This window comes from Equus caballus, chromosome 1 (assembly GCF_041296265.1).
Source record: "Equus caballus isolate H_3958 breed thoroughbred chromosome 1, TB-T2T, whole genome shotgun sequence".
NCBI classification, from domain to species: domain Eukaryota; kingdom Metazoa; phylum Chordata; class Mammalia; order Perissodactyla; family Equidae; genus Equus; species Equus caballus.
The window spans coordinates 175,101,976-175,170,733 of record NC_091684.1 but is presented as its reverse complement, the minus strand read 5'-3'; the positions used below and the strand labels follow the sequence as shown (position 1 = coordinate 175,170,733).

The following is a 68,758-nucleotide window of genomic DNA, read 5'->3' as shown; positions in this document are numbered from 1 at the left end:
CACAGGGCATGCATTTTGGGTGGGTGGTGAGGGAAGATGCACATTCCAGGCACAGCAAGGCTACCTGGCCTCGAGGTTCTCATTTTAATTCTGGTGGGCAGACATTTCTGTGCATCTCCAGCAGAGACGACAGCTGGTGATAGGGAGGTGATTGCTGTTTGCAGCACCATGAGCAGTCAATGGCCTTTGCACAGAGCTCCAAACTGATTAACTGAAGGGCTGTTTTGTGCCTCTGCCAAAGTCACCCCTGGGGGAGCGGAGGGAATTAAAGTCTTTCTTCAAGGGAAGCAGCCCCTCCAGCCAGATGTCCAAGCTCAGGGATGGGTGGGTGGCAGGAGGCAGCAAGCTCTGACCTGAGCTCCTCTCTTTCCTGTCCCCTAGGCCTCACTTCCTGCTGTCCTCCCAGGAACACCACCTTGGTCCACACTCAATTTACAGGGCTTTTCCTTTCCCTCCTGCTTTTTCCCTCCTGCTCTTTGGCCTTTGCCTTCATGGAACTAGATTCAAAATGAAAAACTATAATTCTGACACCAAACCACCCATGAGTCCTAATAAGGCCCTTGGTCATTCACTCACTCTATGGTCCTATCTCTTTAGCTTTATAGATATTATCATCATCTTCATCATATTGAGTATCCTCATTCTCCTTGTTGTTAGTCATCATTATTGTAGTTATTACCATTATTACTACTTATCACTGTTGTTGTTGTTATAAACATTGAAGAAAGTTTCTCTGCCCTTTAAAAAAAAAAAAACAGGTAAGCCCTGAGCCAAGGAAGAGTAGGCTTGGTGCAGGCCAGGGCTGGACAGGTAGCCCACAAGGTTCCCAGGTGCTGCACTGTCCAGCCTGGGTCCCAGGGAAAGCACCAGCACACCCTCTCTGTGCAAAACTTCACCACTGGGCCAGTGCTGAAGACAGTGTGACCACAACAAATGCCCAGCACTTGTGGGAGGCACAGAGGAGAGAGGGGTCAGTCCTGCCAAGGGGAGCAGAATATCAGCTCTAAAAACTCAGCCCGGGGTAGAATAGCTGGTACATAGGAGGGTGCCAGTCTGAGCGTTCTCTGTCTTGATTGCTTCAGGCTTTGAGAGGAACAGTGACTTCCTGAAGCCACAGCTTTGACACACAGATCCAGAGTCACTCTGGTTTGTCAGAGCCCAGACACCCCCATATTCTTCCATCCCCAACCCAGAGCAGCCACACCCAAAGAACATCCTGCGGGTGATCTTGGCCTTCCCTCCTTATTCCAGGGGGTCAACACCAGTGTCCATGGGCTAGAATGTCAACCCATGGCCCTCCAGCACTTCTCCCCTGAGAATAAATAATCGGCACACACCTAGGACCCCTGCTGCTCTGATGTCCCAAGACTCACTATACACAGAACAGACTTCCCGTTTTGTACAACCTTCTCTATCTACATGGCTCATCTGAAGTGAGCAGGGGCTAGAGAAAGTCATTCTCTCCCTGGCTCTGAGTTCTAGCAAGGGAGAGGAGCAAGGGGAGCCAGAATCCTCCTAGGCCTGCTAAAGCAGGAGGCCACCCAAAGGCTCAGAGGCCCACCCAGCCCGGGAGCTGAACCATGTAAAGTGAGAGGCAGCATGCAGCGTGGACGGGGACACCAGACCAGCCACTGGCACCAGCCAAGAGCAAGGTGCACTGGCTGAGAGGTGGGAAGGAACCATAACAGAGCTGCAGCTAGCCCCACAGATCAAGTGTCCCTGAAGATAAGGGGTCTCCCTTCAAGGTCAGTGCCACAGCCACATTTTAAGGTTAGTATTGCCCCGGGGGCACTAAGTAGAGATGGTCCCCTCCAAGCTAAATGTGGCCTTTATTTTCCTACCCCAAAGTAAAGAGTTCATGAGACTCCCCAAGAGGGAAAAGAGAGAGGGCAGAGGAACTAGCACCCTCAAGTGAATCCTCCTGTCTACAGGGCACAGGAGGTAGGGGCGGGGCCACAGCAGCTAATGGAGCTCAGGAACCCCGACTTGGCCTTGGCCGTCCTCTCCCCCTTAATCCCATACTAGCAGCTAATGGAGGCCTGTCCCTCAGCCCCTTGGTTTGGGAAGAGGAAATAGAGTTACAAAGAGGAGGGTCGCTGGTCCAGGTCCCTCTCCTTATGACTCTATTTCTTTTGCACTCTTTTCTCCCCATCAGAGAGGAGCTCCAGGCCCCCCCTCTTATCTTCCTCTCTGGTCTCCATTTTGCTTCCCTGGGTAGAGGAAGCAGTGCATTCACTCAGCCTCAGTCCCCATCTCTTGGCCGAGCCACACTCTATGGAGCAGCTACCCCAAAGAACATCCTGAGACGGAACGAGAGTGTGAGCGGCTCTGAGCCTTCTCACCCACCTGAGCTCCCCTGTCACTGCCCCCAGGCCCTCCTGATGTACCACCAAACTCTGCAGGTGTGCACCCATTTCTTACACACACGCCTGCCATGCCTGGCCCCTCTGTCAGGGCTCCTTCTGGAGAGGGGACTCTCCCCGCTCACCTCCTACCCACCTCGCCCCCTTCAAATGGCAGAGAGACTGCCAGCTGGGGTGGGAAATCACCTGAAGTTTCCCAGGCTGAGAGGCATGGCTTGATGTCCTGCCCCCATCCCACTGGGGAGAAGAGGCCCTTCATGCCCAGGGGCAGGGCTCTGTCTCACAGTGACAGAAGCTGCTGCTGAAGCCCACCCAAGCCCAGCTTCCACGCCCTTCCCTTTCCTGCCCTACTTTGCCCTGTCACTAGTCCAGACCCCAGCTCAGCCTCAGGTCCCGCTGGATGCCTACCCTCCTCTAGCCCGGTTGTCCCTGCAAGTTGCTCAGACGCCCCCTCCCCCGCTGGCCACCAGCTCCTGTCTCCTCCTGGTCTTCCTGACCTGAGCAGGTTCCTCCCACATCTCCTCCCCTCAGGGCCCCTGCACTGTCCCATGCCCTGGCTGAGAGGAGACCAGACTTCTGGAACAGCCAGGGCCCCTCCTCAAAGGCAACTCAACCCAGCCCAGCATCCCATGGAGTCAGAGCCCACTGGCCTTCCAGTCACTCAGCAGCCCTGGCTTCCTTCAGCTTGCCTTAGACTTTGAACTAAGACTCCCCCAGCAGGAGCATGGCCACCCGGAGCATGGCTCCTTTTGGGCAAAAAGGTTCCTCCCTGTCACAGCGTACCATCAATTAACAGACAAATCTTACTGAGCATCTAGAGTGTTCCCAGCACTGGGACACAATAGCTAATAAGACAGGCTCACGGCCTGCCCTGTTAGAGCTCACAGTCTAAGAGGCTTTTGATCAATGTTAATACCCCAGGAGGAGCACAGCTTGTCCAAAATCTGTTTGAAAAAGAAAATTATAATAACCTTGCTTTGAGAAAAGCACAAGATGTAAAGATGTGTCATTTGTATAGAATAAGGCAAAGTTCACATATATTATCTCATTTAATCCTAGCATTACAGTATGATTTGAGCTGCAACACTCAAGCTTATCATTGAGAGGTGGCATGGTTAAATATGCTGGCTCTGGAACTGGCTTCCTGGGTTCAAACCCCAGCCCTATCCCTCAACAGCTGTATGATCTTCAGCAAAATATTTAAACGTCTCTGTACGTGAAAAACAGGTAATTTTAGTTCCTATCTCATACAGTTGCTGTTAGCATTAAATGAGCTAGCATTTTGCTTAAAAGACAAAAGAGCTCAACATGAGTTAGCCATCATTACCATCATCTAATCCAAAATCGTAATTGTATAAACAGGACCCAGACAGGTAGAAGGACTTCCATGATCATATAAAGTTCCTAACCCTTAACAAAGGGTCTTTCCTCTGTGCCACTGATTCTCTTAGGAACTAGAAAATTCATTCAAACAAATTTAATTAACTTACCCACCCACCACCCTAACCAAATGCTTAAATTCTCCTACCTCATCCTCACCCGGTAAGTACCAAGCCTGGGTGGCTACTCCACTTTCTGACCACTCAAATGACCAGAAAGTTCGTGAACTAAGTCTGCATCCTGGTCATTTCTGCCCAGAGACCCTAGTTCTGCATTCTGCGTTCCCATAGAACTAATACTTCAGACCCAACACCACCCTCCAGATGTTTGATGACAGTTGTCATATATGTCTCTGGGTCTTGTCTCTCTCTCTCTGACTAATAGCTCTCCTTCCTCCAACCACCTCCTTCTCTGGACATGCCCCTCCGAGTCCAGGGCTGACACCTTCTGGGGACAGACATTTCCCCCATATGTCTAGGTATTGTGTGACACCACATGTACAAACAGTAGAAAAAAGCCCTACCCCTGACTCCTCACAAGAAAGAAGGGCCCAAGGTGAGGTCTGGATGAGGCCCCTGGAGGAGTGGAACCAGCCAAGGGTACAGTCTGAGCTGGGTCACCCCCTGACCTGAGATCCACGTGTTCAAGTGTAATGTCTATTACGTATACATACAGCCACAATGTGGCTGATGAGTGTGCTTGCTCGTGTCTGAGATTTGCTTCAAAATAATGAGGGAGGGAGGTTCACAGGAGAAGGGGAATGACAGGTTTAAATGAGACCAAATTGGCCATGTATTGATAATGGTTGAAGCTCAGTAATAGGTACATTGGGTTCACTGTATAATTCTCTTTACTTTTGTATGTTTGAAAATTTTCATAATAAAACATTTTTTAAATATCTCTAACACAATATCTAATACTCCTCCTTTCTCCTTAAAATAGGATTCTAGAGAGAATGAGAGGCAGGCTCCTGAAACCCCTCCCCTCTCCCACATGGAGCCATTGTCCTGCCTCTAGAATAATGCAATGTGGAGGCAAAGAAAACATGCATATGCACCATTCCTACAACAATGTGACAATGGTGCACTTGTTTGTGAAATTATAAGTTATTGGGTACTTTTTAATTAATTTTAAAGTTAGTGCATTGATTTTTACGATAGATATGATCAAACATAAAACACAAAGGAGCAAGAGACTTTTCTGAAACATCTTCAGAGGATCCAAAATATAAACTGAGACAGAGCACATCAACCAGGAAGACCTTCCCAGAGAGCTGTGGAACCAGAGCACATAGGACCCAGATCCCCAGGACAGCAAGTGCAGGAGAGACCCATGACCTTTCAGATCCAGTGCTGGTGGACCACTCATGGGAGCAGCTGTAAGGGGCCCCCAAGCTGGACACAGCTGAGCCCTGCCACCCAGGGCCCAGGGCCCTGATTCAGCCCGAAGCAGTGACCCCATATAACAAGCTCCACATGGGCCTGTAGTCAGGAAAGACAAGAGCTCCCAGCAGTAGAGATTTGCTTCCCAGATGTGGGAGGTTGCTGCCCATTCCTTGCTTCTACCTGGCTGGTGTTAGTCACCAAAAGCAGGGAGTTGCATGAGATTCATCCCTCAGAAGAAGAGGCTTCACCCAAGCCCTGGGAAAGGGTCGTCCCAGACCTGCCCATGACAGGCACTGACCAAGCTGAGTCCCCCGTGCTAATGGAAAGAGAAAGACGCTAACACCGCTCAAGTCAAAACACACCGTCTGAGTGCTGGCACTGTACATGTCTAAAGGGGAGAGATAGGCGTTAGTGTGAGGGCTCTAAGGCAGGATTTGTTTTCCTGGAGGACCCTGGACTTTTCCCTTTCTGACTGTCAAATATCCCATGACAGAATGTCCCATCTCAGTCCACCGGGCCACAGAGAGATGAGGAAGAAGCAGCTAACAGATCTGCCCAGATTATATTCTGTGTGGCTGGGGCCATTATTTACTGAGTCTATGTTTTTGATTCAACTTTTCAGTGATTCTGGGAACTCGAGAATTAGACTTCACCCACAAGCGCCAAGAACAAGTATCCAAATAAGTTGAAAGCACTGAAAAGTTGAGTAGGTACAGAAGCCTTTCATCATTGAACCAAAAACATAGACTCATTTCCTCAACAATAATTGCATCATTAGGCAGGGGTAGCCAGGAAGCTGAGGTCTTTGCTAGTTTTCATGATGGTTTTCCTGATAAGAATCTTTTCTGATTTCCATCTTGCACATGAGCTTATCTTTGCGGGGCCTGCTGGCTCTGAAAACTGCGCCACAACCAACCGCAGGTTTTCCATTGCCAGCCCCTGCTCTGGGCATGAAACAATCACACCAACCTGTGCTTTGGGCCTTTATTCTCAAAGGCTCTGTCTGTCAGGTCCCAGCAGTGACAGATGGCACAATCACACCGGATAATTCAGGAAAAGTTCAATGGAGGATCTATTTGCAAAGGAGACAAGGTTACGGGAAACCAATAGAGGGTGGTGACACACTCCAGAGCCGGTGAGAGTGAGAAGCCACAACTGCCCCTACAGCATGAAGGAACCTGGGTAAGGAGTGGTCACTGGAACCCAGGAAGAGGGTTGAAGCTCTCCCTCCACAAACTCTGGCTGCAGCTGCATGACAAGAGCTGTGGGCTGCAGTAGAGGAAGGACCCACAGCCAAGTAGTGGCATTGGGATTGTGTGAATAAATTCCACCATCTCACTCTCCTCCTGCCCCCACCTCCTGCCAGTGCTCCCACTGGCCAAGCGCAACTGAAAGCCAGAGGACAAGGGGGGCTTTTGAAGACATCCACAAAGGGCGGGGGCACTGAGCAGGGTGGAGAGCAGATCCAGAGGGATGAGTGGAGAACAAGTGCACCAGGCCTTTTTCCCACCTGTCCCCAATCCCTGAGAGAACCCTCCACAGAGTCCTTTGGCTCTTCTCTCTCCCATGTCGCTGGCTGAAAGTCACACCCCATTCTGTTCACAGCAGGCTCCTCAACTTTTTCTCTTCAAGGTCAGAAGAAAAAGGAAAAGGTCACATCACTGAGCCTTAGATATTCTCAAGCCTGAGCTACAGCAGTTTTCAGTGCAGGAGAGGTTGCAGACCCAGGAGGGATACAGTTATGATTCACTTCTACCCAGGAGGCAGGAAGTGCTACTTTTTTTAAGGCAAACCCCTCAAGAGAGATTTCTGGTCCCTGGGTGACAGAGGCCACCAAGGGGGTTGGAGCTATTCTAGGAGCCAGAAAGACATCTTTTGATCACTCAGTAACAATTAACTCCTAACACTGGCTCCTACAAACAGTGATATAACCTGGATCCCACCATCCATCACAGAGAGGGACACATTCCCATGCCGGGAAACCTGGGGTGACACTAATCAAAGCTTGGCTAACAGCTTCAGGAGAACAAAGTGTTTGACATCTCTTCTGCCCTCTTTGTTCAGTATTTTATAAACAGTTTCTCTAGTCCCTCACCGCCCCAGCTGCATCTGAGACAACTGCTGACCTCACATCCTCCCACTACACTTGATCTGACCTTCAGGAGATATTCTTCCAATCCTTTGCCAATGGGACCTACAAAAGATCCAGTGCTTTTGAGGACTCTTATGTACAGTATCAGGAGCTGATACTAATCCTTGCGGACCCAAAATGCAATCGTGACTCATCTCTTAGAGTTGGAACTTCGATGCCAAGTGACAAATAGAGTCCTCACCCATGTCCATCTCACAGTGGGTCAGTTCGGTTCTTAACTCCTGCCTGTGGTCAATTCCCTGGTCCCTCAGTGCATACTTGGAATGTACATACAGCACTTAGAAGCTGACAGAACTTTCATAATGATTCCCAGATTTATAAAATAAGGTCTACTTTGGTAAGAAAAGCTGAGTGGAAGCATGTGTAGCTGCCTCCCCAACTCTGGCCAAAATGGTAAATCAGAAATAATGCAACATCCCAGGTGAAATGGCATAGTTAGTGGCTCCTCAAAGGCTTGAAGTATGCAGGGGATGGGGCTCTGGAAAGCCAGATACACCATGGCAGATGACAGTGGACCACCATAAACTTCACCAAGCGTAGCCCCAATTGCTGCTGCTGTTTTGCATGTCATATCTTTGCAGCCTAAAGGGCAGCAACCTAAACCAACAGAAGTGCTTGCCAAGGGGTGGAGCGGGGGTGCGGGTTGGAGGGTAGAACAGGTGCTAGAGGAGGAACATGACAGCTATTAATGAGGACCCCAGGACCAACTGCAATGGTAAGGGACTGTAGCTTTTCCCTCTAAAGGCATTTTTTAAACGTCATTAACATTTAAATCAGTAGACTTTGAGTAAACCTCCATAATACAGGTGGGCCTCCTCCAATCAGCTGAAGGCCTAAAGAGCAAAGACTGAGTTTCTCTGAAGTAGAAGAAATTCACAAGACTGCAAGAGAGAAACTCTGCCTGAGTTTCCAGCCTGCTGCACTACGGACTTCAGACCCAAGACTGCAACATCAGCTCTGACCTGAATTTCCAGCCTGCCGGCTCGCCTCTCTGCTCTCCCTCTCTATCTCTCTCTTTCTCTCTCTCTCAGATATAGATTTAGATATAGATATAAACATAGATACATAGATATAGATATAGACATAGATATATAGATATAGTTGTAAATATTGAAATGACCACTCCCTTGAAGAATCAGTGACAAAATGAATGTGGGGCATGATGAGATCAGATGATTTCAGAGGAAGGAGGGTAGCTGATACTGTTCGTGCCCTGTCCGTATTCCACCACTGCTCACTGAACTGAGCTTCTACAGAAGGTTTCTTACTCCAATCACCCACAACTCTCTCCCTAAGAGCTTTCTCTGGTTGCAGGAGAATGCTCAGTCAGTGCACAAGGCAGACCAGAAATGACCCCTAAAGTGGTCTCAACCCACAATGCATGGGAATTGGTGGACAAACACCGGTCTGATGGGACAATCTGAGGTATGTCTTACACCACCTCCCCAAAGCCCCAGGTGAGATGAAGTTTCAGGTGTCCACAGTCATAATCTGCTCTTAACGCACCCTGATTTTCTTTCCCTCTTTCCTTCTCTGTTTCACTTCTCCTCTCCCCTGTTGATGCTTCCAGAGATCACATCACAAATAAACTACTTGCACTCAAATCTTTGTATCAGGGTCTGTTTCTGGAGGAACTCAATCTAAGACATTCCCAGAAATCAAGATTTACTTAAAACTACTATAATTAGTACAACATGATGTTGATGCAAAGACAATTAGAGCAATGACACAGAATAGAGTCCAGAAAGAGACACACCCGTCCATGGACAGTGGGCTTATAGTGTAGGAGGAAGTGCAGAGCAATGAGAAAGGGCAGCCATTTCAGTACCTATCGCTGAGCCAAGGTGAATATCCACAGGGAAAACTGGAATTTGACCCCTATCTCACAAACACACAAAAATCGATTCCAGGTGATTCACACGTGAAAGGTAAAACAACAAAACTTCTACGTGATGTGACAGGAGAGTATCTTTATTACACTGGGGGTTAGAAAGATTTCTTCAAGGCATAAAAATCACTAACCTTGAAGCAAGTTTCTCAATCTTGCACTATTGACATTTGAACCAGATAAATTTTTGTTGTGGAGGACAGTTCTGGGCATTGTAGGAGGTTTAACAGCATCCCTGGCCTCTACCCACCAGATGCCAGGAGCACCATCACCCTGGTTATGACAAGCAAACACGTCTCCAAGACATTGACAAATGTCCCCTGGGGGTACTGTTGCCAGATTTGGGGGGGGGGAACAGAATTTGAATATTGGATAAAGAACAACAACAAAAATAGTGTAAGCATGTCCCAAATATTGCTTGGGAAATACTTACATTTGATTTTTTTCATTGTTTATCTGATATTTGCACTTAATTGAGTGTCCTGTATTTTATCTGATAACCCTAGCTCAGAGGCAAAATCGTCCCCCCTTGAGAACTAGTGTCTTAAAGGAAAAATGATTGGATAAATTGGACTACAAGATGGACTTCTAGTCATCAAAAGGCACCATTAAGAGAGTGAAAAGGCAAGCCATTTACAGAATTTATAATAACGCCTATCAATCAATAAAAACAAAAATCAGACAAACTTATAAGAATACAGACAAGAGACTTGAACAGGAAATTCACAAAATAAGATATCCAGGGGCCGGCCCCGTGGTCAAGTGGTTAAGTTTGCGCGCTCTGCTTCGGCAGCCCAGGGTTTCACCAGTTCAAATCCTGGGCACAGACATGGCACTGCTCATTAGGCCATGCTGAGGCGGCATCCCACATGCCGCAACTAGAAGGATCCACAACTAAAATGTACAACTATGTACCAGGGGGCTTTGAGAGAAAAAGGAAAAAATAAATAAAATAAAATCTAAAAAAAAAGATATCCAAATAGCCACTAAAGATATGAAAGGTACCCAAACTCATTTTGTTGTTAGTGTGTTTGAGGCGATTCTGACTCCTAGTGACCTCGTGTAGTTTCCAGAGCAGAACCCTGCCTGGTCTTTTGCGCCATCCTCTCACCTTCCAGCACCGTATCAAACAATGTTCTACTGGTATTCTCAGAGTTTTCACGGCCAATTTTTTTGGAAGTGAGTGGCCAGGTCCTTATTCCTAGTCTGTCTTAGTCTGGAAACTCCACTGAAACCTGTCCACCATGGGTGAAGCTGCTGGCATTTGAAATACCCATGGCACAGCTTTCAGCATCACAGCAACATGCAGTGCCTGACAGGCAGGTGGTATGTTCCCTGACCGGGAAATGCATCCAGCGATGGCAGTGACAGAGCCAAGTCTTAACCACTAGACCACCACCCAATCTCATTCGCAATCAGGAAAATACAAATTAAAACCACAATACAATACCACTACACACTAACCAGAATTACTAAAAAGAGAAGAGATTGATAATATCAAGTATTGTCAAGGAGAGTCACAGGAACTCTCATACACGGCAGGAGGGAGTATATATGGACTCAACCACTTTGACAGCATCAGTTGAGAAACTGAAAATGCACTGTGACCTATCCATTCCACTCCTAGAAATACACCCCAAAGAAGTACTTGCATCATAAAGCATGAACAAGAATGTTCATGAAAACATGATATTTCGGGGGCTGGCCCTGTGGCACAGTGATTAAGTTCGCATGTTCCGCTTCAGTGGCCCGGGGTTCGCCGGTTCGGATCCCGGGTGCTGACATGCCACCGCTTGGCAAGCCATGCTGTGGTAGGCGTCCCACATATAAAGTAGAGGAAGATGGTCACGGATGTTAGCTCTGGGCCAGTCTTCCTCAGCAAAAAGAGGAGGATTGGCAGCAGTTAGCTCAGGGCTAATCTTCCTCAAAAACAAAAAAAAATGATATTCGGAAGCAACCCAGAAGTCCATTAACAGTAGAATGAACAAACACAATTGTGTTGTGGTAACACCACATGGGACACTACCCCGCAATAAAAATTAACCACTACTACATACAGTAACATGGATGAGTCCCACAAACATACTGTTGAAAAGAGAAAGAAAGCCAAACTTAAAAGAAGACCTACCGTGTCAGTCCATTTAAATAAAGTTCAGAAGCAGACAAAACTCATCTACGGAGTTAAAATTCAAGATAGTGGTTACCTTTGGTGAGGATGGAGGAGGCAGGAATTAGGGCGAGGCACATAGTCGGGAACGGGGGCTTCTGCGAGGCTGGTAACATTCTGTTCCTGACTGGGGCGGCGGTCACGTGGATGTGCTCACTCAGTGATAGCTCACTGAGTTATATTAATGTCACACTGCAAGTACAAGTTTGGAGTTTTTTGGTTAAGCTAGTTTTCAGTCCTTCTAAGTTTTTTGGTTACTTCATTTCTAATTAACATCTAACTCTTGCCTTTCAGAGACTTTTCTTTTTCTCGCCCAGCCAATTTTACTATATTTTTTACAGGCATATTTTTACCTGTAGCAGCCTTTTTGAGTACGCTGATTAATCACTACAGAGGATTTTTTTAAGTTTTTAGAAACATTAATCCAGAAATTTTATTTCTTAATTTACAGGGTTCTTATGAGTTGTTGCCTTTTAATATTCTACCTTTCAATTTTTCATTAACTAATTTTCCTATGTTATCTCAGTTATCTCCCATCTCTCTCAAGGATGCTGGATTTAATCAGGCATAAACACTATTACTAAAGGAATTACAGCTAACATCTGGCCTAGTTTATATTGCAGTCTAGTTCCACATCCCAAAATCTTAAGTAAAATCATCAACTCTAATTTCCACCCTAATATGGCATTTTCCACCCTTTGTTTCCTCAAGCAGTACAGTTCGTATTAAATTAACAGCTTCTCTAGCCTCACTTTCTACCCTTCAGACGGTCAGGTGATCTACAATAGAGAGTGCTCCACTTTTTTTTTTTTTTCGGTGAGGAAGATTGGTCCTGAGCTAACATTTGTTGCCAATCTTCCTCTTTTTGCTTGAGGAAGGCTGTTGCTGAACTAACATCTGTGCCCATTCCTCTATTTTATGTGGGATGCAGCCACAGCATGGCTTGACAAGTGGTACTAGGTCTGCACCCAGGATCAGAACCCACGAACCCTGGGCCGCAGAAGCAGAGCACACAAACTTAACCACCACGCCACCACGCCAGCCCCATGAGAGTGCTCCACTTTTTCATATCCACATTTCACTCTTTCCTTCATTCAATCTTGAATAATAAAAGTAAACTTCGTTTCTCACTATCTCAGCCACTCACTCAAGAATTCCCAAAAAGGATGTCAAATAGGTCTAGCAGGCCAATGAATAAGTAAGTTTTATTCATCTGGCAATGATCCACCTTCTAAAGCAACTGCCAAGAGCAAGTTCTGTCATATAGTCAGCAAACATTTTACTCTATGTGAATGCGATTCTGAAAATCCCATGAGAACGTGATTTCCTCCCACAGACAGTTTGTCAGTTTTTACTTCCAGATTACTTACATCTTCCTCACACACAGAGCCTCTTCACTCTCGCTTGCCTACCCACACCCACACCCTTCTTGTACTCTGGAATTACGTCCCATTGGTCACCTTCCCATTAAGTCCCTGCTGATCAGATGAGGCCTCATAGGCTGCTGGAATGCCGCTGAGGGTTTCAAATCTCCCGTTTAATCATTCATGACCCAGCAATGAAACAGGAGGACCGTTTCTCTCACCTGGCTTGGCTTGGCTTTTTCTGCCTGCATCTATTTGCTACACTGTTAGCCAGGGGAAAAAACAAACCCAGAAAAAGCCTCCTGATGGCCATTTTCACAGCCCGGAGCCAGAACGTTGACAACAGTCTGCAGCCTACAGCCCTGGCTTAAGCGGGTAGGAAATGGAATTTCTGGACTAGTGAGGCCTCTGGTGGTGCAGGAAGAGCGGCGCATGCTGAACGTTTCCCTTCAGCCTGAACAAAGGCCAAACTCTCTCTCTCTCTTTCTCTCTCTCTCTCTGTCTCCCTCTCTCTGTCTTTCTCTCTCTCTCTCTCTCTCACACACACACACACTCCAGCACTGACAGAGCACATAGGAAGGCAATCCTTAGCTCATTTCTCACTCTCTGCCTTGGAAAGTAAAAGCAGAGGGACCTCAGGGCACTGATCTTCACAGCAGGTCCAGACCAAGAGCAGAAGGAGATGGGCCGATGCCGGAGGTGAGAAGGCGTCAGCTCCTGAGTAAGGCCCCACTGGGAACAGATGTCTGGGTAGAGGTCTGACTGGAAAGGGTAGCCTTTAGAAGTCTTCATGGAGGGGAGAGAAGAGAAGCTGTAGCCCCTGGAAAAGAGCTGGCACCACCACAGAGGGTGAGGCTCAGAGAACACTGCTTTCGTCACCTCAAACCATAGGGTCAGAGGAGACCATCTCAAAAAGGGATCCTTTATCTGTTGTATCTCCATATTAGGATTTTAGTTGGTTGGTTGGTTGGTTGGTTCTACCATATTTCAACTAGAAACTATGTGAAATGACGATGTGAATAGCATTTTTAGCAAGTAACATCCCCGAGCCTGAGAGAAGTTGCAAAAATCTGCCTGAACAAAATGATGCAGGGGGCATTCACACAGTTAGAGGTGGCATGGCGGAAGGGCAGAGGGGCCTGTCACCAGCAAAGTCCCCATCCCACCCTGCCCAAGCCCATGATGAGGGGAGCAGCCAGGATGCCTCCCTGAGTCCTGGCTTCCTGTCCTGCCCCACAGTGATGGCCTGACCACCCAGAGGGACTGCGCTCAGCTCCTTTTGCTGTTTCAGGAAGCACCTGTGGGGGAAACAGTCCTATTTCAATGAATGAAGTCCTCGTGATAGCTGCAGACTCAGGAGGGACCCTTGTCCTCCTGAAGGGCAAACCAGCTGCACTTGCCCCTACACCCAGATGTGCAGACAGAAATTTCTCATGTCTTTTCATCTGGCTTGGATTTGAATGTTTTAACTGCCAAAGTGTCAGATGGACTATGAGAGCTGCAAATAGTTTAACTTAACTAGTTCAGTTGTTAAAGGAGATGCTGAAGAGGAAGAAGCTGACTCACCCATCCCTAGAACCCAGAAGAAAAAAGACTTTAAAGCATTTGAGAAGAAGCTTAGTACACTGGCAGAGCCTGCTCTCCATCAGCCTCCCTGGAGAGGAGGGAGTGGCTGCTGGGAGTGGACTGCTGTCCCTATGGATATCCCCTCTCACAAGGGGTACAAAGCTCTGGAAGGGATTCCCATCTCACCTCCATGAGGATACTGGTGGACCTCCACCATCCTGAATCTATGGTCTAAAGGCATCTGATACAGCAGAATCTCCTCTCCATCTCCCCACCCTGCCCCCTAGCTCACTGGAAGAAAAGACAGAGCCAGGAGAGAAAGAAGGGGTTGTGAATAACTAGGGTGTGGTTGAAGAGGCGAGGAGCCCCTTGACACACTGGAGGACGGTGAGTGGGGATGCCCCTCTGCCTGTGGTCCAGTAGTAGACACATGTCCCAGGCCTGGCCAGTCAGAACACTCCACACTTGGCCACAATGGTTGGCTCAGAGATGGACACATAAACCAAATCAGTCCAGTGAGAGTCAATTCTGAGATTTTTGCTATGATTAGAAGCCAAGAGTTCATCCTTGCCATAAAGGGGGGAAACCTTCCTGAAAATGAAGCCAAACTGTAAAAAAAGAAGAGCTGAGAACTAGAAAGATGTGCACTCTTAATGACATTATTTGAGCACCTGGATCCAGCCATGCAGGAACTCAATATATTTTGAAATATTACCTAATATATCTTCCTTTCTCAGTACTTCCTTTTCTCTCTGCAGTATATAGGAACAAATAAGACAAGCCTTAGCTTGGAATCTCAAAACAAAGTTCTTTTATTCTATATCTAAATAACAGCCTGGAAAGTAGGAGAGTCACTTACAAAAGCAAGGCTTTGTTGAGAGAAGAAAATATTTAGGTGCTTCAACAAGCCAGATCTTGGAAAATGGAGCAAAGAAATTGCTCTATAAGTCAAAGAGTTGAAAAGCAACAGGATATGACCTCAGAGCTGTCCATCACACAGCTTTTCCTGGGCATGAGGGAGGAGCTAGAAGAGATTTGATAAGGACAAAACTAGATTATAAATGCTGCCCAGGGTTCTCTGAGAAGGCACTCAGCTAGAGGGATAGGGAGATATGCTTGACCCAAAGAGGTAGAAGGGGTATCTGAAAAAGCAGAATTGTGGCACAATTCCCTGGCATAGCCCAGAGACAGCAAGCTTCTCAGAGAAGCCCTAATTGCAGCACAGAGTTTGTGGTGCTTTTAAAATATGTCCATAAATTCTTTGACACTTATCCCTTCAAAAGTAGGAGCCAAATTCCTCTCTCTTTGGACTTAGTGACTCATTTCTAACAAACAAATTATGGTAAAAGTGACTGTATGTAACTCCCAGGACTAGGTCGGTCATTAAGGGCATTGAGGCTTCCTCCTCACTCTCACTCTCTTAGATCACTTGCTCTGGTGAAGCCAGCTGCCATGTTGGAAAGCCACTCAAGCAGCCCGATAGAGAGGTCCACATGGCCAAAAATTGAGGTTTTCTACCAACAACCAGCAAGAAGCAAGGCTTCCTGCCAACAGCCATATGAGTGAGCCAACTTGGAAAAGGATCCTCCAACCCCAGTCAAGCCTATAGAGGACTGCAGCCCTGGCTGTTATCTTGACTATAACTCATGAAAGACCCTAAGCCATAACTACCTAACAAAGTGCTCCAAGACTCCTAACCCAGAGAAACCATATGATACAATAAATATTACTGCTGTTGTTTCAAACCACTAAGTTTTGAGATAATTTGTTAACAGTAACATATAACAGTGCTAGACTGCAGTAAGTTGCCTGGATGGTAATAAGTGTGGCAGATAACCAAGAGATGAGCCTAAGGGGAGACTCATCAAGGTCCAAACATTCCATGCTGTTGGCCAGAAGACAAGCCAAGTATTCCTTGGTCCTCCAGGGGACACTTTGGAACACTAAGATCAGGCAAGGACCATGGGTAGCAGAAGCAGAAGGTATGATACCCAGAAGCATGGGTATCAGTATCACAACACAACGCCCAGAGGCCTGGCCTAACCAGCTGTGCCTTAGCTGATGGAAGCTAAGGCCAAATGAGATGAGATCCTTCTGAGCAAGCACTGAGGACCAGATGACGGTATCTGGACCAAAGGGCCTCCTATACCCAGCTATCTAGCTCGGAAAGAGAAAGGAGAAGAGAGACATGGCATTCTGAAAGACTAAGAATTTGCTCAGAGAAAACTGAGTTAACTGAGAAGTTCTAAATTAGAAATGATAAATTTACTTTGGTTGGGTGACTTTAAGTTTACTCCTCTGCCAAGGAGAGATGTTCATGAGTAAGTTGTGTTCAATTATAAAAAATAGTTATGTTTCTGCACATCTGAGATATGTCTATAAATTGTAAATCCACTACATATTTTTATTTATTATGAAATATTTTATTTATTATGAAAATATGAACAAAGGAAAATAAAATGAACACCCATGTACCCACCAACTAGCCTGAGAAATAAGAAGTCAACATCTCCTGTATACTCCTCCCTGATCACATTCCCACTCTGCTGGCCTTGGGAAAATGCTGTCCTGAGTTTTCTCATTTTTATTCCCATGCATTCCTCTTTACTTTAATTACAAATTTATTTATCTCTTCAATAAAAATAGTATTTTGCCCATTTTTTAATCTTTAAATAAATAATATCATATAGCAAATACTTTTCTACAACTTCCTTTTTTGCTTAACAATGTAGTTGTGAGATTCCCCCATGTTGAAATTTGCAATTCCAGTGCACCTAGTTAATTCAGTTTCTTAGTCTGTTGTACTGATTATTCCTGTGATCTTATTTAGAGCTTTCTAGTTTTGTCTAAGCCCTCTTTTTTATCACTTCCTGATAACTTTTGAATTGATTATATTGTTTTATGGTTTTTCTCTACTGATCTGGAAGTGCATATTTATTTTTAGTAAATAATAGTTGCCCTTAATTTTTCAAATGTATATTTAACAAAGTTTAATATTATTCAGTATTGTTATCCTTTTCCCAACAAGTCAGCTCCAGTCACATACTTCTCCGTTATTGAGGACTACTATTTTACTTCTGCTTTAATTTTTATCCACAAATTAAATATTACTGTTATTGCTTTATATGCTCAACATTTGTTTACATTTACCCTTTTGTTTACCAACATTTTGATCATTTTTCTCTTGCATTTCACACCTTCCTTTTGAAATCATTTTCTTTCTTCCTGACAAAGGTTAGAAGTTGATGATGGTAAATGCTCTCATTTTTTGCTTATCTAAAAGTATCCTCGTTTTACCTTCATTCTTTTTTTTTTCTCTTAAAGATTGGCACCTGAGCTAACAACTGTTGCCAATCTTCTTTTTTTTTTCTGCTTTTTCTCCCCAAATCCCCTCGGTTCATAGTTGTATATTTTTAGTTGTGAGTCCTTCTAGTTGTGGCATGTGGGACACCGCCTTGGCGTCGCCTGATGAGTGGTGCCATGTCCACACCCAGGATCCGAACCAGCAAAACCCTGGGCCGGGGAAGAGGAGCATGCCAACTTAACCAATGGGCCATGGGGCCAGCCCCTACCTTCATTCTTGAATGCCAGTTTGTTGGTAAACAATTCTAGTTTCCAATTATTTTCTCTTACCACTTGAAGGTATTATCTCACTGGCTTATACTGCTGCAGTTGAAGTATCAGTTGTCCATCTGCTATTTCTTTATAATCTGTCTCTTCTTGCTGCCTGCTTTTAATATCTCTTCTTTGTCTTTGTTCTCATAGTTTTACTATGATGTGACTAGGTACAGATTTCTTTTTTATTTGTTCTACTTGAGATTCACTTTGCTTACTGAATCTGAATATTCATATCTTTCATTAATTTGGGAAAATAATCAGCTAGTATCTCTTCAAATAATTTTCTCTGTCTCCTCTTTTCTGGGATGCCAAATAGAAGAGTTAGAATCCCTCACTTTACCTTCCTTGTCTCTTACCCTCTCATATTTTCTACCTCTGTCTCTCTGTGCTGCATTCTACATAATTTCTTCATATGTAGTTAATCTTCTCTTAACTAATGCTAAATCTATTCCCTGCTGCTTAAAGCCATTCAATGAGTTCTCAAATTTGAATCACTATATTTTTAATTTTTAGGAGTTCAAACTGGTTATCAATTCTGTTGGAATGTTTTTGATAGTATCTTTTCTCTTTCTCATGTTTTTAATATCTCCTCTTCTTTAAACATTTTAGACTTGGTAGTTTTAAATTCTGTATCTCATCATTCTAACATCTGAAATCTTTTTTGGTCTAACTCTACTGTGAGTTGTTTCTGTTGACTCCTGAGAGTGTCTTGTTTCCTTGTGTGTTTTGTAATTTTGGATTGAGGGCTCATGCTTAGCAGGACTTTATCTATTGGGATCCTGTGAAATCCAGGGAGGATTTATGTCTGCTCCTATCTGGAACACTTACTTAAATTCTTGGCTTAGGGCTTCCTAGGCCAAACAGGTAACAATGAATTCAAACTCCAAATCTGCAGGATGGCAGGACAATAGATACAACTTCTCAAGGAAAACAAATTTTTGTACAACCAATCCTAGCCAAGAGCCAAACCTATAGAAACACGCTTCATGGTTATGTTCTTTGATACTAAGTGGGCTTTTTAAAGTTCACTTTCTCCCTGAGGATATAGTCCATGAAGAGCTTTATGCAGAGGTCTCAGATCTAATCTTGCTTGGGTCCCAGGCATCATCTCCTGTCACCCAAGCCTCTGGGTTACTGAGACTGATGAACAACCATGAGGTAGCCTCAATCCTAAGGAAAACTTTGTTTTTGGTCTCTGCGGATTTCCTTTATTTTCTAGTTAACTCAGGAATGCATTTAAATGGAGATATGTTATATTTTATCCAGCATATCTAGGTATTTTGTTATGGGAGTTTTTTAGGATATATACATGCCACCATAGTGTTCCTCCCACATGTTTTTAAAAGATCATTCTGTTTGCAATGTGTGAAACAGTTTGGAGAAAAGAAACACACAAAAGCAGGAAGATTTATTAGGAGTCTATTGCAGACATTTAGACAAAAGAGGATAATAACTCGAAGGAGAGTGGGAGTGGCAGAGACAGAGAAAAACAGATGGATCTGGGATATATTTAGTATGTAAAATCAACAGGGTCTCAGACATCCAAGAAGAAATGTCTAATGGGAAGTTTTTATAGGAGTCAGGAACTTAGAGGAGAGATTCAAGTTGCACAGGAGGTTTAGGAACTCTTCTTTAAAAAACTGGTAACTGAATTCACCAACGTAGACGCTTGGGAGAAAAAGTGCAGAAGGAGAAGAGAGGAAGGTCCTAGGACCCAGCTTTAAGGAATACTGACATTTTAAGACCATAGTGGAGGTGGAGCAAGCAATAGAGACTGAAAAAAGTTAGGAGAAAGACCCAGAAAGGAGTCTGGCTTTCACTGAGGCTGAAAGATGAGCATTTCCCAACGGAAGGAGGAGTCAGCAAAGGTCCAGTGATGCAGAGGTCGAAAATAATGACTGAAAACTAGGGATTTGTTTTGATGACACATGCGAAATTGGTGATCTTGGCGAGAGAGTTAATGAATGATAAAGGCAGAAACCAGGCGAGAGTGAACTTGGAAGTGGAAAATGGACACCACTTTTCTGAGAAGTCTAGCTATGAAGACGAAGAGAGACGACATTAGCAGATGAAGAAGAGAGCTGGAGAAGGGTTATTTTAAGACGAGGGGAACTTTGGCATGTTTCAAGGCCGATACAAAGGAGCCAGAACAGGGAAAAGAAAAGATAAATAGGCCGAGTAGAATGAATCCATATTACCGGTGGACAGATTCTCTTGGATTACTGATCCACCAAACCGAATGGACATCCAGAACTTCGCAGTTAGAGGAGGTTCCGGTTTTAGGTCAAGGGCTCTTCCCTGCACTAAAGCTTTCCCTCCCCCGCCTCGCCCCCCTCTTTCCCCGCCCCCCTCTTTCCCCGCCCTCCCCTTTCCCCGCCCCCTCTTTCCCCGCCCCCCTCTTTCCCCGCCCCCCTCTTTCCCCGCCCCCCGTGTCTATTTTCCCCACCGCTCGTACTGTCCCAGCCACGCCTTGCAATGAAATACATAGCCTTCTCTATGAGTTCTTCCGGGTCACCGGGCAGGGCCGCGCCCACTCACAAGTCTGCCCGCCCCCTAATTGGAGCGCTCTTCCCGGATGACGCATGCGCAGAGAGGTCGTAGTCGCCACTAAGGGAGGAGGGAGTGCTCTAACTCTAGCACATGCGCGTTAGGTCCTGGCCGCTATGCGGGTGCTTGTGGGTGAGAGAGGCAGAAAGGGAGAGTGAGGGGCGGGTTTATGGAAAGAAGATTGAGCCAGACAGAGATTGAAAACCGGGAGGCCATTCCCGAGAGGGGCACTGTCACGTGCACGGGCAACCTGGCCTTGGCCTCCTAGCCCGAGAAGCCGAATCTCGCCAATCCCTGTGACCTGTGTCACGTCTGCATTGTGGGGAGGGGGCGAGGAGGAGAGAAATCTGGAGTCAGACGGGATGGCACCAGAGGACGGGCCCACATGCGGGGGCGGAAGGCTCCCCCGGGAGGATAAACACCTGGTATTTCCCGATCAGGTGGCGGGACGGGCTTCATTGGAACAGCCCTAACCCAGCTGCTGAAAGCCAGGGGCCACGAAGTGACATTGATCTCCCGAAAGCCCGCGCCGGGTCGGATCACGTGGGTATGTCCGTCCCTTGGAAGCTGGGGGCGGGGGGAGCCCTGGTTTGGCGGCGCAGGGCGGGGCCTCGGGGGCACCGTGTGCTTTCTCTGACAGGATGAACTCGCTACGTCGGGGCTGCCCCGCTGCGACGCTGCCATCAACCTGGCCGGAGAGAACATCCTCAACCCTCTCCGAAGGTCAGGCTGGGCCCTAAAACTGATATCCTTTAGAGCATAGGGAGGAGGGGGGTCAGCTCTGATGAGAACCTATGAGCTGTGGAGAATGGAGCTGCCAGATTGAGAATTAAACCTATTTCCTCGACTACTCATCCTGCCTCACCCCTCCACGCCCACCTGCCCCTCCACCCACTCAGCCAGTTGACTTCAGTCCTCGCTTATAGCTCAGGATGCCCAAAAAAGATATGCCTTTTCCCTCCACAGGAGGATGGACCACTTCACTAAGACACAATGCAGGGTTTTACTAGACGTGGATATGGACGGGCCCCAGGGAAAGAGAGGGAGGGATATGTGCATGTATGTATTTAGTGACTTTTTATTTCCTCTGTTTCTCCTGCAGATGGAATGAAGCCTTCCAAAAAGAGGTTCTCAGCAGCCGCCTGGAGACCACCCACCTGCTGGCTAGAGCCATCACCAAGGCCCCACACCCCCCACAGGCCTGGGTCTTAGTCACAGGCGTAGGTATGCCCCAGATCACCAGCCCCATACATGAGCCGGGGGAAGGTAGTCCACCATGAGAGGGAGCTCAGGCCCTCCTAGCTACACATGCCCAGAGGGCTAGTCTTTTCCAAGCACAGGGACTTCCTAGGCCCTCGTCCATGCATGTTTCTCCTGACCTTTGTGTACTTTCACTGAGAAATGGGGACCCTCAGAGATAGCGGGGGTTGAAGCACTGCTGCCTGTGCCAGGAAAAACTTCGCCTACCCTCAAGTCCCTTGACTCTCACAGAACAGTTCTTTAGAAACAGAATTCCCGATTCTTGTATTTCACCTTTGGGACCAAATAATGGCAAACAATTATAGCTTATACACCAGCCGCTATTCTAAGTGTTTTACACATATTACAGCATTTAATTCTCACAAGAACCCTGTGAGGTAGGTACTATTATTATTTTCATTTTAGAGATGCAAAAATTCTGCACGGAGAGGTTATGTAACTTGCTGAAGGCACAGAGTTAATAAATGGTGGAGCTGAGATTAACACTCAGGCAGCCTGGCACCCAAGTCTTTTTTCTTAACCACTACAGTCCAGCAGCTGCTCAGTTTAGTCCTGCTAAGACTAACTAAAGATAAGAGTTCTTCAGGGCAGAGACAGTCAGCTCATAGAGAAGCTCAAGGAGCAAATACCATGGCTCTGTCTTCCCATGGGGAGATCCCAACGGCCAAGGTGGGTGAGGCCAAGGGGAGCCTTGACTGCAAAGGGCCAGGCAGGACCAAGGACACTGGAGCAAATGAGTGCTGTTCCACTGGCAGCTTACTACCAGCCCAGCCCGACTGCGGAGTATGATGAGGACAGCCCTGGAGGGGATTTTGACTTTTTCTCCAACCTCGTAACCAAATGGGAAGCTGCAGCCAGGCTTCCAGGAGATTCTACACGCCAGGTGGTGGTGCGCTCCGGTGAGAACCAGGGGCTGGGGTCTCACACATGGTTGGACCATCTTCTCTGGGTTGGGGAAGTCCGAGGATCAGGGGAGCTGAGCTTATAAAGTAAGGATCAGAAGTACCAAAGTCCCTCAACTGCTACAGAGCTAAGTTAGCATGGGGAAGGAGCGAGGAAGGGGAAGCGGGAGAACAGTGGGGCTGCCTGGAGGCTGACTGCCTCCCCGGACCATCCTTCTTGCCTGCTCTAGGAGTTGTGCTGGGCCGTGGGGGCGGTGCCATTGGTCACATGCTGCTGCCCTTCCGCCTGGGCCTGGGGGGCCCCATCGGCTCAGGCCATCAGTTCTTCCCCTGGATTCACATCAGGGACCTGGTGGGAATCCTGGCTCATGCCGTTGAAGCAAGCCACGTACAGGGGGTCCTGAATGGAGTGGCTCCAGCCTCCACTACTACAAATGCTGAGTTTGCCCAGGCCTTGGGTGCAGCCCTGGGCCGCCCAGCCTTCATCCCTCTCCCCAGCACTGTGGTGCAAGCTGTCTTTGGGCGAGAGCGTGCCATCATGCTGCTGGAGGGCCAAAAGGTGGTCCCCCGGCGGACACTGGCCTCTGGCTACCAGTATTCCTTCCCAGAGCTGGGGGCCGCCTTGAAGGAGGTTGTAGCCTAAGTGGGAAGGTTCATGGCAGGGCCCAAAGCCTGTCCCCCAACAGAGGCTTCCTGGTTAGACAGTGAATAGGCTCACGTGTTCCTCTACTTGAGACCTGAAACCATCTGGTTCTTAGGGAATCCTCCTCTGGCCTTTCTCATTGCTCTGTTGCTCCACCTTATTTAACTGAGAGAGATGGTCCACTTCTCAAGGTCACAGTCTCATCAAGGTGTGACTGACCTCTTCGGCTCCTGGGAAAAGAATCTCCAAGTTTGGTTTCCCTACAGGTCCCATTCCTGCCACGTTCCTCCTTTCTGCTGTGTATAGGATTCTCTGCCATTTGGACAATAAAGATAAATTATCTCACTAGCTTCGGCTCATCTCTTTGGCCTGGATCCTCCTGGAATTTATTTCAAGGAATGTCACCCTAGATGACTCTTTCCCCTACATGGGTTTTGAAAGTTAGAATGGACAACATCTCCCTTCTTGGTCCCTCCATCACCAAAAGAGCTGGTAACAAATTTGGAGCATGAGATCATCATAAAGGTTGAGACTAGAAGACAAGAGAAATGATGCTCCACTTCCAGTGGGTTCTCTGGTCACCCTGCATACTTGTTCACACAGTGCCATTAGGATGCCAGCAGAGGAAGAGTCGAGGCCCAAGTCTACGACAGCCTTCAGTCTGTCACCGCAAGTCAGTGAATTAAGAAAGCAATCACACGCTGGTCCCAGTTCATCAAGCTGCAGCAGGACAAAGCCAACATCCGGGTCTGTAAGAAGCTTAGGACTTGTCTCTCATCTGATAGGGGCCACTTCAGTCAGAAGGTCCCCAGCACAAAAGGGCAGAAGATACCTCTGGCCTACAGCACACCCCCATCGTTGAAACTGAAAGGGGCAAGGACCCTATGCAAAATACAGACCGTGCCATATCAGGAAACAAAGTCCCAAGTGTTTGTCTAGGACCCTCTCCCTTTCTGTCTACCCTGGTATCTACCACAACTTGACCAGTAGTTCCCCTAGCCCTCAATTTAGGCCATATTGGCAAATCTCCTTTCTTCTGAGGGGACTTAGTCACTGCCACCTCCCTGGCTAGCTTCTCTCCAACACATCTGCCCCAGCCCAGGTCAACAGGTTCTAGTGGTGTACCTCACCAATAGGGAGGAGGGGCTCAGACACGGGAACCCAGGGACCCCCGCCATCACCATTTGGCTCCCCATGCTAGTTGCTGCAATGGACCGGGGCAGCAGTATTGAACTTCCTGTGCCGTTCAGGGAGTAGTCAGAGCCTAAAGAGGATCGCGTCCAGGGCCTTGCTGCAGGGTCCAAACAGCACAGCACCCAGCGGCACCTGTCCTACTCCTTTATCTGGTCTTGGACTCTAGGAAGCTGACTGGCTCTGTATTGTCAGGATGACCTGCCTCAAAGGTAGAAGTAACAGAAAAGCACATTTGGGGTGCCCAAAAGGAAGGACTACTGACTAATGCTGTCCACGGTGCAACATGCTGCCTTGGAGGCAGTAAATTCCCGGGCATGGCAGGACTTCACGCAGATGCAGGAGAATGACCTGTAGGCATCAGGGTGGAGAGAGAATGTCCTGATTGACAGCAATTGGTCTGGTGGCCAGCCAGGTATCTTCCAACTCTGATTCTTCTGTTTTCATTTTCCAGATAATTGGTTCCTCTAGATCCAAACTCTGTAACCCCCCGATCCCCATACACACACGTGTACACACACACACAGAGCAGAAGTGGGCCTCACTTTATGCAACATATGTGTTCTGTGGAGAAAACGCTAGGGTCAGAGCACATTAACATCATCATTGCCGAGCATGGCTTCATCGCTTTGGTGAATGCTCGACACTTCAGCAAGTGCTTCTAACCGGGAACTTCCTGACACATTCGCTCATCTGTAAACAAACACCTGAATGCAACAGGAGAGCTGCCATTTATAGGAACCCTGAGAGTATTTTGGTATGCAGTCAGTCAGCCCTAATCAACTGTTTTGTAAATGCGGACTTGGGGGGTTGCCTAAAAGGGACGCAGCCATTATAGGGCACGTTATACTGAGGACGCAGTGTTAAAATCTAGGGCACAGGCCCTGGGGACAGAGGACCTCTGCACTCTGAAATGAGGTTTTGGTTAGGAAGCCTGTGCAGCCACAGACGGACACACCTGAGACTTGGTCCAAGTACCTTCCCTCCAACGGGCCTTCCTCCATGTTCTCATTCCTTCTCCCAACAGGCATTTTTACCCTGATTTACAGGCAGAAGTAAATGCCAGGCAGCTCAATCAAGGTCACAGACAGGCACAGCTGAAACCAGGAGCCAAGTCTCCCTCTGCCTTCTCCACCAGCTCTCTGCTGCCCCACTGTGACCCAGACACCGTAGCACCAGCCTTTCCAGGCCCAGTGTTCCCTTCACTGTACCCAGGAGCCCAGCCCAGCCTGGGAAGCATCCTGTGCATCCTGTCCTCCATCCTTCCTCAGCCAGGGGGAGGAAAGGCTTCACTTCCTTGCCACTTTTCTTCATTCCCCTCCCACCCACCCAAGCCTCGATCCCGACTCAGCTTGGATGAGGAGCCGGCATCCCAATGGCCAGGACCTGCCCTTTCCAGCAGCCCCCACTCCCTACAGAATCCCTGTGCTAAGGCAAGGTTGAGAAGTTAAGGCAGAGCGGAACCTCCTGAGAGCTGGTTGAGGTCCTGACTCAAGATGAGATCAGGTCACTTTATGGACCTGACCCCAAAGTGCCCCGGGCAAGAGCATTCCCCACACAAGTGCTCTTCCTCAGTGCTGCCCTGACCAAAGCACCAACTCAGAGTGGGTCTGGGTCAGTCTGAGCAGCAGAGGGAGTCTCACACAAGGGGCTAAGTTGGGTGAGGCTGGAGCTGGCCAGGTGGCAGCCACTCAGGCTGGTGAGGCTTAAAAGTTGAGACTGAGCAGGGCCTCAGAGAGCTGGTTGATGTCCCGGCAGTGCGGCTCCCGCTGCAGGATGAAGTCCACTTTGTGATCCTGGCCCCGAAATACCTCCAGCAGCTGGCGCCGGAGCCGCTCTGTCTCCCGGGTCTTCCGGATACCACTACTGCCTTTTTCCTCTTCTTTTCTTCCCTGCTGCTGATTACCATGTTCTGCAAAGCCCCTAGAAGGATGCTGAGCCTTAGAAGACCCCTGTGCCCTGGAAAGAAGCAGAGAGAACAAAAAGAGCTGATGAGCATCCTGGAGGGAGTTCGAGCTCAGTGGACCTTCCAGCTCTCCTCTCCAGTTAACTATCCTGCCTCTTCCTGGCCCTGAGGGACAATCCTGAAGTTCCCCAAGCTGACCACTGAGCAGCACTATCAACCCGCTTCTGAAGGGAAGATGGAAAGTTCCTTTGGAACCAGGAAGGTGAACCCGGTCCCCAGTATGATATACTTCCAGTTTAATAAATTAATCACTTAGGGGCTGGCCCCGTGGCCGAGTGGTTAAGTTCGCGTGCTCCGCTGCAGGCGGCCCAGTGTTTCATCAGTTTGAATCCTGGGCGCGGGCATGGCACTGCTCATCAAACCACGCTGAGGCGGCGTCCCACATGCCACAACTAGAAGGATCCACAACTAAGAATATACAACTATGTACCGGGGGGCTTTGGGGAGAAAAAGGAAAAAAAAATAAAATCTTTAAAAAATAAATTAATTAATTAATCACTTAATGGTCCAGCAGAAGGCAAGTGGAATACAAGTGACCATAAGTAAAAGCAACCATCTTCCAAATAACTCCATCAAATACACTGATGAGGGGAAACAAGACACAGGAGCTTCCCTCCCAGCCAGAGGGTTTGTGTTAGAATTCCCTGGGAAGCAGTTAAAAGCCAAGCCCAAGGCAACTTAAATGACTACAGAATTAAGCTGGCCCAGACTGAGGTCACACTTCCCCCAAGTCTCCAGGCCTGAAGGCCCCTCAGAGAAAGGGCCAGGGCTGGGGGCTGCCTAGGAGAATGTGGGGCATTACCTGGCTGGCTTCTTCAGGAACTCATCCAGCATGGGGCCATGTCGCCCCAATGGGTCATCAGGGACCATAAAGAGGTTTCCCACGAAGGTGAAGGGCAGGAGGCTGGATGGGAACAGAGAATGTGTGGTCACAGAGGCACCCTTGCCCACCTATCAGACAGCTGAGACCAACACCACCATAAGCTGCTGGCTATCATCCTTAAAGGCAACGTCAAGCCCCTTCCCAGAGTCCTGAGCTGGTGGCAGAGCAGAGCTAGTTTTAGACAAAGGTCTGAGTCCATGCCCTATTCTCAGGGGAGGGCTCCCTCACCGCTCTCTGATGATTGCCATCCACTTCTCAGACTCCTCCGCCAGGTCCCGGAACTGGTCATTGGAGACAATGATCCCATCGGTCTCTTCAGCCAGCTTCACCATGAACCTGTCTCAAAAACCACAGCAACCATTCTGGGATTCTCGAAGGCCCCAACCCCAAAGAGCATTATCAACTCCCATGACCCACTTCTGGTGATAAGATCTGGCCCCCACCTCACCGTGACGCAATCACGACTGACTAGGTACAGCGGCCATGGGTTAGAGAGGAAACAAAAACAATCCAAAGTGGTCTCCCAGCAGCATCCCCTCCACTCACCACACCCCTCCGCTCGACACTCTGCGCCGCCTCATAAGCGACAGTAAGCTCTGGCTCTGGCCTGTCTTCTTCCACCCTGCCTCACCAATCAGTCACAAACCCAGCATGTTCTTCCTCTGAAAAGCCTTCCACTCTGCCCCCTTCCTTCCCAGTGCCACCATTACCACCTTAGCTATTCAGATACTGCAACTGATACCGCATAGGTCCCCTGTCCCCAGCCACTTAGCACCTTCCAGTCTCTCCTGCCCTCCTCCAAGAGGACATGCTCTTTCCCTACACAAAACCCTCCTGTACACAAAACTCTTCCCTACCTGCTCTTTATCTATGGAATAAAGTCCACATGCCCAGCCCTGGCAGCTAAAGCCTTCCAGATCCCAGCTCCAAGCCACCCTGATGGCCTCATCTCTCCTGGTATTCCCTAATGTACTCTCAGCTCCTGCCAAAATCAATGATCAGATTAACGTTGTTCTCCAAACATGCCCTGTGCTGACTGTCCTGTCCCTCAAACTAGTCCCTCTATCTGGAAGGTATTCCCGAATCTCACAGTTGAACAGAGTCACCAGGGAAACTTTTTACAAAGAGATGCCTGGGGGCCAGCCCTGGTGGCCTAGGGGTGAAGTTCAGCATGCTCTCCTTCTGCAGCCCGGGTTCGGTTCCCAGGCGAGGACCTACCCCACTTGCCTGTCAGTGGCCATGCTATGGTGGAGGCTCACATAAAAAAAGAGGAAGACTGGCAACAGATGTTAGCTCATGGCAAATCTTCCTCAGCAAAAACAAATATTAAAAATAAAAAGAGAAGCCCGGGCCCTACTTTTGTAATTCTGACTCCATGTGACTCGGGTAGGACTCATGAGGGGGTGGGTGGGAATCTTCTTTAACAGATTTGAAAACCAAGAGATCCAGCCCATCCTATGTCCTTCTCAAGCAACCAAAAACTCTCAAATCCCTCCCTTCCCAAAACCCCAGCCAGAAGGGGGCTCCCTTTCCTCTGAGTTCCTGTAGTGTTTGATTTATCATTTCTTTTGGTTCTTTGAAGTCAAGAATCAGGTCTTGCCTGATTCCCAGCATTCCTGCCATTCACCTAATACTAAGTGGGCCCTAAGTAGCTGAAAGATAGTGTGGTATAGAGGGGACTGGTAATCAAGATTAGACTGGTTCTGGGGGCCAGCCCGGTGGCACAGCGGTTAAGCACACACATTCTGTTTCGGCAGCCCGGGCTTCACTGGTTCAGATCCCAGGTGCGGGCATGGCACCGCTTGGCAAGCCATGCTGTGGCAGGCATCCCACATACAAAGTAGAGGAAGATGGGCAGGGATGTTAGCTCAGGGCCAGTCTTCCTCAGAAAAAAAAAGAGGAGGATTGGCAGCAGATGTTAGCTCAGGGCTAATCTTCCTCAAAAAAAAAAAGATTAGACTGGTTCTGAGTTTCTGTCTGGAAAACAAATTAAGGGGATGACACATAAATGTATATGGTACACATATGATATACAAAAGGTTCTTCAGGAGAAGCACGTTTTACTATCATGTCAAATCATACGCTGTTCAGCAGTATTCATCTAGTAGGCCCATGCTGGGTACCACTGTGCTTATTCACTGTAACTAGGCAGAACTCCAGATTCATCTTGTGCTGTCTGCCTACCAGGACCTACACAACTGTACAGACACAGGCCTTTAAAACTCATTACAACCGACTCAGTCTTCACTTTCAATTCTGTGTCAGTGCTGGTGTGGAAAGAAAGTTCCATATCTTAGAGAATCTGTGAAATCCAGACATAAAGCAGAACAGCCTTGGGAGAAAAGGAACTGCCTTTCTGCAGGATACCATTTCCCTGTAAAAGTTAAGTACTTGCAAAGACAAAATATATCATCATTACAGTTTGGAAACTAGTTTTTTATTTAAAACTGAAAGTCCCAGAGAATAAAGAACTTGTAGTTGTAAATTTTTTTAACTGATGAATTAGCTTTTAAAACCTGCCCATTTCTGGGGCTGGCTCCATGACCGAGTGGTTAAGTTCGTGCACTCTGCTGTGGCGGCCCAGGGTTCAGATCCTGGGCACGGACATGGCACCACTCGTCAGGCCACGTTGAGGCGGCGTCCCATATCCCACAACTAGAAGGACCTGCAACTAGGATGTACAACTATGTACTGGGGGGGGCGGGGGGGGAGCGGGGGGGGGGGAGGTTGGGAAATAAAGCAGGGGAAAAAAAAAACCTCCCCATTTCTCACATGGTGTGTGTGCTGGGAGGGAATGCGCACTGGGTTTTTCATTTCAACCCTCTGGCAGCTGTAAGTTCTCCTTTTCCTTTGCCCCTGAGTCCCCTTTGCCAACAGTTAAGCACTCTCCCCCTCTGCCTCCATCTCTGTACCACAGGGGTAAGAGCCTCTGCCACACTGGTCCAAGAAACGTCAGAGAATATCACTGAATGGTTGCCTAGCACCTTGAGTGAGGCGAGAACGTACCTTATCTTCTTTTGTATTCTCGAGGAGGGTGAATGAATGGAAGAGGACCCTGAGACAAAGAGGTGAATCCACTAAGAGACGGTCCACAGAGCGAGTCAAGGAGTGCAACTGGGGCTCAAATTCAGATCCTCAAATTCTAAGTCGAGTGTTCTCTCTATTGCACCACGTTTTATACAGTCTTATTATGCATGGATTACGATTTTTCATTTGTCTTCTTATTCTGAATATTTATTCTGGTTTTTCTAGAAGGTTGGGGAATTTACATGTTTGGAGATTTAGGTTGTAAGACAGCATCTGTCAGCTAGTCATGTCATCTGCTTTCCTATCTTTCCCTTAAACTAGTATTTTCTAGACATTGGCACTATGTAAATATGAGGCCTCGTTCAGTCTGATGAATGAAAAACGAATGATGAATGGGTACAAAACCGTCCGTCTCACGTGCAGGTCAGGTTTACCTACCTAGTTACAGGGGCACACGGAGGAATAACTGGCCCTATTCCCACTGCCCAGGCTTAGAGACAGCACAGAGGGTCGGGAGATTCTGTCTCTCCCTCAGTAGCCCATTGGGCTCCTTAAATATCAAGCCTGGGAACAGGAGAGAAGCAAGTACCTGTCATCATAGGAGGAGATCCTCTTGCCATCCATGACTCGGGAGGGAGTGAGGGAGAGCAGGCTGAGGGAGTACAGCTTCTGCAGGTAGTGACCCTCTAGAGAAACAGGGGAGCATAACCAGGTTACCCTCAAGGTGGAAGCAGGGGCTATCCCAGGACACAAAAGACCAGTCCCAACTCACCTCTGACCTTGGAATCCTTACTGAAACGCCACTGAGGCACAAAGACAGTTATGTCGCGGTGGCCACGGTCCCAGAAGTACTGCACAGCAATGGCAATGCCCCGGCTGGAGAAGTGGTGCTGGAGGCCGTGACTGTGGTGGGAAGGGGTCAGCACTCTAGGGCCCTAGAGGAGGGGCCTGGCAGCCTGGCTGGACTGCCTGCCCCTCAGCACATGTCCCCAAGGTAAATAAAACTTCCCATGTCCTCCCCCTCCCTAATACCCTCAGCCCCACCATGGGTACTTACACCATGGCCACGTTGCTGCCATCAATGACAATATGGCGGAGGTCCGGCTGGCCAGGCACATTGGCAAGGCACAGGGTGAAAGGGTCCTGTAGGGCCTCCTGGAAACGCTGTGTGCCAGTCACCAAGTTGCCCCCCCGGGTGCCTCGTTTCCATGGAGACCCCCGACCTCGAGCCACGACGGGCTGCTTGTCTCCCCTGTCTCCTCGGTCTCCTCGGTCGCCACAGTGCCATGGGGGTTCGGGAGCAGGTGGGGGGCTGGGCACTCTTGGAGGTGAGGCTTTCCCATTGTGGAGCCGCTGCAGGAGGGAGGCCCCCCGGAGCGGAGCTACCCTCTGATAGGGACCTTGGGCACCAGGAGGCTCCCCCTGGACACAGAACCTTCCTCTTTCCTGAGGCGCCTCCTCCTTCCCCAGGGCCTTCCCTTTCAGGGGCCCTGCCTGCCCTGCCTCTCCTCCCCATGACTGGGACCTGAAGGCCACTTCTCTCTCCCAGGCCTCTTCCCCAGGCAGCTCTTTCCACCCCAAATCCATCTCCCTGAGACCAGCCTGCTTGCCCCCCTCCATCTCCACAACATGTCTCTCCCCCCTTGACCCTTGCAGCCCCATAGGTCCAGTGTCCAGAGACTCCCTGCCTTCACTCAGAAGAGCTCTTACTCCCTGGTGCTGAGCACCCAGTGGGCCTGGGCTTCCCACATTCCAGGAAGGGAGTGGTTGGGGCCCCTGCCCCCTGGCTGCCTCCCGCACCAGGCTCAGCAGCTCCTCCTGGACAGCCAGGGGCAGCTGCAGCAGGGCCTCTCTGTGGGCGTCCCCCTGGGCCGGCAGCAAGGCAGAGAAGTCTCTTAGCACTCCGGCTCCAGGGGCTGGCCCTGGCCGGAAGTCCCAGCTCAGCCGTTCCACCAGCTCCTCCACTCGGCTCTGAGCCATGACGAAGGCCTCAGTCAGGCCACTGACCAGCAGCGAGCCGGGTGCCCCAGGCACGAGGTGTGCTGACGTGCTCCAGGCCAAGCAATCCAGGAAGAAGCCCTGGGCTCCCAGGAAGATGCAGTGCAGTTTGGGTGGGTAGTGGATTTCATTCTGCAGCTCCGGGCTACAGAGACCCTTCAGGTACTCCTAGGGGGGAAGGAGGGGAGTGGAGGTAGGAAAAAAGGAGACTGCTGGGATTTTAAGTGGCCCAGTAGCCCCTTCAGGCCCATGGCTCTCCCCTGAGCTCCAGGATGCCTGGGCAGAGCAACGGAGCCCCACAGATGCTGACAAAGGCAAGTGTTAAAAAAGGATCCAGAATCTCACTTCTTTCCCTTTTCAGCTGACAGCTGGTGGCTAGTATTTCCATTTAGAATTTGACTCAGTGGCCAGCCAGATGGCACAGCAGTTAAGTTCGCACATTCCACTTCGGTGGCCTGGGGTTCACCAGTTTGGATCCCAGGTACAGACCTATGCGCCACTTGTCAAGCCATGCTGTGGCAGGCATCCCACATATAAAGTAAAGGAAGATGGGCACGGGGCCAGTCTTCCTCAGCAAAAAAAGAGGAGGAGTGGCAGCAGATTTTAGCTCAGGGACAATCTTCCTCAAAAAAATTAAAATTAAAAAAAATTAAAATATTTTTTAAAAAATAATTTGACTCAATTTAAGATACTATTATAATTAATACGTTACAAGGCTATCTCTAAATATTTATGTGTGCATATGTGTGCTGTATATTTCCCTCATAATGATCATTATTGCTAACTTGTACTGAACTCATGTGTTACAGGCTTTATCTCTTTCACAATAAGACCAATGAGGTGGACACTGCTACTATTTACATGTTACAGATAAGGAAACTGAGATTCGGGCCACAAGGCTGGTAGGCGGTGGAGCCTTACTAGAAGCCCCAACTGACTCCAAAGGAAGCAATGTGGCGCAGCCTCCCACCCCACAGCAAATTCCTTGGTGGGGCCTTCTTGCCCAACCGGATTATCTCTACTCTCCCAAAGAGCACCACTGATTTGAACTGAATCACAAGCCCTGAGGATTTGAGTCGTCACAGCAAAAATGAAACCAAAACTCTACACAAACAGAGAGTTAGGAAGTCCCTCAAAACTCAGGGCCACTGAGGTTGCCAGTGAGAACAGCAAGGAGTGGAGATCCTCCCCCAACCCTCCTCTCCTCTGCCTCCACGGGGGAGGGAGTCATCCTTCCGGAAGGGTCAGGGAGGCGCGTTCACCTTGGCTCTGCTGGCGTTCTCCTTGGGGCCCTCCAGCTGCAGCCAGATGTGAGGGTTCTCGGGACAGTCCTTCGGGAGGACACTCATCCTCACGCTGAAGATGCGCTCCACGTGGGGTTGCCGCTCCCGCACCTTGGCCTCGGCCTCCGCACACACCGCAAAGCGGTCAGGGGACGGCGAGCCAGCCCCCCAGGTAGGCATGGCTGCTTGGCCGCCCAGTCCTGGAAGAAGGGAAGGCAGCTCAGAGCCTCGCCGTGCCCTCAACCCCAATCTTGGTCTCTCGGCCTACACCAGCTATCAACAGGTCGCACCTAGTTGTTTACCGAGCTGGTAAACAACCTAGGAAGTAACAAGCATCTCAGTCCATCTTGGCGGTAGGAAGGGAATGTCAGGTTATCCGGACACACGGGCCTTCTCTCCGGAGAGGAAGTCATGGATAAATAAGGCTGTCTATCTGGGATGGGAGTCTGGCCTTTAGAAAATTATGACCACAGACCTGAGCAGGAAGCGGGGGAGGGGTCTAGCTCAGTCTGAAGGCCAGGAGTGGACAGGTGACGAAAAAGTCCCTCTCCTCGGGGGACCCTGCAACCTCTGGTTCCAAGACGACCTGTTAAAAATCCGTCTTCACAAGGGCTTGAATTGGGCTATCCTCTGGGGTCCCTTGTCTGCCATTTCCAAGGTTCTAGCCACTCCTACTCCTCCCCCTCCCTCCGCTGTCCTCTGGCCCCTTAGATAGCGCCACACGCCCTCCGGGGACCCAGGGGCTGGGCGGGCCCCGCCCACAGCCGCCCGCGGCCGCCCGCGGCCGCCGCCCCCAGGCGCGCTCTGCGCTGCGGCCTCCGGCCCCCGCGGCCCGGGCGCAGGGGAGGGGGCCCCTACCGCCTCGGCCGCCCGCGCCGCTTCAGTCCCGCCGGCGCCTCTCGGGGCCCTCCGACCCCAGGTTCGCCCGCGCCCCCGGCCCAGGGGAGAAGGGTGGGGGACCCGAATCTTGGGCGGGCCTTCCCGGATTCTTCACCCAACGGGGACCTCTCTTCTCTACATCTCAGTTTTTTGAGTCACTTCCTGGCCCGGGGCGGAGTCAGTCGGACCCTTCCCGGGGCTGGGCCTGCACGGCCCAGGCGCGCGCCCGCCTCCGGCCCCAGCCCACCGGGCTCCTCCCCGCCCCCGCCCCCGCCCCCGCCCCCGCCTCCTCCCCGCCCCTCCCCGCCCCCACTCCGCCGGGCTCCTCCCAGCCTCCGCCTCCGACCCGACTCCCGGCCCACCCGCCTCCTCCCCGCCCCCGCTCCTCCGGGCTCCTCCCAGGCTCCGCCTCGGACCCCGGCCCAGCGGGATCCTCCCCGCCCCCACTCCTGGGGTTCCTCTTCGCCCCTGGCCCCGCCCCCGGCCTCGGCCCCGCCCCGCCCACTCGCCCGCAGTTCTCCGGGGCTCTCCCACTACGCCTGCCCCGCGGACTCTCCCCGCTTTTCTGGGTTCTCGCTAGTTCCGCACAGTATTGCCTCGGGTAGGAGGAACCACTCGTTGAGAGCTGGAGGTGAAGAGGACCTTAGAGGGACTTACGCAGTCCCTTCGGATGAAGATATGGACAACCATGGAGAGAAAGAGACTGGCCCAGGTTCACAAAATAGTGACACTGTTGGCCCGAACACTTTCCACCGAAACAATTGTGGGGAAAAGACAAGGGCTCCCCCTTGCTTCCGACGTGGAGAAGAGGCTGCTGAGAGGGCAGTTGACTTATGAGGGGTTTCGAAGAGGAGGGCATGAGGAGGAGGAATGGGCTGTGGGAGCTGTCTCTCACGCATATACACACAGTCACATACACAATTGCACGCACTGACACATTCTCACACTCTCACACGCACACTTATGTTCTCTATCTTCCCAGTTCAGTGCTCCCTGGAGGGGCTGCCCTGGGTTCTGGCTGTAGCCCTCCTGTCTGGCTGCTTCATCCCTTCTCTCCCTCCCAGAGCCCAACTGCTGTCATTTTGTGCCCTGCCAAGGAGGAGGGAACTGCAGTGACAGCAGGAGTGAGAGGCAGGACAGAGTCGTGGGGCATAGAGAGGTATGGAGAGGGAGATGCCAGGAGACCAGGTGACAGTGAGTCCCAGAGAGAGGGCTGAGGACCAGGGTGAGGGGCGGTGAGAGTCTGGGGAAGAGGAGGGGAAACCAAAAGGAGTAGAAAGAGGAGGACTTGTGGGTCACAGAGCCACTCAGTCATGCTGGGAGCAAAGCGACACTGGGCACCAGGTCCCTCACTCAGCCTTGGGCTGCCCTTGGCGCTGCTGCTTCTGTCCCTGGAGGCTGGGTGGGCCCAGGAGGGGGCAGAGCCGGTTCTATTGGAGGGTGAGTGCCTGGTGGTCTGTGAACCGGGCCGAGCTGCTGCTGGGGGCCCCGGGGGAGCAGCCCTGGGAGAGGCACCCCCTGGAAGAGTCGCATTTGCTGCAGTCCGGAGCCACCACCATGAGCCGGCAGGGGAAATCAACAACGGCACTAGTGGGGCCATCTACTTCGACCAGGTAATCCCCTACCCCCAAGGACCTGGACCCAGCTGTTCAAACCCAGTTTTCTCTTATGGACACAGCCCTGCACTGTGGTCAGTTGCCCCACAACCTCACTGCCTGCCTCCCTCACCTACACACCTGCCCACACCCCTCCTTGCCTTTTCTCACTGTTTCTTTTGAATCTTTGCATTCCTTCTGTTCTATCTACTTGCCACCGCTTCTTTTCCTTCCTCACTACCCCTTCCCCCAACCCAGTGGTTTCCCTGAGCCCCAGGCGTCCTCGAGCCCCACTCAGCAGGGTCTGCTTCCTGCAGGTCCTAGTGAACGAGGGCGGTGGCTTTGACCGGGCCTCAGGCTCCTTCGTGGCTCCTGTCCGGGGCGTCTACAGCTTCCGGTTCCATGTGGTGAAGGTGTACAACCGCCAAACCGTCCAGGTGACCTGAGCGCTGGGCCCCATCCCTGACTCAGGAGGGGAGGAGAGGGAAAGGAGGGGGAATAAGTAGGGCCCAGCGGACCCTGGGCAGACCTTCCATTGACCTGTGTCCTGGGGGGGCCAGAGCAAGGGACCCCACCCTTGGGAGGAAAAGGCCTGCCTAGCAGAGAGTGTGGAGGAGGGGCAGAGTCCCACACTGGCCACCCCTTAGCCCTCCCTGAGGAGTGCACTGATCCCAGGTTCCCAGGTTCCAGAGTGTCCCTCTGGGGCTGGAGAGAAGAGAGGAAGCCCTCTGGAAAGTGGCAGTCCTGGGAGAAGGGATGGGGGGAGGTGCTAACTGGGCTCCCCTTCCCAGGTGAGCCTGATGCTGAACACATGGCCTGTCATCTCAGCCTTTGCCAACGACCCTGACGTGACCCGGGAGGCAGCCACCAGCTCTGTGCTACTGCCCCTGGACCCCGGGGACCGGGTGTCCCTGCGCCTGCGTCGGGGGAACCTGCTGGGTGGCTGGAAATATTCAAGTTTTTCTGGCTTCCTCATTTTCCCACTCTGAGAGCTCCCTTTCAAAGTCGGGAATTTAGCCCCTGACCTCTGCCCTCTGCCCTCTCTTACCCCAGAAACAGCATCTCTGAGGCAGGAGAGAAGCTCCCTCTGGCTGCCTGTGTTCCACCTCCTTGCATGGGACCCTGTACCCACAATGAAGAGTAGAGCTGTGGTGTCTCAGGGCCTGGCCCCTCTTCCCTGACCCCAATGCCCTCCCAGTCTCCCCCTGCATTTCTTTGTGCCCTCAGCCCTAGGCAGGGCAGGGTTTGGCAGGTAGGGAGGCCTGTGCTACTTTGCAGGCTCTGCTCCTGCCCCCCCCCCCCCACCCCCAGCTTCCTGCTCAGTGCTATTTGGGGACAGGTGGCACAGGTGAGCCTGACAGGCCCCCACAGGGGCCCAGATGGACCAGCCTCAGAGTACCCTGCAGGCTCCTTCCTGTGAGGAGTGCCAGCATCACAGATCTCAGTCAACACAGTCAGAAGCTGAGCCAGCGCCTTATGGGCTAGGGCGGGAGGCTCAGCCACCAGCAGAAGTGTGGGAAGGGCCACAGAGCAGCCTGGAGCCTGTGGCTGGTAGGGCAGGAAGGGGGCATGCGGCCAGCCTGAACGTGGTACACATTTTTCATGTACATTAGGGCAGCCAGCAGGCAGTGGACCCAGGCGTCCATCTGTACCAGGTCCCAGATGGACTCTGGCCCTCACCTCCCCACCTGAGACATGGGGTGTGTGTGTTTGCTCTGGCTGAAAGCAGGTGTACAGAGCTTCCTTGGGCAGCTGGAGGTGGGGGTAGAAGGTCATATGTGGGCAAGTGTAGATATCCAGGCATGAAACACATCAATGGCCAGGGTGACCTCCTAGAACTGCTCCTTCTGTAGTCTGAACTTCCATCACTCCACACTCTGACCACTACCAACCTCCTCCCAGCTCTCTCAGTTACCTCCACTGTACCTCTTCCAGACTATCCCATAACCTCTCCTCTTACCCCTGATTTGTGCTCCCGTCCTTAAAATTCTTATTACCTTGGATTCCATGATTCATCCCTTCGACCTCGCTCCTTCCAGTATTATAAACTCTCTCTCTGTTACCTCGCTGTCCCATTGGCCCAGCATGGATGAATCTGTCAATAAAGTAACTAGAGAAGGATGGTCGATGAGACACTATAGGATCTCTAAAGAGAGAAAATGCTATTGCAATGTGGATCGGGGGTTACAGGGTACAAGCAGGTATGTTGTAGAGAAAATAAATGTAAAGCTGTATATTAGAGCCAAATAAAAAAAGGATTTGGTAATGCTTGAGTTAAATAGGAAATACCAATGTGAATTTGTGGTTTCCAAAAGAAACAACTTTTTCCAACTTTTTGTTGTGAAAGTAGCCTAGAAACAACATCAGGAAAAATCCGATATGCATTCTTAACACCTGGATCTTTGCCTCAAATATTATTCACCTTGAAAAAGACTGATTTCCCTGGAGAACAGCTCTGTGTCTTAAATAACTCTAGGCCTGGAACATGTTGTTGATGACAAACAGCAAGGATGCTTTTTTATATGTATAGGGTAGAACCAAAAAGGCAATGGAACCGATTTTAAAAGGCTCCCACCTGACACTCTGTGACAATTTCATAATCAAAAGGAAAATAATATAGTTAACTGGAACAAAGTGAATTTTTAAAACCCGTGACTGTGTAGTAATATTCAAGAAGCAAAAAGTCACTATAAAGGGTGCAAAAGGTAGTTAAATACTGCGTGAAGAAGAATGAATATAGTATATAGTATATATATATATAAGTATATATATATATACTATATATATAAGAAGAATGAGTATAGTATGTAGTATAGATATTTTTAGTTAATTGTGATAAGTAGAAGAATATATAGTATTTTATCTATTCATAAGAAACATTTATTTTTCTTTATCTGTATAAGTAGGGAGGGGTAAATACAGTGAGCAGTGAGTAATTCTAGAGAAAGTTGGAAATGTACCAAGAATGAAAGAGAATGATTGGCACCGTCTGTTCATATATTACAACTAGGAAGAAAAAAAGTCCAACAGTGTGTTTAGTACGAGATGATGAATTGGTCAAACATCCAAAAGATAACTGCTCACTATTCAAACCTGATCCTTCATCTCTTGGGAAAGGGAGCCTCTTTATTACCCTACTAATTATAGTGCAATTACAGTAAAAGTGAAACCCAAAATGAGAATGGCTTAAACAAGATAGGAGATTATTTCTGCCTCACATGGAAAAATCTGCAAGTAAAGAGTCCAGGGATTGAGGGCAGTTTTATGATCATCACAGCCCAGTTTCCCCTCTTGCTGTTCTGCCATCTTTAGCATGTCCCCCCCCGACCCAACATGGCCCCTTGAGCTCCAGCCATTACATCAGCCTTACTGCCTCCAGCAAGGAGGAAGGAAGAGAAGGCACACCCCTTTAAAAAAGCTTTCTGAAAGGTGTACCAGACATTTCTGATTGCATTTTATTGGCTAGAATTTAGTCATGCCTGGGCACACCAGGCCAGGGAGAGAAGCTAGGAAGTAGTCTTTACTCCAGGCAGCCATGCCCAGCTAAAGGTCAGGAGTTTTATAATAAGGAAGAAGAGGAGATTAGATATTGGAGAAAACAACTAGAAGGTTTTTTTAAATGCAGATGAGCTAGATAAGTTTGTAAATAATATCAGTAAAGTTATTGTATTAGTTTTCTATTGCTGTGTAACAAATTACCATAAATTTAGTGGCTTAACACAACACCTCTTTATTATCTGGGCAGTTTCTGTAGGTCAGAAGTCCAGCGGAGCATGACTGGATTCTCTGCTCGGGGTTTCATAAGGTCAAAAACAAGATGTGGGCAGGGATGCCTTCCTTACTGAAGTGGAAAAATCCACTTCCAAGCTCATTCAGAATTCAGTTCCTTATGGGTATAGGACTAAGGACCGTCTCCCCCTCCATCTCTCAGCCAACAACGTCAGGCCAAGTCCTTCTCACATTTGAATCTCTCTGACCTACCCTTCTGCCACATATCTCTGACTTCAGTGGAAAGTTCTCTGATTTTAAGGGCTCGTGTGATTAGATTGGGCCCAACGAAATAATCCAGGATAATTTCTCTATTTTAAGGCCCATTACGTTGATTACATTAGTTTGCCATGAAACATCCCATATTCAGAGTCCAGGGATTTTGGCATGGACATCTTTGGGACTTCTGCTTATCATAGTCATTAAACTTAAAGATGACATCATTTAAAGAAAGGGCATCCATTCACAATACACAGAATGCGTGGAAAAGGTGTGGGCTTGAAAAGTTCCCATGATATACAAGATAAACGCTGGCTCAGGTTTTAATCATCTTAGCAGGTAAACCAGTCCCCAAGTCCCAACCAAGAATTTATTGATTAATAATCCAAAACTTGATGTGTACTGAGATAGTGTTCTTCTTTTGGATATCCAAATTCAAAGATTGGTCTGAACTGAGATAATGTCCATCTCTCGGGTCTACAAACCCAGCTTTATGATGAGTTTAAGTGTAGGTGTAATAAATTGTATCATCCTTGTAAGATGTGTGTGCTTTACCAAAATGTTTGATGCTTTTAGAGAAGCTGACATGTTATACTGGTGATTCTATTAAAATATGTAGGAGGATTTAAGTTTGCGATCAATGTTTAAATAATTTGATTTGTAAAATGGGTAGATTTGGCTTGTTAGTTATATAAATAATGTTTAAATGTTTAAACAATTTTTGCTTAAGTAGGTTTATGAAGTAAATAGATTAAAGAACAAATAAAGCACAGATGGTGGTTAGTGTTCCTCTCCAGGCACAAAAAGCTCCTCCGACTTAAGGATTCTAAGAATAGAATCCAACTATCCCTCCTCCCTACCCCACGCCCTGGCAGCTGATTCCTACAGAGAAACATCCCACCAACTGAAGGATTCACTGTGGATCCAAATCCATGGTCTCCAGCAACCCCTCGTCCTCAATCCTCCAACCAATTCTTCTGTGGTTTTCTTTGCCAGCTTCTTTCCTCATTCTCCCCAGATTCCAACTGAAGCCTGCTGCTCTCTCCTTAAACCTTTTACCCCACCAACTCTGCCCCCACTGTAAGCAGAAGGTGCTTCCCTTTCTACTTCTCTGAGAAAGCAGGACAGCAGGTAGGAACCCTTCCCACCACCACATCGACGAACTCACCTTGTTCCTCATCTCTGCTTCTTCCTATCTGGCTCAGTAGAAGATGTGTCCTTGCTCCTCTCAAGGCAGCTAGCTTCATCCACCAGGCAGGGATCCCGTTTCCTCCAAACATACTCTCTTCCTTTCCTCCCCTCTCTCCTGTGTGTTCAACTTCTCCCTCTCTACCTCCTCCTTCCCTTCAGCAGTTAAAAAGACTCAAGTTTCTCCAGGAAACAGGTATAGATATATAGTTACCCCCAGCTCTCTATGCCCACGCAGCTCATTAGCGTCATCTCTCCTCTTTAGAGCCAGATATCTCTGCTCACCACTTAAATCAACTCTGGCCTCTGCAGCCCCACCTAAACTGCCATCAGCTGGTCACTCACACCTGCTGTGTCACTAAGACGCTTCCTAGTCCTTATGTTACTCATGCTCTTCCTAACATTTGACCCTGTTGGCCACACCCTCCTTCTAGAAGCATTCTCTGCCCCAACTTCCCTGTCTGTGCACTCTCTAGGCTTTCCCTCCACTCTCCACGCAGACCTCAGTTTCTTTTTCAGGCTCCTTTACCTCTGCCCATCTCTTAGATATTGATTTTTCTTAAAGTTCTGCCCTAGGATTCCTTCTGTCCTGACACACTCTCAAAAGCACAAGTTTCCATCCACGTGCTGACAGCTTTCACATTTTTTCTCTCAATCCAGGATCTCCCTCCTAAATCTCAGTCATACATTGCTATCCCACCTTAAAGTCAACCTGCTAAAGTTATACTCCTTCCTCCTTAAATCTGTCCTCCTTCCCTTGTTCTCAGTATCTGTAAATGGAACCTCCCTGTTGCCCCAACCAAACACGGGCCATTTTCCTCGATTCGTCCATCTCCCGTAACCCCCACATCCAACCCTCAGATCCACCAGTTCCATCCCTTGTTCCCCATCCACCCTGGCTCAAACTACCAAGCTCTCGGATACAGTTCTCGGAAAGCTTCCTGACCCACCCCTGGGCCTCCAGTTTTGCCTCTCTCAGTCCATTCTCCACACGGGCGTTACCATAGTGATTTGCCTAAATGAACTTCACTGCCTAAAGCCCTCTAGGGGATCCTGGTGTGGGGATGGGGGAGTCTCAGAACGAATCCATATTTCTCAACATGGTTTTTGAGGTCCTTTGCAATCCGGCGGCTGCAGCCTACCCTGCTTCATTTTTCACCATCTGCAAGAATGTGGAAACATTCAAAATAGCAGCGTTTATTAGCTGAGGGAAAATGGCACCCTTCGTGTGTTGAGGAGCCCCGTAGGTGGTCTATTAAATTACAGATATGCAGATTCTGGGTCCAGCCCCGTGGCCGGGTTGTTGAGTTCTCGCGCTCTGCTTCAGCAGCTCAGGGTTTTGCTGGTTCGGATCCTGGGCACAGACATGGCACCGCTCATCAGGCCATGCTGAGGCAGCGTCCCACATGCCGCAACTAGAAGGAGCCACAACTAAAAATACACTACTATGTACTGGGGCCTTTGGGGAGAAAAAGGAAAAATAAAATCTTTAAAAAAAAAAAAAGAATATGCAGATTCTGACCTGCTTAAAGAAGGGGCACAAGCCACCCACACAGGAGCTCCCTCAGCATCTGAGGTGCCACTTTGGGGAAGTGAAAACCCCGGGGTCGTTTTGATCGAGGTGCAGTTTCAGGACACTCACACAAAGGAAGTCACAAGATTTATTACCTATAGATCCCAGAAACAGGGCGGGGGCGGGGGGCACCAAGCTGGGGGAGGCAGTCCTCTGCCCCAGGTCGCCAGGGAGCAGGAGATGGAGCGCAGGGGAGCAAGCACCTACGGCTTATAGGGTGGTTGGGGCAGAGGTCACTAACTTTTCACGGGCTCAACTGTAGTGGTTATTTTAAAAGGTCCCGGGAAAAGCGAAGCAGGAACTTGGGGCAGGAAAATCCTAGGTCAGGTCCTTATCTAACCGTCCAGAACCTGGGTGTGAGCAGGGTATACTGTAAAATGCACAGGCAGCAACTCAAAATAGCTGTTTTCTCATCACACCTCAGAAAAAGAAGGCATGGCATTCAAGTCAAAACTTCTCAGGGCCAAGATAATCATTCTTGGACCCAACTGAGGAAAATAACAACCTGTTTTAGTTTCTAAATCATCTTAATCTGGACCAAACTGAAATTGAGGTATCTCAACTGCTGCTATATAACACATTGATACAAGATGGAGAGGCCATAGATTAGGGAGGGAAAGTAATTCCAGCCGCGAAGTGAATATACTTGCGTGAGAGGCAGTGAGCAGAGGGGTTAAGATGGTGTGTACAGGAGTTGTTCATTTAGTAGCTGCACGTGATCTTGGGTGAGTTACTTAGCCTGTATAAAATAGGGAGATTAATTATACCTGCCCCACAGGGCTGGAAAGCACTTCAAACAGTGCCTGGCACAGAGCAAGTCCTCTAAGTATGTAGGTTACTGTTACTCTGTGAATTAGTCAACAAGTTAAAACTGGTCCATGTTCCAAGGATTCTTGGACAATCTTAAGCATGTGGGTAGGATTTTTGTTTCGTTTTATTTGTGACCATTTTTACCTGTTACAATGCTTCTTTCTTTCAGGTGGGTTCATTTTCCTCATGAACGTGAGGACATAGTAAATGGTTGCTAGGAAAACATGGAAGAGCAAGGCGTAGGGTTCCCAGTCTCACTGGATTGTTTCCGTAAGTTTTAACATAGGGACGGGATGCAGTGGGGGACATTCTTTATCTTTGCTTAACTCATTGGACTATCTGCCTACTGGCGACTTTGTGAGTTCTCTGTTGGAGACTTGGGGAAGCTCACCTGCCAGTGCCCCAGATGAGAAGGGAAAAACGAGAGAAGTAGTGACTAGTAGACAGTAGACGTGGTGTCCACAGTGCTTGATGCGGACAAACATTTCTCCTTCACTCCTCCAAGAGAAGGAGGAATCTCAGATCTCTGCTCAGACCTTGTAAATTGTTCAACAGCAAAGAGAAATCTCACCATCGGAGGCCTCAGAAGCCAACATGGGGAAAATCTGATTATGGCTGAACGTTTTCTTGAGTAGAAAAGGAGATTGTGCTGAGCCATCTTTCTGATCAGTCTTCCACTTAGGTGTTCTGAAACTTTCACTGGCTGACCTGTACCAAAAGCATGTGCATTGCTTTTGTGAAGGGGGTCAGGGAAGACCAAGACTCTGAATTACGGCTGAGCTGAGACCCAGGCGCCTGTGCCCCTATGCCGCGTTCTTTACTTACCTCCCTGAACTGTATTTGCTTGTTGAATTGTCACCGTCACCTGACTGCCGGCTCTAAAAGGGGCAGAAACGATGTCATGCATGTTACCTGCTGTCCACCCCACAGGTAGTCAGGCCAGGGCCTGGCACATAGTGGATGCTCCATAAATAATGAATGAGTGTACACGTGAGCTGGGGACTTCTCAGGAAGGATGGCTCCTCCCTGCCACTCCATATCTCTGCCAGTGCTGAACAGAGACTTGGGCAGGTGAGAAAGGCAGCAAGAAGTAGAGCCCCAAAGGCGGGAAACTTGGCCTGGGTTAGGAAGGTCTCTGAGCCTCAGGGGTGATAACAGCAAGAGTTCCAGGGGCAGGAAAAAGAGAAATGTTACCTAGAATGTGATTCTCTTCATCAGTTCAGGCTGCTATAACAGAAAGACCATAGCCTGGGTGTCTTAAAAAACGGAAATTTATTTCTCACGTAAAAAAATTTATTTCTGGACGCTGGACGTTCAAGATCAAGGTGCCGGCAGATCCAGTATCTGGTGAGAGCCTGCTTCCTCGCTTGCCAGTGGCCATCTTCTCATTGTATCCTCACACAGTGGTGAAAGCCCTAGTTTTTCTCTTCGTATGAGGACACTAGTCCCATCATGGGGGCTCCACCCTCCTGACCTCATCTAAACCTAATTACCTCCCAAAGGCCCCACCTCCTGATACCATCCCACTAGCGGTTAGGGTTTCAACAAATGGATTTGGGGGGACACAAACATGCAGTCCATAACAGTGATGAATGCCTACTCCATACCCGGCCCCACAGGAGCCTCTTCACACAGATCATTTCATATAATCCTTGCATCACCTATAATTTAGGAATTGTTACTCTGCATTTGATAGATGGGGAAACCGAGGCTCAGGAAACAGGCCCCATAGTTGGCAGGTATAGTCAGTTCCAAACCCAGTTCTACTGTGTTTCCAGTCAATGAAGTTGGTTCAGCACTGATGCCATTCTCTTATGCCAGCCTTCATTCATCTTCCTTCCCACCCTGCCCACTTCCAAGACATGAACTGGAAAGAGCACCAGCATGGAAGTCCACAGCCTGGGCTCTCCTCCCAGCCCTGCCAAGAACCAGCCACAGGGCCTTGAGCACGTCACTACCTGGGCACTGGTCTCCTTGCCTGTCAATAAGGGCTTGGGTCAGATGGACTTGAAAAGGTTATTATCCAGGCCTTCAAATCTGTTTCCCATCAGCCTGGGAAACATGCAACTGCCACACCTCACGACTGCCCCCACCCTCTCCTCACTCCCTTAACTGAGTCTGAAGCTAAAAAAGAACTGGACATTGGCTCCATTTTGATCCATTTATTGGCAAGTCAAATGAAAAAGTCACATAAATGGGCATAAGATCATAAATGTGGTTAACATTTATGGGTATAGCACTGGGGAGGGATAAGGAGGCTGGATGTACCATTAGAGGGAAAAGGGGGAAGAGGAGAAGGTGGAGGAGGAGGGAGAGGAGGAGGGGGAAAGAAGGATCTGCTAAAAATCCCACGGCTCACCTTTCAATTTCTCAGTTGTCACCCAGTCATTCTTTCCTGGACAGAATTAGCAGCAGGAAATGGTTTAAGGGCAACATCTAAGTAGATTGTCTACTAGGCTTGGGAGACGAGGAGCTGGAAGGAATACGGGTACAGGATTTTGAGGGATTCTCTCACTTGAACCTGTCTCCAGAGCCCAGTCTATGGTGAACTGACAGTGAGGAAGCTTAATCCTGGCTCCAGCTCAGCCACGAACTAGCTGTGTGACCTTGGGCAAGCCATTTCCCCTCTCTGGGCCTCTTTCCTTGGCTGTAAAACAAACAAACTGGACTCAGTAGTAGGTTCTACTGTGGCTCTAGCAATGCCAAGCGTTTCGACAACCTGAGCTAGGCCAGAAGACCAGCTCAGCTTTGGAGAAATAAAGCCACTTAGAGGCCCAGCCAGAGTGATACGGTGCCGGCCCTCACCTGGAGCCCACTCTGTGGGCAGCAGCAATTCAGAGCGGTGAGTGGACGCGCACACACCTACAAGAAACTCCCTCTTGCTGCAAGAGTGACCGCTGCAGGGTGGCTCTGAGGGAGCCTGGGTTTTGCTCTACAGAAGCCAGGTCCAGGGGATGAGGGGTGATCCAATCAAAGCAGTAACACACCATGTAGGGTCTGGGACACAGGGTAGAATGGAGGCAGGAGGAGAGGGCTGTGAGCTTTGGGGTGGGGCTGAGAGGTAGAGCCAGCACCTCCGCGTGTGCCAGACTGCTGGTTTCAGACACCATCCCCCTTGAGACAGAGGCCTGGGGCCCTTGGTCTAGTTGAAGCAGCTCTTCAGGTAGAAATGCCACACTTGGCATCAAGATCCTTGATTCCCGTGGGGTTGACACCATCGACGCAGGGGTCGGGGGACTGTCTCCATTGGCTGGAGTCAAATGAGGTAGACTGACTCAGTCTCCCCCTTGTCCTTTCACGCCTATGTGGCTGGCCATCCTCCCACCCCAGCTCCGAGCCTCGAGGCCCAGGACTGCCAGCCCTCGCTTGACAGCTGGGCAGGGGACGCCAAGGGCAAAGGGCCCCCAGATGAACAGGTCAGGGGAGGAGTCTACATCTGAGGTTTGTGTTTGAGAGGGGAATGTGGTTCTCATTCTGAGGTCCAGAGCCATGCTGTTCCATGGTTAAGATAGCCAGGAGTAAGATTCTTAGGGGTGTGTACGTGTTTACCTGCCTATGTGTGACAGGGTGGAGGGGATCCTTGGGGAAAGACATTGAGCACCTGGCCTTTAGTAAGGGGACTTTCTACCCCCCAGGATAAAATGGCCAGAGAACCATATCTGACAGCCTTTGGCAGATTCCCCCAATACCCCAAAAGGGGAATGTGTCCATAGGGACGCTGGTGCCCAGTTCAAGGCAACTCAGCAAAGCTTTATGAAGTAACTTCTCTACAAAAGGCACAGCGAAGGCCTCCAGGGGCCTGTGAGAGCACTGCTGGGGTGGGGGGAAGCCTGGCAGCAGCAGCCCAGGGCCCTGGGGCAGGGGCTCCCCCACTGCTCCAGCTCACTGCTCTAAGACCTTGAAGGACAGGGGAGTGCCGCTCTTGGCAAAGGCCTTCATCAGACTGCTGGGATAGATGCACCCAAGCTTCTCTGGGGTTGGGAAGCCCCAGACCCTGTAGAGAGACAGGCTCAGCCGGTCGCCGATATAGAAGGGACCCACCCATTTGGCACTGCTGCCGTTCCTGGGGAGGGACAGCAAGAGGACCTGGTCACCCACGTTCCACTCCTTCTCCTGGCTCTCCCGCCTGAAACGCCTGTTCTCGGCCTTTTCGCTCGCCTTGTCGGCCACCCTGCAGTGGAGCTCCAGCAGCTCCCTCATCAGCTGCAGCAGGAAGACATCCATCTTGAGCCCTTCGATGTTTGCACTGCTCATCTCCCACCACAGGGGCTCGGTCAGCCTCACCTCAGCCCCCGTGAGGATCTGGACCGGTGTGGCCTGGCTGGAGGAGGCCCTGAAGGCCAGGTGCAGCAAGGGCAGGGAAGCGGCCCACTTCTTGCCATGCAGGAAGATGAACTCCTTGAGGGCCCTCTTGAATTCCCAGTAGGCCCCTGAGCTCGTCAGGCAGGGGAACTGAAGGTCCCTACTCAGGGAAGCTACCTGGGCTCCCAGGGCTAACCCACAGCTCACCAGGACATGGCGGGCAAACTGGGGGCCCTGGGCGGCCTCCAGCCTCACGGGAACACCCCACCTCGCAAATACATGCTGAAGCAGCAGCTGGGCCACGGCCGTGTGCGTGTAGGGCTTCAGCGGGAACGCCTCCACCCACCTGGTGTTGGGGTCGGCCACAATCAGCACATGCTTGTGGCCCTCCTCACTTATGGTGACGGGACCCACTACCTCGATCTGCAAGTTCGACCAGGGGGCAGTCGACCTGAGGGGCCACAGTGACTCAATAACTTTCAACTCACTGCCTATGAGATTTCGGGGGATGCAGAACAAGCAGCTCCTGCAGTAATCTCTCACATGCTCCTGCATCCCCGGCCACCACCCCAGCAACCGCAACTTCTTATAGGTCTCCTCGGGCCTCTGGTGGGCCCCCATGGGGAGGTCATGCACAGAGAAAATCAGATCTCTCCGGAGTTGCCTCGGGACTACCCAGACCCTGGGCTTCTTATCTCCCTTGAACATTAGCAGGCCACTCTCCTTGTCGAGGCTGAGTGAGTTAAAGGCAGAACTGAAGGGTGAGGAGCTGGACAACTTCTGCCCAGCCTGCAGCTTGGCAATGATATCCGCCAGGGTGCTGTCGCTCAGCTGTAATGCCAGCAAGTCAGGCCTCTTGCCCATGGTATGGGGAGACACGACTGGGGCTGGCACATCCTTTGGCAAATTCCACCACTGCCCGCCCCCCTGTGCACCCTGCTTGGCCAGAGTGTCCACTGTCACAGCAAACAGGGAGCCCCGGTAGGAGGTTCGGTAGATAAAGGGAAGGGATGAGAGGCCAGAGGTGAGGGATATGATGTAGGAAAGCAGGCTCGGGTGAGGTAGCGGAGCCCCGTCGGAGGAAAGGAAGCCCCGAGCCTTCCAGAGGGGCAGGAGCTCCCAGAGGAGGCTGAAGATCCAGTTGCAGTGCGTGAGGAAAACCACAGGGAGGTGGGACTGACCAAACCGCTCCAGGCCGCAGGCCACGGCTGCCAGGTGGGCATAGGTTGGGGTATAAGGGGAGCAAGAGAAGGAAAGGGAGACAGGGGCACTGGTGGGAGACAGGACATAGAGACCAAAGCCAGCACACCACTCGTCCTCACGGTAAAAGCAATAGCCTGACATGTGGATGCAGACAAAGGTGGACAGGTCAGAAAAAGGCGGCAGAACCTGGAAAAAACGAGGCATGGAGGATGCAGGCGTCAGCAGTCGGTTCCCCCCCAGCAGACCCTGGAGAAGGGTCAGTTCCAGGGCCCGCTTGCCTTTGTCCTGAACCAAGAGGGACCATCGGATCAACCATGCTTTGGAGACCCTGCGGTCCTCTCGGGCCTCGGGGTCCACAGTGGTCCGGGAGGCGTAGCTCAGGTCCAGGACCACCGGGGTGTCTCCAATGCAGCGGGAAAAATGCTTGAGGGCCCAGGCCACAGCATAGGGGCTATCTCCCCCCGACTGGGGGCCCTCGCTGTCCTCATCTGGGAGGAGGGGTTTTGAGGTATAGGCTATGGGGTGCTTCCTCCCTGAGTGCTCCTGATAGACAATGGCCGTCAGGGCCACATGGCTCACCATCACCTCCAGGCGGAAGGGTAGCTGGGGGTTGGGGGCCGCCAGGCAGAGAGCAGACACCAGGGCTCGCTTCAGGGCCAGGAAGGCCTTCTCATGCTCCCGGTCCCACTGCCAGTCTGGCTTCTGCTTGAGGAGGCTGTGCAAGGGGCCCACAAGGGCTTCATAGTCGGGGATGACATCGCGGTGGGAGTCCATGAACCCCACAAAGAAGGAGAGCGCGGTGAAGTTGCTGGGGATGGTCAGCTGGGCCAGGTGGGCAAGCACCTGCTGGCAAGGAGGCTTCCCATCCCAGGGGATGCCCAGGTGGGGAGAAGCCACAGCTGGCAAGAGATCGATGTCTAGGGCCCCATCGGAGGGGTCGTGGAGGCTGAGGCACTGGAGGATTTCCTCTGAAAGGGAAGGGCACTCAGCCTTGAACACTGATGCCAGCGAAGAGTCCAGGTCATCTTTCTCCTCTACTGGCTCATGCATCTCCTGCTCCTCCCTCTGTTCCTCGTCCTGCCCCTCCTCCTCCTCCACCTCCTCCTCCACCTCCTCCTCCTCCTCCCTGACTTCTTCCACAGTCTGCGGACTCTCCAGGGGTGCGGGGTCAGCGTCATCACTCAGCTCAGAGATGCTGGCTGAGCTGGGAGGAAGAGTCTTCCACACCTTCAGGAAGTTGCCAATGTCAGTATCCAACCTACACCAAGAGAGCAGAGCAGAGGGGCTGAGGGGCTGCTGGAGGAGGGAGGTGGATATCCCGCCCCAAGAGGTCATCCAAGAAGAAAACCACATCTGTGGAAACCCTGCAGAGCCTCACCCCACTGCTAAGTGTCCCTGAGGCTGGGCCAAGTGCCAGACTCAGGGGCCCTCAGATACCTCCTCTACTTCTGGCATTAGCGGGGCCTCCATATTAGAGATTCCTCTGTGCTTTGAAGGCTCATCCAATCCAAACCTCTTTGACCAAGTGACATTTCCAACCAGTTTTAAACCAAAGGTTTGCTAAGAGTTAGATGACCAGTGCTTCCAACCTGACCCAGGACGAGCAAGCCAGGGGGCTCAAGAGAGGGAAGGAGACCCGACAAGGGATATGGGAGGACACAGCAGACAAACCTCGTCCACATCAATTTTTTCCAAACCAGGGAAATGGGACTGGGGGACCTGGCCTGGGCAGCAGTGCCCTGCCCAAAAGGTCCACCACTGTCCCCTGCTGGGCACAGGGAACTGGGGGGTGGGCAGCAAGGGGGCTCAGAGGGCACGGAAGCCGGAGGCTCTGAGTTACTGCAAACCAGTTCTGCCGGTTCCAGCCCAGTGACCTCTGGAAAATACTTGAGTCTCAGATTCCTCATCTGTAAATTGAAGATAGTGGTCATGTATGTCTCACCCAAGTTGTGAGGATCACAAGGGATAATAAATGTGAAAAAATCCTACTTGGTATATACCCTAGACACAGCTGCCCTTGCACACCATGAAACAAGAACATGGCTGCTCCCTGCAACACTGGCACCAGTAACATAACATGGAAACTGCCAAATGGCCCTCCAGGAGACATCCGATAAATCTGTCGGGTCCTCGTGTAAGGGAATACCGCACAGCCATTAAAGTGAGCCACATGAATTAACATGGCATATGTCTGGAAAACACGGTAAGACACTGAGTTCAAATGTCATTTGTGGAAGGATACATATGGTATTAAAGCATGTGTGTAAAACTGTAAACTGCAAAGCCATACTAGAAGTGATTTATGGATTCATAAATATGTGGTAGAAGTATGAAGATCCAAAAAGGTCAACTCGCTCTGTTATTAAGCATTAGACAAGTGCTGGCTAGCACCGAGGGGAAGTTTCTGGTCAGACCCAGGACGGGTGAGATGGCAGGGGAGGCCTGGCCCATTACCTGTTTGGCTTCTTCAGAAACTCATCCAGGGTGGGGCCATCACGGCCCAGGGGGTCGTCGGGCACCATGAAGAGATTCCCGGCAAAGGTGAAGGGCAGCAGGCTGGACCCGGGAGAGAGGAGGCATGGTCACAGAGGAGTCCTTGACCCACCCACACCCCATTACTACCTAGCCACACCGGAGCTGAGACCCACATTTCCTCCCAGCAGATGCTGGAAAGCCCTGCTCCGAGGCCCCTCTCCCTGCCCCAGCACCCCTCTGCCGGGGGCTGCCTGACATCCAAGGGAAAGAAACAGCCCAGGCCCCTGGAAGCCGCCTCACCGATCTTTGACCATCAGTTTCTTGGAATTATTCATCAGGATGTGGAGCTGCTCATTGGTGACGATGATGCCATCTGTCTCCTCTGCCAGCTTCACCATGAACCTGCAGGGAGAGGGGGAGTTGCTAACAACCCAGTAACCAGCCCCTCACTCCTCGGGTCCTCTGAGAAAGTGAATTTGCAGCTGCACATTGAAGTGTGTTGGATAAAAAAGCTGCCCTTGGTACCAGAGAGCCCATCCCCTCATCTGTGCAGCCATTTGGGAACACCACTAGCCCCTGGGAGGGTGAACTTGGACACACATCCCCCCAACAGTATATGCAAACACAGACCCCTATTTGCACACAGACATTCACTGCTTCAGTCCCCACATCTATAAAGCAGGCATAAAACACCGACCCTAAATTGCTGCGAACATTCAAGTGAATGAGACAACACACTGAAGAGCCTAACTCAGTGCCTGCCACACAGCATACACATAAATTTTCCATTACGAACACACAACATTCATGTACACGTCAAGACATGCATACATACGTATGGATGTGTGTGTGTACATATACACACATAAAACACATATAAAAACAAATACCTGAATAAACCAATCCATTTTCCAAGGATCACATCTCCTCAAAAGAGGGCTGTGACCAGGAAAGCAAGCTAAGGCTACCTACTTCTCAGCAGACTGCCATCGGGGCCCCAGGTGTGCTATTCCACAAGTGCCCGGCAGAGGGCCCTCTGCAGAAAAGCCATCTTCCCTCAAACACAGGCCTGACTTCAAAGGCCCTTAAAGACCTTGTGGGGAGGCTAGCTCTTGATGAGGATGTCTGAGCGGCCCTGCCCAGCCCTTCCCAGGCCTGAAAGCTGAGTGGGTGCAGGTATTGGGAAAAGTGGGGACAAACAGAACTTCTCCTGCCCAGCATGGGAGGTGCCTAAGGGAAGCCAAGACCTGTCTCTGCCGGGCGTCGTCTCCAGCCCAGGACTACGGCAGGGCCTCCCCTGCCCCAAAAGGCTCCCTCTGTGCATGCTGGTCCTGCAACCACACTGGGGAGTGGGTACTTAGGAGTGACAAGTAGGGAGGCAGTCAGGGTTTAGCTAGGAGACAGGGCCAATCTAACTCGATTTTCAGAGCCCAGCCAAGGCTCCAACCACATACGGCCACACACATACCTCTGGGTATGGGTATGGCTGGGGAAGGAAAAGACTGAAGCAGACATGAACTTCAACCCAAAATCAGCTGCTGGGGGAAGCAGCTGCCCTGAAGCACCGGGAGTCCCCTGGGCTAGCCCCATCCCAAGCAGTGGCTCTCAGCCCACAGGTCTTGAGGAAGAAAGCCTGGGAACTAAGGAAATGGAGCTGCATAGGCCCAGAGCCAGGAACACCCCTTGGCCTTGGGTATAAGCCCTCTCCTCGCCATGGCCCTCCCTCTGTCTACACAGGCCCCATGTACCACACCATCCTCTCTGACACGACCCCCTCTGACACATTTGCCTCCATCTCCTAAGCAGATGAGGCAGGACTCCCCCCAACACACCAGCCTGGCCCAGCCCTGGCCCCACAGAGAGAAGGCCTGAGGACTGGCATACCTATAATCGTAGGTGGCGATCTTCTTGCCGTTCTCGAGCTGGGAGGGAGTGATTGAAAGCATCTTGAGGGAGTGTAGCTTCGTCAGAAAGTGGCTCTCTGGAGGTGAGAGGCAGAAGACAGAGATGTCAGAGGAAGGGCTCAGTGGAAAGGCCACAGTGCGGATGGAGAGGCAGGGAAATGAAAAGCTTGGTGACTCTGGAGGGGCTGGGGGGCAGGAGACAGCTCACCTCTCACTCTCCGGTTTTTCTTCAGCTGCCAGGTGGGTACAAACACAGTGACCTCTCGGTGTCCCCGGTTCCAGAAATACTGCACTGCCATGGCAATGCCACGGCAGGAAAAGAAGTGCTGGAGGCCATGCCTGTGGACAGGGTAGGAAGTGAGGGGGCAATTCCTGCCCAAGGAGTGGCCCTGCCCCTCCACCCTCACCCTCCCTCAGAGCCAGCCCAGGGCAGCACAGCAGACAATGCCAGGGCACCAGCATTAGCACTATGGGCACCAACAATGCCCTCGACAATGTCCTCTCCTCCCTCCAGCATCAAACATTCTGTGAGCACCTACTGGGTGCACTCACCTATTGTGTGTGTGTGTGTGTATATCTAGGGGCCTCCAGGGCAAGAGGAGGAAGAAAGCAACCCCTACACTCAAAGAGCTCAGTTCAGGGCAAAGGAAATAAATATTTGCTGACGACCTACTGTGTGCTGGGCATGTGCTCAGCATAGACAACCACTCTGCCATGTGGCAAATTAAGTGGTCTTGCATATATTTATGCTCACATATACAGCAGTGAGTGCTGCGCAGGGAGGGTGATCTCTAAGGAAAAGCTTCATAGAGAAGATCTGTGCTGGGCCTTAAGGTTTGGGTGTAACATTTGAAAGCTGGGCTGGGGTTGCCAGACGCCATGCTGTGTGAGGTAGGCTGCAGTGGGAAGAGCATGGGTCTTGGCAGAGGACAGATCTGAACCCAAAGGCCAGCGGGGCCTCTTACTGGCTCTGGGACCTTAGGTAAGATTCCTCACCTCTCTGAGCCTATTTCTGCTTCCGTCAAAGAGGAAGAACAGAAACCTACCTTTGCAGGGCTGCTGTATGACTCCATGCACGCTGCCTAGCATGCACTAGCCGTTCATGCTCATGCACCACTCCCCTCCCATCTTTTCCCCATTTGAACCCCATGTCACCCATATACAGAGGTCAAACAGGGAGACCCACACTCTGTCCCCTCAGAGACACCCTGCTCCAGCTCCCCAGCATCTCCAGCCCACCCTAAGCCCGTGGTTACTCACACCATGGCCACACTGCTGCCATCAATGACCACTCGCCGCAAGCCCTGGTCCCCAGGTTCCCCCGACAGGTTCAGCTCAAAGGGTGTATTCAGGGCCTCGTGGTACCTCTGGAAGCTGGTCACCGTGCTGTTCGCCTGTGGGTGGCGAGGCGGCTGCCTCGGGGCCCCCTCCCAAGCCCCCAGGAGTCCCTCCCCCTGAGGTTGGTGCTTACTCCTGGGGGCCAAGGTGCTGCTGGACTGGGAACCCTGCCTCCCGACGTCCCCCTGGCCCTTCGGGAAGGAGGTACTGCCCCTTGATGAAGGCTGGCGCTCGCTCAGGAGTTTGGCTGCATCCAAGTTTGGCCCTAGATCTGTGGGCACCTTCTGAGCCGCAGGTGTTTGGGGCACCCTGGGGGCTTTGGAGGCTGCAGAGGCCTTGGGGGCTGCAGGAGCTTTGGGGGCTGCAGGGGCCTTGGGAGCTGCAGGTGCTTTGGGGGCTGGTGCTTTGGGGGCCACAGGTGCTTTGGGGGCTGTAGACCCTGTTTTAGCTGCAGGCCCAGGGTGAGCCTTGGGTGTTTTGGGCCCTGCAGGTGATGCTTTCGCTGCAGGCATTTTCTGAGCTGTGGGGGTTTTGGGAGTTGCAGGCACCATTCGAGCTGCCGACGCCGGTTGACCCACGGCTGCCTTTTGAGCTGTGGGCACCACTTGAGCTGCTGGCTTTGTTGGAGCCAAAGGCACTTTGGGGGTTGCAGGTTCTGCTTGGACGGCCGGCATCATCTGGGCTGTAGGCACTTCGGGGGCTGCAGGCAGCACTTGGTTCGTGGGTGGGGGTTGAGCTGTGGGCACTGCCGCAGCCACGGGCACTTTGCGAGTTTCAGGCACTGTTTGAGCATCAGGGACTGACTGAACTGTCGGCCCCCCTTGAGCCACAGGCCCCCCTTGAGCTGGAGGTACTTCATGCCCTGTGGGGGGCACGGGACAGGGCCCCTCTTCTGGCCCCTTACAATCCAACTGCACACTTCTCTGATCCCCCAGCTCACTTCCAGCTTGGAGTTGGGGCATAGAGGTCAAAGGTGGCCCTATTTGTGGAAGTCCTGGGCTCACCTTGTCCTTTACACCTGAGCCCCCTGAGACCACCAGTAAACTCATTACTTTTTTGGGAGTCTCTGGCCTTGGGCAATTCTGTAGAGCTGCCTCTCCTCCTGGCCCCCCATCAGGTCTACAGTCCGGGCTTTCCACACTGGGCAAAGGAACCAGCTCCTTCTGCTTCCACTCCAGATTTAAGGGCAATGCATTCTGCCCTGGCAGCTTGAACTGAATGGGGCCCAGCGGTCTCTGCCAGAAGGGGAAACTGAGGCACGCCTGGGACAGGAGCCAGGCCAGGTGGAGAGAATGTAGTTCATTGATCCTCCAGAAGGTTGCAGCAATAGCCCCTGGCCACAAGGGCCCAAATGCTGGCCCCGGGGCCCAGGCCTTCCAGGGCGGGCACACACCCAGGGCTGACACCGGAGGCTGGAAGGGGAGTTTGTCTTCCACCCTCTGGACCTGCCTCTGCTGTGACAAGGCTTGTGTGTGGTTCGCAGAGTCTTGGCTGCTGGTGGCTTGCAATGGCCCTTCCTCGCGAGCACTGTCCGTACCACCGTGGTTGTTGGAACTGACCCTGGAGGAAGCCCAAGTTTGTTGGAAAGTGGGAAGGCCAGTTAGGTCCTAAGCTACTATTTCCTTGGGGTTGGGGTGCAGGGGGAGGGGCAGAGAAGCCAGCCTGAGTCTCCAGAACTTACCGTACCAGCTGGTTGGCTGTCTCCTGCTGTGCGTTCTGACTTGGGGTGCCTGAGACTAGGGACCTGGTGGCTCCCAGGCTGGTTAATCTCTTTGAATTTTCTGGGCTCCCATTCTGGAGGGTCCCCATCTCCAGGAGGGGCCCAGGACCATCTCCCATGGACACCATGGCCGGGCCTTCCTTCTGCTGGTGGGGAGGGCAGATCAGGACCTCCGGGTCAGAGCGGGAGTCGGAGGTGCCAATGCGGCTGAGCCACTCAATGATGTCCTCCTTGCCCGCAGCATCCCGCACCAGGCTCAGTAGCAGCTCCTGGACCGCTGGGGGCAGCTGCAGCAGGTCCCCTGCATACTGGTCACCACGGATCCAGACCAGGGCCCCAAAGGCCCGGGTCACCTCAGCCTCCCAGATCCCTCGGGGGGTGAGCAGAGGGGCAGGACCCCAGCGCAGCCGCCCCACCAGCTCCTCCAGCCAGTTCTGGGTCATGATGAAAGACTCAGTCAGCCCGCCCACCATCAGGGAGCCAGGAGGGCCGGGCACCAGGTAGGCCAGGGTGCTCCAGCAGAGGCAGTCGAGGAAGAGGCCCTGGGCCCCAAGGAAGGCGCAGTGCAGGGCCGCCGGGTAGCGAACCTCCTTCCACAGCTCGGGGCTGCACAGGCCCTTCAGATACTCCTGAAGCCAGAGAGGAGAGCACAAAGGAAGTCAGCAGCCCTTTATGGGCCTGCCACTGACTCACACTCACCCACCCAGAAGGCCCGCCCTCACCACGCATGTGCCCTCCCCCTCCAGCCCCAAGCCAAACGACTCCCCATGGCCAGCCCCTCTCTCCCTGGTCCTGCCTCCTCACACACTATTTCTTTCCAGAGACCTCTCTGACAGATGGGAAGGCCTGTGGAGAAAGGGGAGCACTGGGCTCAGAGTCAAGGGACCTGGTTCTGGTTCCAACCTGACTTCAGTCAGTTAGAGTCCTGGTGTGGAATTTATCATCTCAGGGCCTCAGTCTCTTTACCTGTAAAATGGCAGGTTGAATGAAGCAGTCCTAAGGTGCAGACCTACTCTGGCATTCTAGAATTGTGAAATAGCGAGCAGGAAAGAGACTGCACACTGCTGAGTACCCTCCCTCCCTGGGCCAGGAACTTGTGTGACCTGGGGCAAGTTATTTATCCTCCCTGTGCCGTTTCCTCAACTGTGAAATGGGGATAATAGCAGGTCCCGCTTCATTAGGCTCTTTTGAAGCATCAGTAAGTTAATACAAAGGAAGAGCTTAACCCCATGCCTGGCACAGCCTATTCCCATTCTGCAGGCTCAGGAGGGCTATGTAGCTTGCCCAAGGACACACAGCTAGAGGGTGACGGGGCCAGGACCACAACCCACATCTGTCTGACCCTGAAACCAGAGCTCTTTAGGCCTCCTCGGGCTGTCTGCACAGTACTACAGGGTAATCCTGTGGGATTCTGCCTTAATCCCCCTCCAGAAGGTCTCTGGCACAACCTGTACCCGTAACCATGGTAACTCTGTTGCCCAGAGGAGACAGAGGAGGAGATAAGTCACTGGGCCAGCATCCAGGGGAACCCCGCAGATATGCACAATGGCTGAACCAAAAGGAAGGCCTCTGGCTCTCTGCAGACCAAGTCCTCGTGCTTACAGGACTCATACACTCAGTCTCCGGCAGTAGCTGGCATGGGAGAGGTTGGGTCCCTCCACTATATGGCTGAGTTCCACCAGCAGGACCCCATGAGCTCCAAGGCAGCTGAGCACTCCCTCTTAATCAGCCAACCAGGTTGACTGCAATTGCCTTCATGTCCCTCCACATCCCTGTGTTGATGACAGTCACCCCTCTTCCTGCTTTCCCCTGATAGTTCCATTAGGGAACAAATGCTCCATTTGGGGTCTCTGACAACCATCCTAAAGACCGCTCCAGCCCTTCTGTCCAGTACCCAAGCCATCCTGCCCTCCTCAGGCCTAGGCTCACCTCCTCAACCTGGCCCAGGCGATAGAGCTCCAACCCCTTCCCCGAAGGCACTGAAACAGAGCCAGACACTTAGGCTCAGGTCTAAGCCCTTTTCAATCAGTCCAAACCCAGCTCAAAACATGATGGACATCCCAAGCCAATCCCTCCCACCCGGAACCTCAGCTGGTCCCACTGCACAGCAAGGGTGAACCTGACCAGGTGGCTTACCTCCCACAGACCTTAACCAATGCCCCCAACCCGTGCACCCCACATTCCAACTGTGAAAACAATATGTAAAAATGAAGAGATGTGCTGTGAAAGAAGATTATGGGTGGTTTTTTCCTTTGTGCAAAGAGCTTAAAATATTTATTGTTCCATTAACTGTTCAATATTTTTTAACTAAAAGATATATAGGAACTGAGATAATTTTCAAAATAATAAATCTGAACTAACATTTATTGAATACTTACTCTGTGCCAGGCTCTTTACACACATTATGTCATTTATTCCTCTCTTAGGTCTATTAGAAAATTACTGCCATCCCCATCTCAGGTGAGCAGGGAAGGGCACATGTCAACACACAGACTGTAGGCTGGGATGTTCAGGCACTCTGACTCCAAAATCTGGGGTCTTAACCATGACTCTGTCTATACCTCAGAGCAAATAAAATAAGGAAACAATAGGCATTTACATCCAGAAAATACCTGGAGCAATTTTCCTGCTTAAAGCCCACCCAGGCCTTTTTCCTCCAAGAGAAGAAAAAGTAGAGAAGAGGCAGGAACAAAATAAGAACAGAAAAAGAGTGCGGTATTTGTAAAAATATACTTCTCAAAGTCCCACAGGTCCTTTGTCAACTTGTAAGTGAAATAAAACAATAACGCCAAATGGTTTAATACTGCTCTACGCTTGATCAGGGGCTTTACTATTTAACACCCAAGGTAGGATTCTCCTTTCTCATAATGCAGTTACCACTCATTGTCTGCTTTCCAGAGCTGCTCCAAATTAGACCGCAGAATACTCAAAAGGCTCAAAATGGCATCACCAGGAGACTCTGGAACAGGCAGTGAAGGAGAACATAAAAAAAAGGTAGACTGAGGTAAAGCTGTTTGAGGAGCAGTTAGATCCAGGATCCCGACCACCCCCGACACACAGGCTGGGCAAATACCTCCCCACATGCTGGAGGTTTGACCTCTAGAGAGCGGAAAGCAAGGTCCTAGGATTAGAGGTTGATCAGAATGCTTGAGGGTGTGGGTACCACACACAGAAAACATGGAGGAAGCAGGGGGGGTGCCAAGTAAGGATGTCTGCAGTGAAGTGCAGAGAAATTTGGTCTTCCTGTTCAGAGATTCAGCAGCCAGACCCTGATCCTTTAGGATAGAGAACAGAGGACTGTATTCTGGAAATCGGGCCAGTCCAAGAGCAAAGACCTGAAGATCACCAAGTGGGTTTCCTAACGGACAGTGCCCAGATCTCTACACAACCAGCTCAAAATCGACAACCCTCAGCCTCAGCTCCCAGTCGGCCTTTTGTTCTTCACTCTTAACCAGACAAGGATTACCTCATATTTGAGGAAAATTTCTCATGTGAAATAAACATACAGAAAATATACAGAAAAAAAAGCAACTTGAAGGAAGAGAAACCAGCAGGGAAAGGAAATGTCAGGGAGCTTACTCTCATTACTGTCCTCAGAGAGATAACAGAGAGTTCTGCACACATCAAACAAGCATAAGATAGGATGTTTAGGCAGAGAATTCAGAGAGAACATAAATGACTTCTAGACATTAAAAATATAATGGTGGGGGCCAGCTCCATGGCATAGTGGTTAAGTTTGGTGCACTCTGCTTTGACAGCCTGGGTTCACGGGTTTGGATCCTGAATATGGACCTACACCACTCATCAGCCATGCTATGGCAGCAACCCACATACAAAATAGAGGAAGACTGGCACAGATGTTAGCTCAGGGCTAATCTTCCTCAAGCAAAAAAAAAAAAAAAATATATATATATATATATATATAAAACGGCAGAAAAGAAAGACTCAAGAAAAGGGTTGGAAGATAAAGTTGAAGAAATCTCCAGAAAGCAGAACAAAAAGTCAGAGTTGGAAAACAGGAGAAAAAAATAAGAAAAGTAGACCAGTCCAGAAAGTCCAATGTCTGAATAGGAAAATTCCAGAAAGAGAGGACAGAGAAAACACAGGGAGAAAATCATCAATGAAATAGTTCCAGAAAGTGTCTTACATTTGAAGAACCTGCGTGTCCAGATGGCAGGGCCCAGCAAGTACAATTGTAACCAACGATAAAGACAGACCCACACAAAGGGGTTTCCCAGGGAAACCTCAAGACATTGAAGGAAACTACAAACCTCCAGAGAGAAGAAACTTCACATCCAAAGGACCAGGGACCAGAAAAGCTTCAGACCTCTCAACACTAAGAGGTCAATGAGGAAATGCTTTCACATTTCTGAAGGAAAATAATTCCCCACTTACAATTTGATACCAGCCAAATTATCAATTAAGTGACCTTTAGAGACAGAATGTATCCATGCAACCCCAACATGCTACCTCCTATAAAACCCTTCTCAGGAAGCTACTCTGCAAATCAAGACAGGAGATCCAACATAGGAAAAAAGCAAAGATAATCTCCAGGATGATAGTGAAGAGAAATCTCAGAATTTATTCATCCACTCAACAAACCATTATTGAGCACCTGCTTCACGTCAGGCACTGTTCCAGGATGACAACCGTCTCCAAGCATGGAGGCCAACTAGCTCAGATTGGAGAGTATGACTCAAGAGAGAGGCGTGTGGAGAGCAGTTAGCAGTGTGCTCTTCAGCACCACACCGTCTTTCTAACTTGAGAAGCCACTGATGGACGTGCTCCACCAACCCAAGAGAGAGAAAGACACGCGATCCAGGAAATAAGGTATTTAACAAAGAGCAAAAGGCAAAGGATGCCAAGGATGTCAATCAACTGAAGTCTCAGGATGACAGCTGTGCAGCCCTGGAAAGTGACTGGCCAGACAGAAGGAGGGATTTTCCAAGAAAAAAAATTGTAACTGAAAGAATGCTTTGAACCAATAGACTGACCTTGTAGAAAACTGTACTGAGAGACTGTTGGAAGTCATAAGAATTAGCAATAGTACAAAGAAAAACAAGCAAGTTAGAAAACAAAGAGTTCTTAACCTCAGTGAAACGAAAAAGAAAGAAAGAAAACATGATCAAAGTGCACTTCAATGCTTCTACGTGAATACCATTTACATGGGCATAATGACACAAATACTAAATATAAATTTAACAGAAAATTGAAATATAACTATGTTGGGAAGAAAGAGGATGGCAGCGTCAGGGAGGTAAATCCTCCCCTACAATAATAGGAAGTAAAAAGTATCTAAAACTGATGAATCAAAAGATAACAGTGTCGGGGCCGGCCCGTGACCGAGTGGTTAAGTTCAAGCGCTCCACTTCGGCGGCCCAGGATCCTGGGCGAGGACATGGCACTGCTCATTAGGCCATGTTGAGGCAGCGTCCCACATGCCACAACTAGAAGGACCCACAACTAGGGTATACAACTTGTACTGGGGGGATTTGGGGAGAAAATAAAAAGCAGGGGGAAAAAAAAGATAACAGTGTCTACATATTTTTTTAGGAATGTGGAGAAGTGTAAATGCCAGAACAAATGCTGTCCACAAGGGAGGGCGCTGAAGAGAGAGCTGGGAGGGACAAGGCAGGAAATCACTGTGTTCTACTGTGAGCTTTTTAAAAATTATTGGGGGTCTGGCCCCGTGGCCGAGTGGTTAAGTTCGCACACTCCGCTTCGTCGGCCCACGGTTTCGCCCTTTGGAATCCTAGGCATGGACATGGCATTGCTCATCAAGCCATGCTGAGGCAGCATCCTACAAGCCACAACTAGAAGGACCCACAACTAGAAATACACAACTATGTACCGGGGGGTGGCTTTGGGGAGAAAAAGGACAAATAAAATCCTAAAAAAAATAAAAAATAAAAATTATGGGTTTTTTAAATTGGTATTACTTTGATAAAAGAAAAGTTAAGTCCAAAATAAGGAGAAGGCTTAGGTGCCCACAAAACAATTAGGTGTGCTGGTAAGCATTTAACAATCGGTGGGGGGTGAGGGGGCACAGGTAGCCCTGATTTGTAGCATTTGCCAATTTCTCTGGTGTAAATACTCCCATCTAGGTTGATTTCAAACTACCAATGGGACTCCACTGGCTTGCAAACCTCCTGAAATTTTAACAGTGGGTCAGTAGGAGCCAGCTCCAGCACACCCCTGGCCACTACCAGCTTCCAGGGCATCATTCACAGTTAATGTGGGAGCAGGGACAGATCAACTTCCATCTCAAAGCCAAGCCAAAAATCAGCAAACCACACCCTGCCCCCCAGCTCCCAGAAGCAGTCTCTGGCTCCCCATCACCTCCCTCCAGGTCCCTCCATCGTCTCCAATGGGGAGAAGCGAACTTGTCACCTCTCTTCTGCGCCCAACCTTTCCTCACACGCTGCCAAGGACTGAGCAGGGCTTGTCCCTGGACAACTATAACCATTATTAAACTCTCCTTTCCACTTGCTGATTTCACCCCGGAGAGGCCAGGCCTCCCCAGTGTTTGATTTTGCTGCCTGAGAATATGATTTCCAGCAATGCCTTCACTATTTTTTAAATCTCACCACAGGAAAACAATTGAAAGGCACTGCTGAGTTCTACAGAGATTTTCTTGGAAAACCAGCAGCATATAATGTAGAAACACACCCAGGCCATTCTCCAGAGGAGCCTGGATCCTTCTTGACCCCTCCTTCCCTCATAAACAAGCCACTCCAATCCCCACCCCCTCCCCTGTCCTGCAACCTCCAGGCTCACTGAGTCCTCTCCGCCAGGTGGCCGGCAGACAGTGGGCCATTATCAAAGTGCGTGATTCTGTGCCCCTTCAGCTGGGATTGGGGTCAGCCACGGCACCTCCACATGGAAACCACAAGACATCCTTACACTTGGGAAATTTTCCAGTATCAGATCACTGGACCTTAGAGAACATTTAATCCAAACCTCTCACTTTACAAACAAGGAGATAGACGCTTAGGAAAAAGGACTCATTCAAAGTTGTACAACTACTTAACAACAATAGTAACTGACATCTGTACTCTGTAGCTTTCCATGTTTTGCAAAATTACTTAAGCATGCATTATTTCCATGGACTCTCACAACCCCTCCATGAAGTGGGTGTCCTTATATTGTTTTACAGATGAGGAAACAGGCTCAAGAGAGGGTAAATGATTTGACCCAGGTCACTCAGTTAGAAGGTTGCAAACCCCATTCTCACACTCTCTCCACCACACCTCTCTGTCCCATGTGACTTGGTGACAGAGAATTGAGCCCAGATCTTCTAAGTCCGGGGAAAAAACCTTATCCTCCCCACCTTCCCTATCCTCCTGCTCCAAACCTCCGACCATCTCCTTTCTGCTTATTCTATGCAATAAGGGAGGGAGTTACTTACGTTATGTTTCCATCTTAAACAGTGCCTTTCCCCAGGGGAAGACATAGAGGAACCAGGTTGGGGGGGGGGGGGGGCTGGGAGACCTGCAGGAGACACCAGTTACTTTAGCAGGGCCTGGGGTACAGAGGAGGGAGCAGTGGCCCAGGAACCCTGAGGCCACCGTGGGAGCAGATGCCCACAGGCCTGGAGAAGCTGAGCCAGGATTGAAGCAGAGAGCAGGGGAGCTAGGCACCTGAAAACACACCAGTTCCATAAAAGGGTGAGCTGTTGTATTTCAAATTAACAAAAGGATTAAGAACCCAAAACAACCCCAAAGCCTCCTCCTGTTAGCCCACCTTATTTCAGTTAGTGAAAAGCCTTAATCTGAGGGACTCCTGCACATCTGTTCTCCGGGCAGGCACCCCTCCCCTCCCCCAGCACCTCTGTCAGAACCAGAAAAACTGCTGGCGCAGCAGCTCCACGGAGGGGCTGAGGGAGGAACTTTCCAGCCTGCCTGCCCACCCACTGGCTAGCATGTTCTAGGCCTCCCTGATCCGTGGCCTGGACCAATTAGGATATTGGTGTAGACCCAGCTGGGGAAGGGGTGTATGTTGCGGGGGGGGGGGGGGGGGGGGGTTGAGGGGGGTGGCGGGGAGTCATGGATAGCTGTGGTCTGGGGCAGAGGGAAGCTGTAGCATTCCTACCAGAAAAAGATAAGATAAGGGAATCTCGGGGGAGAGGGAGACCTTGGCCATGACTGGGGGTCAGAGGGGACCTGAGAGGCCCAGGTTGAGGAGCAGCCTGTGAGAGAGCCAGGAAGAATGCAAGACAGCCGCCCTGTGACCTGGCCGGACCAGTGTCCAGCCCACACAGCAGCCCCTTTCATTTGAAAGCCCACAGCCCTCCTCCCAGATTCCCACCCATCCCCAAGGGCTGGTGCCTTCCAGAGCAGCTGCACCCGGACCCCTGAGCCCTGCAAGAGGCTGCCCAGGGCATCAAGTGTGGGCCAGGGAGCCCAGAGGCCTAGGTGCTGGCCCCAGCCCCGCTACCCTCCGACCTACCTGACCCTGAGAACTCAGGTAGGCCTCTTACCCTCTCCAGTCCCCAATTCCTCATCTGTAAAATGCCAGCATTGCTCCAGAAACGTCTCTAAGGGCCCCTCCAGTCCCAGCATTCTGAGAGTCTCCAAGGGACAGCCCAGGATTTAAGGAGACAGAAAGACCCAGGCCTTCCAGAGTCTTTGTGGAGAACAAAGAGGTGTGTTGCAGAGGCCATAGAAATGCAGGACCTTAAGTTGCTCCCCAGGGGGAGAAGAGGGGCTGTGGATGCTGAGGCCCCGGCCAGAAAAGGCTCTTGGGCCGCTACCGCTGAGCCTCTCTCAGCGCACTTGAGGGACAGAAGTGACACGCAAGAGAGGGGTGGGGCAGAAAAGAAAGAAGGAACCAGAGGGAAGGAACCAAGCCTGCAGATCTGGAAAGAAGGGAGGATGGCCCAGTACCTGCACGCCATACTGCCGGGTCCAGGTCGGGGGACCTCTGGGGACCCCTGTCTCCCAGGGACGGGGGAGCGAGAGAGGGTTCTGGCTGGAAAGGACGGGTGGGGGTGGGGAGAAGCTGTTTACCTTGGCTTTGCCCATGTTCTCCCTGGGCCCCTCGAGCTGCAGCCAGAAGTAGGGGGTGTCCGGGCGGCTCTGGAAGGCGTTCAGCTTGACCCTGAAGATGCGCTGCACTTGCAGCCGCTGCCGCTGCACTCGGGGCTTCGATTTGGTCTGCACCATGAACCATTCCTGCGCCGGAGGGTCGCCCCCGGACAGGAGCATGGCTGCCCCGCCCGCCCCTGGAGGGAGGGAGCCGGCAGTGTCACCGGGGTCCCAGGATGAGAGGCACCCCAGCCCGGGCCGGCGGAGCCTCTGTCGCGCCCCCTGCCCCCCGCGGCGGCCCCCGCCCCGGCCCCCTCCTCCGGGCTCTCGGACCCACCCGCCCCGGCACCGGTGCCCGCCCTCCCGAGCTCCGTCCCTCTCGGCGGCGGCTCCCGCGACAATCTCTTCCTGCCAGGGGTTGCAGCCGGGGGTGGGACCGATCGGGCTCCCGCCGCCCTTCCCTCCGCCCCCAACCCCCCCTTCACCAACCCGCCGGCCCCTACAGGATGAACTCTCTCTGTCTGCGGGGTAGCTTGCAGGGGCGCGGAGGGAGGAGGAGGGGGAGGGGGAGCGGGGCGGGGGAGGGGTAAGGAGGGGCGAGGAGGGTCCTGGAAACCTTTGCCTTCTACACGAGTGTTAGGCTCACAGCCAGAATCCAGGGGTCAAAGTTAATTTCCTTCCACGTTCCCCTTTCCCCAGTGGAAGGAGAGGAAGGGGAAGGAGGACCATTCGGCTGGGGGACAGGGGGTTGGTTCAGGGACCAGGCTTGTCTCCCGGTTCCTCCCTCCCACCCGCCCCTCCCAGGCCTCCCTGGAGACGGGGACCGGTGCCACTCCTTCCCTGGGAGGAAGGGGCTGAGGGAGAGCAGGGTGGGGAGCTGGGGCCTGAGGAAACTCCGGGCTGGAAACCGAGCCGGAAGGAGAGGGTCACAGCGCAGCCTCCCCACCCCGGAGTCTGGGGACAGCGGGGCTGGCAGGCAGCCCAGACCCTCCCGGAGCCCCCAGGGCAGGAGCGGCGGGGGAGCTGCTGAGTTTCCAGACTTGCATAGTTCATGAAAGCCCTGTTTAGTCAGTTTGAGTTATGCCGCGAGGGGAGGCTTCAGCATGGGGGTGAGGGTCTGGTTCGTGACAACCCCTGAGGGTTCCCTCAACCGCTGACCCACAGCCAGCCGCTGGGCATCAGTGGTCAGGGACCAGCCCCAGGCTGGGGGGCTGCCTCCAACACCGGCCCTGGAGGCATCCCCAGCACAAAGAATACCTTATGCAGCCCTGTGGGCTGAACAGAACCTGGCCGTGGAGGGCAGAGTCTGCATCCGGGGCCTCAGAGACTTTATTTTCCAGACGGGAACCCAGAGCCAGGGTCTGACAGCCACAAGTGTACTTATGGGGACAAAGGGCAGTGGACTTTAAATTAGGCCTTCTCTGGAGCATCTGGGCTGTGGGGCCATCACTTGTTTGTGTGCCTCCAGGCCAGGGGCCAGGAGCGCCCCACGGCAAGGAAGGGGCCCAGCTGGGGGAGGGGAGAGGGCAGCACTGCTCCTAGCCTGGACTGGACTCAGGCCGTCTGTCCCACCCCACCCCCTCCCTGCTGCTTCTCCCTACATTGGAATCCAGAAAAGGAGAGGGTGCTCTGTGTCACCTCTGGCTCCATGGCCTCTTGCTCGGCCTGTCTGATGTCCCTGCGCTGTCCCTCTCTGCAGGGCCTGGAAGCAAAAGACCCTGGGGCGAACTTCCTCTCTCTCCTCTCTTCCCACCTCTAACTGCTCTCCCTTTATGGGAAGAAGCTCCTGCCTAATTGTGCTAGTTTCTCATCTGAAGCAAGGTGGGGCCTTATCCGCTGCTCCCCCAGGCTTTCCCCCCAATACGTACTTAACCCTTGTTGCCCTCTTCCGACTGACCGGACCCCCAAGTGCAGTGGCATCTTAAAGGAGAACTCCCAGGGTTAATCCTATGTTCAAAGATGCCGTGTGGAAGGTAGGAGGGGGACAGATTTAGGAGTCGGGAACTTGATAAATGGGTAAAAGAAGGTATTTTATTTGAACCCTTGTGCCTCCGTTTCCTTAGTTCATAAAAATGAGGACAATAATACCTACAGCACAGGTTGTAAATCAGACTACATAAGTACCCCCACCTGGCACATTGCCTGGCACAGAGTAGACACGCAATACATTTTAATTTTCCCTTTCTAGATCTTGTCTCTTCTCCCCCACCTCAGCTCTGGCCAGGATGTCACCATACCTTCCCAGAGATCCCCTCCTTCCCATCCCTTCATATCTCACTGCCACCAGCCCCACTCCCAGACCAGGCTCCTCACCTGGATGTAGCAGATTTAGTTAGATAGGCTTGGTTCTAGTCCCAGCTTTGCCAGTGATGTTGTGCACAGTTCAGCAGGTAACTAAGTCCCTTGACCTCTCTGGGCTTCCTCATCTGAATTCATTCTTTGAGCCAAATTCATTCACTCATTCAACAAATTCAACACATATTTATTAAGTGTCTACTATGAGCCAGACCCTGGGAGTATAGCATTGACTAAGAGAGCTATCTCCCTGCCCTCATGGAAGGGGAGAAGAAAGAAGAAAACAGCTGAGATTTCATGGAATGAGAAATACCCTACTGGAATAAAATGAGGTGTGGCAATGGAGAGTGTCCTGATGGGGCCTCTCAGGTGAGGCGATGTTTCAGCTAAAGGGAGAGCAAGAACACGTGCACTGAGATGGCAACACAATGAGCTCTCAACAACTGTTCATCTAAATCTCTCCCCAGCTCAAATACATTTAGTGATTCCTTGCCTAGAATATTAGGTTAAAACTTGTTTGATTATGTTGGAGGCCCTGGCCCAAATCTACCTTCCCAACCTGTGTGGAAGGATCCCAGCTCAAGTCTAAGTAGAATTAGGTGTGTCTAGGCATGTCTGACAACAGGGGAGCACACCCTGCCAGGATCCTGCTTGCATAAGGAATGAGAAGCCTCCAAGCAGAAAACTGGTCTTGATTTAAGGAGGGGCCTGCCCTGTGCACCTGACAGAGCAAGAGATCCTTATCCCTCCAAGGCTTCAGAGGGAGAGGCAGTTCTGTCACTCAAATACCTCCCCACCTAGCCCAGTTCTGGAGATGGGGGTGGGGAGCCTGGGACCCAGGCAGCCTGCTTGGGACCTTTGTGTGGAGTAACCCAGACGG

At 50.8% G+C, this 68,758-nt stretch overlaps 4 protein-coding genes across 10 annotated transcripts; 2 read left to right on the top strand and 2 right to left on the bottom strand.

Moving 5' to 3' along the window:
- Window positions 1-20,430: 20,430 nt before the first annotated feature.
- On the top strand, window positions 20,431-23,583 carry SDR39U1 (short chain dehydrogenase/reductase family 39U member 1). The gene is made up of 6 exons (XM_023623147.2): window positions 20,431-20,562; window positions 20,871-20,977; window positions 21,071-21,153; window positions 21,533-21,654; window positions 22,446-22,589; window positions 22,823-23,583. The coding sequence occupies exons 1-6, from the start codon at window positions 20,547-20,549 to the stop codon at window positions 23,233-23,235; spliced, it is 885 nt and encodes a 294-aa protein (XP_023478915.1). The 5' UTR covers window positions 20,431-20,546; the 3' UTR covers window positions 23,236-23,583.
- Window positions 23,584-24,956: 1,373 nt separating this feature from the next.
- KHNYN (KH and NYN domain containing) lies at window positions 24,957-34,721 on the bottom strand. 6 transcript variants are annotated; one of them, XR_011440765.1, is made up of 9 exons: window positions 34,442-34,717; window positions 33,563-33,783; window positions 31,360-32,468; window positions 31,075-31,205; window positions 30,892-30,988; window positions 30,282-30,330; window positions 27,504-27,611; window positions 27,195-27,296; window positions 24,957-26,385 (listed from the first exon to the last, which is right to left on the bottom strand). XR_011440765.1 is itself a non-coding variant. In XM_023623132.2 (8 exons), exons 2-8 carry the CDS (start codon window positions 33,761-33,763, stop codon window positions 26,133-26,135), a joined length of 2,001 nt encoding a protein of 666 aa, XP_023478900.1. In that variant the 5' UTR covers window positions 33,764-33,783; window positions 34,442-34,721; the 3' UTR covers window positions 24,957-26,132. The 6 variants fall into 6 exon arrangements, 4 of the variants coding, with proteins under 4 accessions (XP_023478900.1, XP_023478903.1, XP_070129659.1 ...); XR_011440768.1 differs by lacking the exon at window positions 34,442-34,717 and adding an exon at window positions 34,059-34,292; XM_023623132.2 differs by lacking the exon at window positions 30,282-30,330 and having other exon boundaries at window positions 34,442-34,721.
- Window positions 34,722-35,471: 750 nt separating this feature from the next.
- CBLN3 (cerebellin 3 precursor) lies at window positions 35,472-38,336 on the top strand. The gene is made up of 3 exons (XM_001488806.5): window positions 35,472-36,075; window positions 36,375-36,494; window positions 36,849-38,336. Exons 1-3 carry the CDS (start codon window positions 35,776-35,778, stop codon window positions 37,044-37,046), a joined length of 618 nt encoding a protein of 205 aa, XP_001488856.1. The 5' UTR covers window positions 35,472-35,775; the 3' UTR covers window positions 37,047-38,336.
- A 7,426-nt stretch (window positions 38,337-45,762) lies between these two features.
- Window positions 45,763-65,874, bottom strand: NYNRIN (NYN domain and retroviral integrase containing). Of its 2 annotated transcripts, none has more exons than XM_005603259.3 (8): window positions 65,566-65,874; window positions 56,519-57,186; window positions 54,760-56,397; window positions 53,708-53,838; window positions 53,480-53,576; window positions 51,896-51,997; window positions 51,575-51,676; window positions 45,763-50,378 (listed from the first exon to the last, which is right to left on the bottom strand). In XM_005603259.3, the coding sequence occupies exons 1-8, from the start codon at window positions 65,761-65,763 to the stop codon at window positions 47,498-47,500; spliced, it is 5,817 nt and encodes a 1,938-aa protein (XP_005603316.2). In that variant the 5' UTR covers window positions 65,764-65,874; the 3' UTR covers window positions 45,763-47,497. The 2 variants fall into 2 exon arrangements, with proteins under 2 accessions (XP_005603316.2, XP_070129609.1); XM_070273508.1 differs by lacking the exon at window positions 65,566-65,874 and adding an exon at window positions 65,037-65,310.
- Window positions 65,875-68,758: the final 2,884 nt, after the last annotated feature.

What these genes read in the sequence shown, in the direction of transcription:
- SDR39U1 (XM_023623147.2), top strand. An exon ending in CGCCGGGTCGGATCACGTGG is followed by an intron (nt 20,978 to 21,070) that starts GTATGTCCGTCC and finishes TTTCTCTGACAG; the next exon opens with GATGAACTCGCTACGTCGGG. An exon ending in CCAGGTGGTGGTGCGCTCCG is followed by an intron (nt 22,590 to 22,822) that starts GTGAGAACCAGG and finishes TGCCTGCTCTAG; the next exon opens with GAGTTGTGCTGGGCCGTGGG.
- KHNYN (XM_023623132.2), bottom strand. Translation starts at nt 33,763, where the DNA reads ATGCCTACCTGGGGGGCTGGCTCGCCGTCCCCTGACCGCTTTGCGGTG. An exon ending in ATCTCCTCCTATGATGACAG is followed by an intron (nt 27,612 to 30,891) that starts GTACTTGCTTCT and finishes TTTTTGAGACAG; the next exon opens with GTTCATGGTGAAGCTGGCTG. An exon ending in ATGGCAATCATCAGAGAGCG is followed by an intron (nt 27,297 to 27,503) that starts GTGAGGGAGCCC and finishes GTTCCCATCCAG; the next exon opens with CCTCCTGCCCTTCACCTTCG.
- CBLN3 (XM_001488806.5), top strand. Translation starts at nt 35,776, where the DNA reads ATGCTGGGAGCAAAGCGACACTGGGCACCAGGTCCCTCACTCAGCCTT. An exon ending in GGGCCATCTACTTCGACCAG is followed by an intron (nt 36,076 to 36,374) that starts GTAATCCCCTAC and finishes TGCTTCCTGCAG; the next exon opens with GTCCTAGTGAACGAGGGCGG. An exon ending in ACAACCGCCAAACCGTCCAG is followed by an intron (nt 36,495 to 36,848) that starts GTGACCTGAGCG and finishes TCCCCTTCCCAG; the next exon opens with GTGAGCCTGATGCTGAACAC.
- NYNRIN (XM_005603259.3), bottom strand. Translation starts at nt 65,763, where the DNA reads ATGCTCCTGTCCGGGGGCGACCCTCCGGCGCAGGAATGGTTCATGGTG. An exon ending in ACAGCCAACCAGCTGGTACG is followed by an intron (nt 56,398 to 56,518) that starts GTAAGTTCTGGA and finishes GGCTTCCTCCAG; the next exon opens with GGTCAGTTCCAACAACCACG. An exon ending in AAACTGATGGTCAAAGATCG is followed by an intron (nt 51,677 to 51,895) that starts GTGAGGCGGCTT and finishes TCCCGGGTCCAG; the next exon opens with CCTGCTGCCCTTCACCTTTG.